General features: G+C 41.8%; 1 protein-coding gene across 1 annotated transcript; it reads right to left on the minus strand.

Moving 5' to 3' along the window:
• Positions 1 to 8,330: 8,330 nt before the first annotated feature.
• ZC3H12C (zinc finger CCCH-type containing 12C) lies at positions 8,331 to 32,404 on the minus strand (the record flags this gene model as incomplete). The annotated part of the gene is made up of 6 exons (XM_081997003.1): positions 8,331 to 9,727; positions 10,489 to 10,595; positions 11,530 to 11,764; positions 14,460 to 14,599; positions 26,224 to 26,990; positions 32,381 to 32,404. 6 exons carry the CDS (start codon positions 32,402 to 32,404, stop codon positions 8,331 to 8,333), a joined length of 2,670 nt encoding a protein of 889 aa, XP_081853129.1.
• Between the last annotated feature and the right edge of the window lie 39,685 nt (positions 32,405 to 72,089).

Here is a 72,089-nt window from a genome sequence, read left to right on the forward strand (position 1 = left end):
GCCACTGACGAACACTCTGCACGGAACAGAGCGGGTGGATCTTTACTTCCATGTACAGCAGTGAGCTGAATGCAGCATCGCAACCATACACATAAGCAAAGTCTTCAGTAATTAAGCAATTTTTAGGGCACTTGTGACTGAAAGATGGCTGGAAGCTGCGCTCTGGGGGTGCTTGGCCCCCTCATGAGAGAGAAGAGCGCGATGCTCACCCAGCATCCCCCGACAGGTACCATCCTGCAGCTCAAAAGCAAGAGCTGGAGCATCCTACGGTCAAGAGTCAAACAGGGAAGCGAGCAATGCAACCAGGGAAGTGGCAACTATTTTTCAGAAAATAAATAACTTCAGTGGGCCCAATAACTACATAACAGAGAAAAGTTATAACCTGTTCATTAGATCTTGTACCAGGCTTACGACCCAAGCTCTGGACGTGCTCCAGGCCCCGTTACCTCTCGCTCTGTGCAGGGACAAGAAGCTGATGGTTGTGGTCAGCTCCCCCACCCAACCTTCTGCTCCTCAGCTCTCTGGATTTACAGCGCTCAGCTTTGGAGCAGCTCCCCTTCAACACATCTCCCACCTGCAGTTTGCTTCTGCATCTGAAATGGGTAAAATGTGTTTTTCCTCTTCTCTTGCCCTAATTGATGCCTTTGAGGGAACTATGACTTGCAGGAAAAACAACCCACCTTCTCCTTAACTAGTCTGGGTGGGGGCTGCAGGTCAAGCAGAGCAGGATGGGGCCCTCGGAGACACGTGTGTGGGGTCTTCAGACACCTCTGCTCAGCCTGATAAATACAGCAGATGTAATTTGCATCTCTAAGGCAATGAAGTGGCTCTGTCCTTTACTTGTGCTTTGGGGGAGGGAGCCGCTGCCCTCCAAAATTGCATGTCCTTGCCAGGTGAATAATACGATGCTATTTTTAAAAAGTGTAAGGGAAAGTGTGCAGAGGATGCTATTTAATTTCCTCATCTACTGCAAATAGAAGATTTCTGGATATATCATGTGGAGATGTAACGCAAATGCTTTAGAGAATGACTTCAAGCAGCTGGCCAAACAAACTGACAGCGCTGTGCCGCGCAGATCAGCAGCCAAGGAAACCTCACCTCAGGTCATCGATCCATCACTTCCCGCTGGAGATGTGATCATCCACCCTGAGCCCTCTCTCATACACGCTCTTTGCTCAAGCTCCAAGCATCGATCTACTGAAAAGCAGCTATGACAATTCAAACAGCACTTCAGAAAAAATGATGTTATTTCCACTCAGCGCGTGCGAAGGCTCCATTGAGCTGAAGGTGATGGGAGCAGCTGGGCCAGCGATGCCCCAGCATACCCCAGCCTGACTTCTGTCAACAGGGCAACAGAGGTGCTCAGAGTCCAGCAGCAGGCCAGAAAAATGCAAGCACAAAACGGTGTGTCAGAGACCAAGCAGCCTCACAGCAGGGCTTGTGAAGAAACCACCACCTGAAGTCCCGCAGCGTATCGGTTCTGTGGACTCCCGGGATGGGACCACCTTGCCCTGCGAGCCGGGGAAGCGCTCCCTGCCCCTCGCATGACACGCATGCAAGCTTCCCATCACTCCTCCGCTCCGCTGCCAACGCGATCAGTCATGGTTCGTGCACACCATGATGAGTTTTGGGATCAGCATCCCCGGAGGTACGTCGCTGTAGTATTTCCACCCATCTGCTGGGGAGGGACCTCGATGTCTCACTCCAGTGCCTCCGTTTGCCCGGAAAGGAGGCACAGTCATATGATACGCTCAGGCTGGAGACAGTAAAACAGCAGATGTTCGCAGCTGTGCAAAACATTTGCATTAAGCAAATTACCAGTGGTCACAACTGATGAAGGGCAACACTACAGGGAATTTTTTAGTCCAACTGCTCACTCCATCTGCATTCATACCGCCCCGCTTGGCTCCTCGTTGCAGGGCTGGCAGGCTGCTCCTGTGCCCGCATGTAGGGCTGGAGATGGAAGGACAAGGGGTCCCAGCAAGTTTGGCATGCTGGCCCTTGCCTGGCAATGCAATTTGGCAAAAAAAAAGAAAATTCAGCAGCTCCATCTATTTTGAATAGTCACTTTATCAAATCTTATAGCAGCTTCTGCTTTATCTTTGCATTCACCAGATAACTATCCTAAATTCTATTCTATTCCATTTACCCTGCAATATTCTAAGCTAGGCCACTAATAATTAGACAGCGGAAGATGAACAGATGTGTAACAGTACTTGAAAGGAGACCAGGTCCACTGGCACAAAGTCTCCTTCCAAATTCTGCTACTAAATGACCGATGTTGGTATTTAACCCCTGAGTTTTAGTCAGTAAGTGAAATGAGGGGAAAGCATCTATTAAATACGAATTACTGCATTAAAAATGAACTGATAATCTGTAATAATTTGTTTATGTTTGAAACTCCCTCTGCCTTTAAATTTACTCAGTGAGCAGTTTTGTTGTGCAGGTAGGAACACAAAGCTGTCTATAGCTCACTGCCACCTTCTATGCTGCTCTCGAGATTATTATTTTTTTTTATAAAACAAAACCAGCCCATCAATGAGGGAAACGAATCTTTATTTTTTTCTCTAAAAGCAGAATCCATGTACATGGTTTTTTGTACGGTTTAGAAGGTGGTTTTAAGATGTGAATAGTCACATCACAGAAATAATACACAACAACCAGTGAAGGAACGAAGAGCCAGTTTGACAATTGCTTTATCAAGTAGTCCAAACATTTTTAACTAGTATTTTTTGCCAGAGCAGACTTCAGGACAGTATTAAAATCTCACCTACTCAACACAAGTACAGATAATGAGAGGAAAAAGAACTACAAAATACAATTATTGCTGCTGTATCTGCATTTCTGTTTCCTTGCAGGACGTTCTGTAATATGCTGGTAAAACAGTTTTAAAATATCGTTTTCATTAAGAATGTCATTCAGATAAATAAAAAGTAACCAACCAGCCAAGCTAACCTGGTAAATTAGGCTTCATCTGAGACCAAAAGAAAAAGCTGGCTTACAAAAAGCAGAGAGGTTTTGTTTTACAAGATGAAGAGCAGATTGTTACACCTTTGAAAGATTGAGGATGGATGTGCTCAAGCATCTAAGCAGATTTGGTTTGCGTAGGTGTTCCCAACGACCACAAAGCGCAGCCCTGGCCGAACAACCTGTCAGCACCAGTGAGATCTCACCTCTTTCTGGGAGCAGGCGGCTCCCCAGCTGTGCTCCAGATGTGCTCCTCAAGGCCCCCAGTCCTCCCGCACTTACACACATGCCAGTTCTACTCAGGTCTCCTCTAATGCCACTAAAATTGGCCCATGCAAGTACTTGTGCTCGAGTCGGGCATAGGTGTAAGCGTTAGGAGTCAGGGCTCTCCAACGGCTCGTAAGTCTAAGAGAAGGGACGAGAACTATTGCAATCATTTAGGTTAAAGGGTGAACAGAGTAATAAACACTTCAAGCACACGGTATGACAACCTTTTAAGACCTTAAAATGGAAGCTGTAGAATTATTTAAAGCATACCTGTAACTATGAACAACACACTGTATTTGGTAGTGCCTTTAAAGCATCTACTGCATACTTCACGTGTACCAGTGTATCACCTTGTCATGCACTGCAAGGAAAACCCAGCGTACGGTAGGATGATTCACATGCAAACAGACATTACAGGTGTGATTAGGTCACTACACCACCAGTTTCTGATGAAACCTTAAGATATACGAAATGTATTCTAGAACATTGAAAGATGAAGTCTGGACATCTCTCATGTTAGCTAGCAAAAGTCTAGCTGGAACAATCATTTAACACAGATGATTTTAGGATTAGTTACGTGGTTAGTCGAAACAATGTGCACATACGTATTTAATCAGAACAAAATTCTTAAACTACGTGTCTCTAAAATTTACAAAGTATATAAAACGCATGATTTGACATTTATAAAACCTCAGCCCTTTTATAAAAAACAAAACAAGGCCATAGAGTTTTGTTTTAAGTTTAAATCTATTGTTTTTTCTTCTCAGCAGTTTTAGTTGCTATGATAAATAAAAAAAATAAATGGCACTCCACCACGGCCTTATAATGCAAGGAATAAATTAGCAAGAGTCACACTGTAAATCAAAATAAATAATTTCTAAATTATTTTTATTTTAAAAAATGGTCTCTTTAATTGCACAGTATTTTAAATTTTCAGTAGCAATGCAAAGTCAGTTGGGTATTTTTCTAAATGCTCCAGAGAGCATGAAAGCATTGTGTCTCATTTTTCAAGCTTTGCACATCAAAAATACCTTGGTCAAACCATCAACTGATAAAACTGATAAATGTTTTGGTATTCTCTTACTGCAGCAAGATGCTGCGGTATCTCTCACCCAAGGCATTTAGTCCTCCGGCGCTTGCCTTGCTGGGGCAAACGCCCCCAGCTTTCCGTTCCACGTGAGGTACTCTGGTTTACACTGATAGCTTCGATAGTTTTGAAGAAGTGTTCGCCATTAGCTATGACTTTCACAGCAGAAGATCATCAACAACTCAACAACAGTCCACATACTCCAAGGCTGCAGAAGTCCCCTTCGAGGGCTTCACCAGAATGGCACACCTGATTTTTGGGGTAGCACACGAACACATCAGGCTTTTGGCTCTCCCAAGCGCTACTCTGCAGTGGAGGACCGAGTTACAATTCAGACACACCAAAGAAAATAGGACCCCTGAAAAGATATGATCTTACCTCAGATTATTAGCAATAGCCTGAAACCCGCTTGCAAGTATATGTGAGTGTGTATATATACGTATATACGTGCGCGCGGACACGCATATGTTTAAAAAAAAAAAAGAGATAACAAAGCAATTAATACTGCCATAGCTTGGACATATTTAGCTCAAAGTTAGGGGCATATTTAAAAACTCTAAATATTGGCAACACACTTTCGTATACAAAACAGTTGTGGGCAGATGCTTAATGTAAATGCACATTCAAAATACTGTATATCTCTATACCATTACTGATGTAGCTATAATAGCTTCGGACTGAATTAAAAAATACGGAGTTTCTGGTAAGTATCAAAACACCTCTCAAGTACTGAAGACAAGGGAAAAAGCGTTGACCTCTTCTTAGCGGTGGGACAGGCCTAGTTCGAAGGTATTTATCCTTCACTGCAATTCTAGCACTCTATCACTACCTTTTACGGTTTAAGAAACATGAATGTTAACGGTTCAGTTATTTGCATCAATGGAATTACACTGACAAATATAGTACTTGACCGGTATCACTGCTTTCATGTTTATTACTGGTGTCCTCTCTATAGGCTGTTAAATATATAGACTGATCTCTTCATCGTGGAGGAGTTCACATGCATGTCCTCATTCTCTCTATTATGACAACAAAAATGAAGGAAATACCAAGGACAGTATTTTGTCCACAGTAAATTTGCTTTATCCAACACAAAAGAGTCTAAGGGGGAACTAGCACATCATTGCACAACATTAAAAACCACCAATTTACTCCTGCTCTTATACTTCTAAAGCATTTTCTTTGCTTGAGTACAAAGCACAGAACCTGTTACAAGAATTCTCTAGCAACCAGCACGCTTTCAGGGATCCAGTACTGCATTAAACGTATGTGGAGGCAAGCAATGCTGCTAACCCAGCTCTGGGCTCTGCAGCACGCAGTCCCACGCGTCTCCTCGCACAGTTTTAACAACGTGGCTAAGCCTGCTGGTCCAATACTCTAGGCCAGGCTGCTACATGTACGTGGTAGGAAGCATTCTGATGCTCACGCAATAGGGAAAAAGACGAAACGCCTCTATTACATACATGTCTCTGTTCATGCTTAAAGGAATTCAACTTTTGGCAGAAGTAAATTCCTACATAAAAAATAAATGTAGAAACCCATTAAAACCACAAATATAATAATTGCATTATTAAAACAGCTGCATCTACACTATGGTGTAGTACTTAAGTGTAATTCAATTTAAAAAAATCTTAGTGTACAACTAAGATGAGACCCATTTCTCAGTCCAAACCTCAGCATCAGCGCTGCATCGATCTCTACATTAAAACATGCTCTACGGATGGCGACCAACCAAATCCAGGGAAAAACTGCTGCCACAGCTGAAGAGGTCCTCTCCCTAAACAGACAAGGCAGGACAGATGGCGTAGAGTCCCTCCGGCATCGCCGCGGGGACAGGCGACGGCAGATCCCGCAGCACATCAGCAGTGGAAGCTGCATGACCACTACGTCCTGAATTGGTTTGCTGAACATGGTTCAGATTATTGGATATGTCTATAAGCACAATGCTCTTTAGAAGCATTTACTGTATACCCAAACCCTACTTGCTGCAACACACGGTGTCGCACAAGTAGTGAAAACGTCTTCATATTCAAAGGTGCTTGGACATAATTTTCAGGCAGCATTTTACCTTTATTTTAGTGAGTTCCCACTACAAAGCTTTTAGAAGGAAGAAGATGCCAATAGTTTCTTTTTTCTTTTTAATATGTGAAATTGAGACAGACACCTAAATAAATACCTACTTTTACTTGCCTAAGTCTATTCTATGTCTGAAATCTCTAACTTTTAAATAAGGGATAAAATGTTGCCCAAAAGACTAGTTATAGTTACACATTTGTGTTTCTACTAAATCTACAAATCAAAATAGTTCTCAGTTAAAAAGATACAATTTGTATCAACAGTAAAAGGTACTTTCTGGTTCTTCAGGGCCTTACTTTAAATTCCAGCAAGTGTACCAAAATGATCAGCAGTAATAGTGTAAACTAGTGATTTTTTTTTAACACTGAACATTGTTACAATGGATGGAAACCTAAAACTGTTGGCAACTGACTATGCCACGTAAGTACATCTGACATCAATTGCAAAATCTATTTCTATTTTTTATATATATATATATATATATATATAAAAGCTTATGAGGTGCTAGTAAAACCCATGACTTAAAACCAGAAATATCCCTTACTAATACTAAAACAGACTTGGTTGGTCTGTTTCTAGAACTACACTATTTGTGGCAAGAATCAGGCCTACATGATGCAACAGGCCAAAAACTAACTTCAGGAACGCATACGGTATCTTCTCTCCCTACAACCCTCCCCTCCCCAACCAAAACAGAAAAAAAAAAAAAAAAAATTAAGTTATTATTTTGAGCTACAATATCATTACCATAGTGCAGTTAATAAATGTTGCATATCCTCAACACACAAAACCTTTTCAGGCCAGCCTTGATAAATAGCAAGAAAAATCAAACAGTATCTTAAATACAAAACTTGCATTGAGATAATTAAATTCATTTAAAAACAGGTAAATATTTTATGAAAAGCGTATTTTATCCAGTACACTTGTGCACCAATACAAACTAAAAAACACATAAAACAACTAAACAGGGCCCTATGATTTCAAACCCCTTTCTATTGACCAGAAAAACAAAGAGCCGGGTAACAACACACGGGAACTGAAACAGAGTGGCCCAGTTTGGGGAGGTTCTGAGCATTTGCAGTTTCTGCTAGGTTCAAAGGGTGCTGCAAGTTCTCAGCATCTTTCAAAATCAGGCAATAAGGCTTTTACCTTATCCATAAATTAATTTAAAAAAGAATTTTTTTTCCTCCTCTGATTGCATCTGATCTTACTAATTGACTGCATCAACAAAATCTGTAACTATTTAAAACAAAACAAAGCAATGGAAAGTGCCATACTATAAATTACTAATATATTGTTACCCATTTCACCGTTAACTGGTAACTTAATTATTTGTTTAAAAAAATGAAGTCAGTGCTGTAGTAAATCTTTGTTTCCTATAAATAGATGATTATAGCAGAAAAAAGCTCACAAAACCAACCAACCATACATACATACTTATGGTGTTGTAAAAAGTTCAAAAACTTGACTTGAAAATTGCTTGCCAGAAGTAGCAAAATCCTCCTTCTGCAGGTCATTTTAATACCACACAGCCCAAGGACAAACATCCAGCAAGTTAAAAAACGAAAACAAATATCCTAACAACATATAACAAGGATAGAAAGTGCTGCATATAAACCCCTGATGCACCAAAGATTATAACCAGAGACCACAGATTTTTTTTTAATACATATATATATATTAATTTAAACTGGAACATTCTCCAGCTGTGAAAATAGCCATTTAAAATTTTTCAAACTAGAACACAAAACATATCTGGTACTTCCGATGCATGGGGCTATACATACAGACTCCATGATACAGTATTTCACATAAACGGATTACTATATAACCTCCTTGCTGAGAAGGAGATCCCAAATGCTATTGTAGCAAACCTCCCTCAGCATCAGAGCTGAGCTGAAAACTACTAGACACCACAAAGATGCATCATCTCTCAATAACCTAGCTGAGATTTTTCCACTAAGATGGCTGCAGCGAGCTGCTGAGCGTCCGTCACGTGAGGGTTCTTCTTCATAACAATCCTCACAAGATCAGGGGGGAAGATGTTGCAGAGATTTATGTAAACCTTCTCCCGGGTGTCTTGGTGCCTTGGAGGGTCTTGAGGGATTCCACAGTAAGGTACGCGCCAAGTCTGGTCCTGCTGTTCAGGTAAGCTTTGGAAGGCAAACTGCTCGTAACACGGCTGTGTAGGGTTACTTGGCAAGGAGTAGGTCTGGCGATAGCCATATGCATCCATGCCGTAACTCTGCCGATCCCAACTTCCAAGCCCATCCTGGCCAGAATAAGGCTTTCTGTGTCTTAATGGAGAATTATCATATAAATGTGAGTCTGAAATGCTGTCTATTCTCGTGGACACAAGGGCTCTCCCCAGATGCATGGTCTTTGAATGTGATGAACTCTGAGATGTCGAGTAGTCGTTCGGACAACTGGAACGAGCACCGACTGTTGGATGCTGTAGATGCACAGCCATGTATGGAATTGGAGGTTTGTGGTGATGCTTTGGTTCTTCGTGACTATAGCTTTGCACTCGTGTGAGAGGCTCGTGGTAGCTCTGTAGGAAGGGCTGAGTGTTAAGGCGGCCATGAGGGTGCATATGTTGGCACTTCAAGTTTTCTTCTAGCTGTGGGTCAGGCGAACTCATGTAAGAGCGATCACTGTAACCCACGTAGGAATCACTACTGCCACAGCTAATGCTCCCTTCACTGCTGCAGTCAGAGGCTACAGAGCTTATCCTATAATCTGTGTCCAAGGAGAAGCGCCTTTCGGGACTACGTGGACCAGACATACTTAGATTTGAATATGCACTCAGCATAGAGTAATACCCTACATCCACAGGAGACTCACATTTTGGATACTGGTCATAAGGCATTGGTGTTCCGTGATTTTTGGTTGCCATCATCACTGTAGGATATTGTCCCTGTGGTCTTTGATCCTGAGGTGGAAAGTGAACTCCGGATGGAAGGCCGTTAGTTAAAGGTGCAGTACTTTGGGGTTTTGCAGCAGAGGAACTTGGTATACTAACTAAAGAAGGTACAGACCTGGTTTCCAACTTGTTTTTGGTGGGAAGCTTTTCCTCCAAGTCTTGATAGACTTGAGTTCTTATACTAGGATCTGATTGCCTCTTTGGAGCAGCACGCTTCAGCTCAGAAGTGCCATCATTTTTAGTGCTACAGGGAACGCTATTGCTTTTTACCAGTCCTCCTTCACTTGTAGTTTTGGCAGCTGTGCTTCTAGACATGGCACGAAGTTCATCAGCTACAGATCGCTGAGGCTGATTTCCTCTTTCTGGATGATAGTATTTGCATTTGTGTCCATAGGTACATTTCTTGCCTATTAATACAAGCATAATCAGATACGAAAACTTGAACCAAAATCTATTGATTATCAAACAATGGAAATGTCCCTCATTTAAAGATTTACTGATGATTTGAAAGATCTTGCAAATGGTTTTGTGCAACACAGCGTGAGATCGAAGATCTCCTCACCTGTATTGTGGGAAAAAAAGAGGCAGTGGTTGTGTGCTGCAGCTAGTGCTCTAGGAATGCAGACCAACACTACCAGCCACATCTCCAGCTGAACATGACACTGTCAGTGTGTCTGTACAAACCTGCTGTATTGGGGCAAGGAGATACATAGGCAGAAAACTTAATAGGAAAGTCCCACAGAGTCATAAGACCACCGAGTTTCTGCTCAGTTAAAATGGTGGTGTGCCTGTAGGGATGCTCAGCAGCTAAACTTCAGAGAGCTCAGTCAATTTGCTGGAAGAAAACTTAGATGTCTTATGACCAAATCTAAGAAAAGGGCTTTCTGGAGCTTGCAGAATTTAGGTGATGTTTTGGTTCTATTCCTACCAATGATTAATAAAGTTGCTCCTTTAGTTCAACTAGTAGATAGAAATGTTCTCTAACTAGCACATGAAAAAAATCACCTCAGTTTCCACCATCAGCTCAGCATTTCAACTATTCTCAGGCTAAGACAACGATGTAAAAACCTCTGTTTAAAAGCTTTTAATCTTGGTAGTGTTAAAATAAAGCAGGAGCTTGGTCCCCAATCCCAGCGGTAGAGAAAACTGACGAGTTAAATCAAATTACCATATGGACATGGTTGCTTCTTATGCTCTGGCACAATAGGCTTCTTCCTAAGAAAATTGTCCAGACTTGGACCATGGCGGCCAAGAGGATCATCAGGAGGCATAAATCTATTAAGAAAAAAAAAAAAGTATTATAGAAGCAAAAAAGCCTTTTCATATTCCTCATGCAATGACGAAGAACCTCATGACTCTGTCCTACACCATAACCTGCCATGTCAACATTTTTAAGGCTGCGTACTTTGACAACTGTTTTGAAAGGCCCCCTTTCTGCTGCAGGTACTGCCTGAGAGATAGTCACTGAGTCATAGAAATAGCCTTACGTGGACACCCCTAGTCTGCTTCAGACACCTTTGGCCTAGCTCAGCTGACTTGCTCTGCGGCAAAACAGGGCTGCACACAACCCATTCTTCTTAAATCAAAATAAGGGCAGCAATCTCTTGAAACACAACTAACTTTGCAGAACTGTGATGATTGTCTAGGACTCTTGCATCAGTGTTTAGGCACTCAAATACAAGTGTCTGCTTGGCAGACTACTGAGTCCCTCCCACTACAACAAGCCACCAGTAATAACTGCAGTTGATCTGTATGCCAGGGTATGAAGATACCACAAATGGATCTAAACAGACAGTTGAACTAGAGAACTCCTGAGGTTCATTCCAAGATGGGTTTTTCTATGACTCTAGGATTTAGGAGTGGCACAGGCACTCAAAATGGCACAGGCACTCAAAAATGCTGGCTCAGTATGTCAAGAGAATTAGAATACTATACCATAGTATACACCAAATATAGCATATACATTGGCATACACCAAAAGAGCAAAAAATAGCATTAAAAGATATAAAGATACTGTTATAAAAAAGCTCTAGCAAAAACCAAGAGTTGGAGTACTTTTAACTGGAAGGCCAAATCTATGATTGACTATTCCTCCCGTTTTCCTACATGTACCTAATGATTTGGGAATAAGATAAGAAATTCATGCACATCTTCAAACTGTCCTTTCCTCAATTATTTTAGTGGCACATATAAAGACAGAATTACTTACTTGTCATTAACAAATGAATACATCAGCAAGCGTTCATCTATGAACTTCTTCCATTCAGGTTTTTCATTAGCTAGATCCCTGTAGTTATCATTAGAAACAATGATGCCATCTGACTCAAAGGCCAACTTCACTATAAATCGGTCATCGTAGCATACCACCCTTCTCCCTTGCACTCGGCGGGATGGTGTGAACACAAGAATCTTCTCCTTTTCTAATTTACGCAAGATTTCTTGATCTACAAGGAATGAAAATCAAAAATTAAAACAAAAAGGAAAGGAAAGAAAAATGTATGTTTAGTCTCCAAAGACATTAGATTTGACGAACAAAATCCAAGCATTTAGGACTAAACATGTCTGAAATGGCTATAGTCCAGCAGAAGGTGTCTGATATATGGTATTTGAAGTTATAGTCAGCAGTCAACTGGCAATACCTTAAAAAAAACCCAAAACACAAAACAAATCGAAACCTCCTGCTCCATCCAACTTCTCTAAGATCAACACAGGGGACCTCGTTCATGTTGCTGTGGTTAAAAGAAACACTAATTATCAAAATACCAGTGAAAAACCCCTCTGGTTGAGGAAGGGGAAAAAGGAAAATCTTAAATCTTACTGAATGTTTCAGTGAATAGGAGGGCTACCCTCAAGTACAGCCAAGGGTTTCTCATAACTGAGCTCCTTGGTGAAGACAGACCCTTTCTGTGGTACCCAGTAAGAAACAGATTTTGAAACAATGCCAGTAGCCCACATTAATAGGATTGCCTCATAGAAGTTTCTGCCCATCAAGAGAAGGGGTTACTACTAGTACCCACAAGGACTAGAAAACCCACATTCTGTACAAACACTTGGGCTCTTCACAAACATTAACAGCATCCCCCTAACGTCATCTTGTAACCAGGAGCAAATGTGGGATTTTTTTGTTTGTTTTGTTATACCTCCAGCAATAGTTCAGAACATATCTTTCCTTGAAGGTTTTACAGTTTTATACCTAAAGTCTTAGCAAATCCAAACAGATTTCTCTTTAATCCTGCTAAATAAGTGTGTTTAACATTTTATCTAATTCCTTCTTGTCCTACACAGTCCATCAATCACCTATCCAAAAGCATTTTCTCTTTCTCAGTGTGGGACTTGGAGATCCCAAGGAGCTTTGAAAGATGGCCTATTGACATCGGTCTGAACTAAGATTCTGGACGTAGCGCCAATGCACCTAGCACGGAAGCACATACCCCTTGTGTCCATTCTAGCTACCACTCTCGTCAAGAGCAGACAAGCTATGAAAGAAAAGTAAACAAAAAGCTAGGCAACATCTAAAACGGCAGAAGATGCTGAATATAAGTCACGGCTGTTAATAATGGTTTAGATCTCAAATAACTCAACTGTTTTGTAGCCCAAGAAACTTGACAGGGAACATGTTCCATCTAGGAAAAAAAAAAAAAGACTCCAACAAGAAGAAATACAGCATTAATATTACATATAAGCAATATATTTGATGCATTTATCTGCTTAGTAGAAAAAGCACAAGATTTTAAATTAAATCCAACCTTTTCATATTTACCCCCTGCCCCACCATGTGGTAAATGATGAATAAGAGTGTGATGGAAAGCGATTTTTTTCTCTCACTAAGAAAGAATAAAAAAATGTGCCATGTGATGACTGGCAGGTAATAATAAGAAAGATGCAGCTGTTGTTTAATCCAAGAAGCTTCTCAAAAGTACTAACAATGTAGAACTATCTTCATGCTAGTCATCCAAGACTTTTTCAAAATTCAGGTGCATATCTCTGGAAATGGAGATATGCACAATGTATTCCACTAGACTGGTAGCAAACAGGCTCCCTGCATCCTGGTAAGAAAACTGAAGAACGTTTGTTTTACAGAAGATACGATAACCTTCTTGGATCTTCGTCCCATTTTCAGGGTCCATGATTTCACAAGCAAAACTGATTTTTCATTGCTAGACAACTGGTCAATTCTAAGTCTTGCTACTTTCTTGACACTCCTTTTGGGGCTTCTAGCCCTATCTATAGTTCTAGCAGATGTCACAATTTATTTCTAAACAGCCAAATATTTATTACTTAGCCAATGCACTTCTCATACCTCAAACACTAGTTATAGAGAAAGGCATCAAGAGAAAGGCTCCACACTGCCTGTGACGACGGGAGAACAACAAGCTTTCCAAATGTTTTCTTGCATTAACTTGGTACGTTCTAGTAGTAATCATGCAAATGAAATGAAGTGTTGTGAAGATCTTTCCAGATATTTGGAAATGCATGTGGTATTCAAAACATGCTTCCATATTCTTTTAGAAGGCACAGCTACTACTCTTAAAAGTTTCCTGCCTTTACAGGTAGCCATGTTTAAAAAAAACAAACAAAAAACCCCAATCTCCCCTCCCGCCTAAATTCTAGTGGGTTTTTTTTAACCCTCAAATTCCTCTCCTTCAATGATAAAGAGGTGCAAAATTAAGATTTTTTCAAAAGCTATCTCACTTGTTAATACAGATGATGAAAAGGGGAATCGCTCCCTTTCTGTCAGAATAATTCCTGTAACCCGGGCAGTGACTCACCCCAGGTGACCAGCAGACAGGTCAGCCTGGCAGAATCTGCTCACCACAAGCAAGATCACCCAGTGAGTCATTAACTTAAAATCTCTTCACAGCCAATGCTACATGGGCATTACAGATTTAAAAAAATAGCAATTACATTCTTCAAGAAATAAATAGCAATGTTAATGGAAAATATGCCAGGTGATCAGAAAAGGAGGACTCGGAGGGGGCATTGCTTTGTCTTTTTCCTTCCTGAAGACTGCAATGAAGTTACTACACCAAAGATACTTTCTATTATAGTCTTTCATTTCTAAAGATTTGTTCATTTAACCAGTAGCACTCATGCCATGCAAAGCATCAAACAAACCAGCAAAGGTGGATCAGAGCTTACCTGTGATAAGAGCATCAGGTCTTGACTGCTCTTTCCTCCATGCTGGCACAAACACTGTAACATCCTTGTGGCCTCTCTCCAAAAACCAGTCTACCGCCAGTTTGATTCCTCGACAAGAAAATACTTCTTTGTTCCCGTGGCTGAAACACACATTAAAATTCCTTATTATATGACTTCGCTTTTCTATGACTGTAAATGGAGCACAGCAGAACTCGGACCTCAAATCCATGCTCTTCACTTGCACCGTGGTTTCTAAAGGCAGCTGGGAGTCAGTCTGAGCCTTGCCCAAACATTTCCATCACTTGCAAAATGGTGTGGGAGATCTGCCAAACATTTTTAGCATCTGTACACAGATTTGACAAGTAAGGAAAAACATAAGTGTGTTAAAAATCCTCATAGCCCAACCAGAAGTACAGGGCATAACAGGCACGATGGAGACTTGATGCAGGAGGCCTGAAATACCAACGTGAGAGTGTGCAATGTGTTTAGGAAATGCCAGCAGATGAGTATGGAGCACCGGTGTGCATGGTAGCAGGGGAAGAGACAGCAGATCCCCACTGCAGGGACTCTGTGACGCCCTATCTGAACAGGGAAAGAGGGAGGAGAAGGACTCCAAGCCCAAGGAGGTAGCAGGCACTCTGCAGGACAGAGTGAATGTCAAACTGACTGTCCAAAATCAACATGACTAAACTAAGAACTTGCTTAGCACTGCAATTCAGAAGGAGAAATTAATTCTGTGTTAAAAAAGTCATGGAGAGACAGTTCAGCAGAAACCGATCAGACATAAGCAAAACAAAAGATGTGCTTCTGTTGTGCAATAACTGTCTGAGGTAAGGCAAGAGACACAATTATGTCATTTTCTAAAGGCAGATGAGTCCTCAGCCAAATTCTACATCCAGTGTTAGGCATGACATATTACAAAAGACACAAAGGAACTGGAAAGAATCCAAAAGAAACTGAAATGAGACCTATGGGAAAAGGCTGAAGGGAGGGCATTTAGTTAGTCTGGAGAAAAAAGGCAGACTGTAGAGGAACAAAACAATCTTCAGTACATAGGAGATAATTAAAATAGAGGACAGCAATCAACCATTGGGTGTCCATGGAAAGGTTTTGGTAGCAGGGGGCTGCAGGGTGGCCCCTGTTAGAAGCCGTCAGGGGCTGCCCTGTGCCAGGCATGCCCGGCTCCAGCCAGCTGGAGGCAGGGAGGAGGGAAGGGAATGAGGGAACACCAAGGCCAGAGGAGGAGGTGCTGCATGGGGAGCAGGTGCACCCCCAGAGGGACTGCAGCTTGTGGAGAACAGGAGGAAAAGCACAAGAAGAAGGAGCAGCAGAGAGAAACCTCCATGTCCTGACCCCAACCCCTGACACCATTCACTGCCTCTCTGAAGTGTCACCTGCAGCCATGACAAGGGGGAGGAGAGGTGTCTGAAGTGAGCCTGGGAAAAGGAGAAGATAGACCTTTTTCCTCTTAAATATTTTAATGTTTGTCTTTTTTGTTTGCCATTATCTGAATCAGTAATAAAACATCTATGTTAACCTTCCAACTGAAACAGTCTATTCTATTCTAAACTCTCCAAGTTGAGTCTGTTCGGCATGCAACAGTACTTGGTGAGTGATGGCCCTCTGATTATTTTGACCCATGAGTTTTCTTACTCCTGTTCCTCCTGTCTTCTCTCCTGTTCTGCTGGTGAGGGGAGTGAGCACCCAGCTGGGTGGGTGCCCAGGTGCAAGCCACAGCCAACCCACCATAGTCCGACTGGGTAAGGACAGAGAAGTCTTTAACTAGCGTAAGGAACAGTTAAGCACATGTTAGAAAAAGCTTTCTAACTGATCAAAGGGACAGTCTGCCCATGGATTTTGGGATGTCCTCACCGGGCACTTTGCAGAACAAGTCAGACTGCTCCCCTGGGGCCAGTCTGGGTTCTCCATGCACAGGAAAACTTTTCTGTGGGCTCTCCCAGCCCCACAGCTCTCTGTAGCAGAAGAAACACAGAGGCATGGCAGCAAGCTGTTACTTTCTACTTGGCTGGCTTGTCATGTATAGAATGTATGCCATAATCTGCTTTCCAGAAAGGTAAAAGACAATTCTTTCACCATGGAGTGATTTGTGAAGGGGACAATATGATGACACAGGGATCCTACAAGTTCCTCCTACTGGTATGTTTTGAGGTAAATAAAACCACCAAAAAGTTATTTATTTTTTTTCAGTAGGACCATTTTAAAGTACCTACTAGTTCCAGCTTTCTAAAACATAGCACTGACATCCGTTCCTTGATAATTTGAAGGAGCTTGAGTAATTGTGCAATGGACGAAGTAACACAGTAAAAGTGAGAAAAATTTTGAAACTATGTTCAGATTCCAGAAGCCTGTGAAGGAGATGGCATACACGTTCACCTGTGTCTAGGTGTCGAGAGAAAATGAGTCATGGCTAACACCTCTCACAAAGCATCATCTTGAGCACAGGCTGTGTTGAAGGTCACAGGCCCCAAACAAAAGTAAAAAAAGAGAGGGGGAGGGGGGAAGAAGGGTAAAAAAGAGCCCACTACTATTATCTGGATTTAAGCAAGGAACTGTACTACTTTGTCTTCTAATGATGCTGGAGACAGGACCTGGAAACAAAATCATAGATTAAGATATTGCAATTGTTGCCAGCTATAATAATCAAAGTTTGTAGATTTTAGCTGGCACAGGGTACTCCAAGGATAGTTTAAGTCCATCTTCTCTGCTTATAGGGCTATACTAGGAATACTGGCAGGAGCAAGACATCTATGTATCTTAATATCCTGTTTAGCTATGGGTATAGCCCTCTGCAGTAATACATTCCCTGTTTTGTACAGTAATATAATGTAATACACTCTTATATTGTAATAACACTGTAATAGCAAAACAGATAGCAACTTTTTTTCTAGGCATTGTTTTATACTATACAATTATTCTTGTGCTTGTTTGGCTGAAAAACTAGTATCTTTGTGTGTTTCATAACTTCTCAGGAACGGAAAACCAAACCACGTGCAGATATGTCACATTTTAAATGTACATGCACACGTGCATAGAAAAAATAACCAACGGGATTTCCAGCCATGGCAAGTCTAATTACATCTCTCAGTGACAACACAAAATCAGGACGCTTGGGTGCATTCAGTATGTGGTGGGCAGCCATAAAGCCTCCTTTGCAAAGCCTGAGATACAAGAAGTAACTGTTCATGCCATCAGCAGGTCATGTGCAACCATAAACATATTGCAATCCATTTTAAAACAGTCAGGAAGAGCTTGTTCCAGCTACTAAATTCCAGGGAAATCACTGTACTGTTATTACTCTAAACAATCTCCAGGGTTTCAAATGGATAAAACCATTTTTCACTCCTGACAGCGAACAAGCGTTTTGTTAGACTGCGTTTTAGTTACAGTATGTTTCTTCCCGTAAGACTGAGAAATCATTTCTGGAAGGAAATCTTGGCCTCTCTGAAAGAAATAGATGTTCTTGCCTATTGCTTTCCATCGGGTTGGAATTCAAGCCACACTTTTAAAGGCAGACGGAAGACCAGGCAGTTCAACTCCTTAGTTTTCTCTTGCCTAATATGAACCATTAAAATTCTTCCATCCACAATATAAATTTTAAATATACTTAAACTCTAAATTAAATGAAGAAATGGGAAATGCACTGCAATGCATACTAGTTTTTCTGCATTGCTGAGCAAGTGGATGTATAGCTCATATAAATCTTCACATTTTTTTCTGCTCCTTTTCAGACACATGCCTAAGCTGGTATCTGAGTGGATACAAATTCCAAGAAATTTGAATGATTAGTGAGAAAGTCTGTGAAAAAGATGTGCAATTAAAATTTGTTCTTTTCTTCTGTTTTGTTGTCATGCAGATTTGATGCTCTCCTTTTTGTGATTTTTGTGCTTTATCAGCTTTAAAAATACATCATATGGTGAAAAGACTGAAATCACGCTTCTTCCTCTGACTTTTTTCATTCTGATTAGTTGTACTTCTTTGCCAAGAAACTTTCTTTTAAAAATCTCTTCCCAGTTATTACAAGCATGTGAAAGCTCAGAGCAGTCAGCATGACAGCTGGGTGAGACATTGGTATATTCTGCTTTGCTTCTGCTTACTGACTATGTTTCATCTATTCGAAGGAAGGTAGTAAGTGACCATATAGTGACTATATTTAATCTATCCAAAGGAAGAAGTATCTTCCTTAAGAAGTATCTATTTCTCTTTCATACCATGCATGAATGATTCTTTTTATCACCACTTTTATATTTGGCCTGTTGATAGCTGTAGTTTTATTTTTAAAAAGAATGAAAAAAAGAGCAATAAAACACTTCCTGAGCAAAAAATCAATCATGCATTTTCAAGCCTAGAAGAGTTAGTAGCAAGTGGCAAAATACAGTGAAAACAATTTCATTTTCTCTGCTGAGATATTCAAGTGACTAAGGCTTGAAACGAATTGTGGTATACTCCTAAAACACTGACTACTTAGAACAGTTGCAAGACTTCCAGCATGCTCTAACCCAATACTCAAACCAACACAGAGTTCTCAAAATTTGAAAGCTGAAAAACATACACACTGATGACATGAGGCATTAGAGCTGAGGTCTACAGTAATGTCTGTTGTAATATATAGACAGGTTTTTATACAACTGAAATCTGAACACATCAAGATACCTCCCATGAAATAAAAGCATATTGATTAAAAGCAGGAACAACAAAACTAAAACACAGATCAGCCTCGTAAATTTAGAGAGTTACCAAACTATTTTCTTCCATCATGTTATAGGAGGAAAACAGTGTTCAGTCCATAGCATAGAGAGATAAGAATTTCCACCCTTTATCAGATTAGTGACACATTAGCCTGGCAGCCTCGGTTTGTTACCGGGCTCATTCCTTTTTTTAAATGTCTTTTTTTTTTTCCCTTAAGCTCCACTAATTTCCTAATCAGAGTAATAACTTGTCCCAAAGCATTTATCAGTAACCTGGGCCTTCTATCAGTCCTGCATTTATTCCTTTTTATATATACATTTTGGTGCTGACATGAAATGGATGAAACAGTTCCCAAGTGTTTGTTGTTTTTTTTTCCATTAGCCCGTAACAAGTTACTCCAATGCTTTGAGGTCTTTGAAGGAAAAAAAGCCTTGGAAGCTATAACATCTCTAAAAACTTCTTTCGTCTGTAGGGCTTCTAATGCCGGGGCACTCTACCGAGTATAGCAAGCGCGGTCACCAGCCAGACACGCACGCGGGTGTCTGACCAAGCAAGAGTCACACACTCAGCAGTCAGAGGTCAAAACAGGCAAAGAGAAGTTATACTCAAAGCTGACAGTGACAAGCTGCTATCCACATGATCATTAGTTGTTGGAAAAATATTTTTATCTATTCCTTAAAGTGACTTCTCAAAATAACCTAAGAAACAAGTCAGACTACAAAGAAAATGCTGCCTTAGACTGCTGGTGCTACTGAAAGATGAACATCTAAATCAAGGTACCATCACGTTTACCGAGCTCAGCAACACACACTCTGAGAAGAGGCTAATGCGGCTATATTGTTAGTTAGATTGTTATAATACAAATGCAGTTAAATTGCCAAATGACAACTACATCTGGCATAGATGAGACAAATCAAATCATCCTTCAGTTGACACTGCAGGGAGTAATTTGCAGTTGTGGAAAAACTTCCATGTAGACAGGGTATTGGCAAACTTTTCACTACAGCCAAATGACCTGCCTCATGGGTAACGCAGGGGGACAAGACTCAGTTGCCTCAACAGAATTGTCTAATTCCGGTTTAGGCACCTTCGGGTGTCTCGCACTTTCTCCAGCTGAACGTTACTCCTCGATGTCACTAGGGTCTGTCACATCTGTCAGGCTACCTTCTTTTGCCTACCTTAATTATGTAAAGGGAAAATTTAGGGTAGCTTAAAGCTCATCACACAGGGGTACTGAACTACTATTGACTGAAGTGTGTTACCTATTATCTATGCCATGCAGTTTACACTAAATAAGGTTTTCATGTCAGTGGACAAATGCCTTTCTTACTCACGTGGACTAAGGTTCTAAATGAAGATTTTGCATTACAGGATCATCATCTACATGCAAAAAAACCCCACCTTATGAAGCAGGGTTAGAGCTACAGAGTCCTCTGGAAAGCCAACATAGCTCACTGCTCAGGTATGGCATGACTGAATCCTGGGTCCTGGCATGACTGAATCCAGCCTCACTCTCAGCTGTGGGAAGTGTCTATTAAGCTCCACGGCTGCTCTAGGGGATTATCTAATTTACTGTTTCAGGTCTGATTTTTCTGTGTGTGCCTGTGTGTGTGTAAACTTAAAATCAAGCTCATCTGCAAAAGCATTCTAACAAAAGACTTTGTGTGTGTTAGGCTTAAACGTGTAGTCATCTTTCCTCGTCTGGAAAAGGATTAAGTCAACACCATGAAAGCTAGAATAATGAAAGAACAAGACCAGATATGAAGCATCCCATAGAAACTAAATAGCAATTCTTCGAGTCATAGCCTGCAAAAGCCACCTCTCTGCTATTCAGTTGACAGAGGGGGGTTGCTCTGTTTTTAGAAGTTTAACTAATTCATATTCTTTAGCCAATGTAGAGCTTTAAACTTGAAATACACGATGCATCTGGTCAACCATTTTCAGTTTAAGGCACAAATGGCAAGCAATGCCATCTCAAACCATAATAAAAGTTTTTCAAGCGTTAGCAAAAGGTAGAAAAATTCAGAGGGTTTTGTTTGTTTGTTTGTTTTTTAACTACAGCTTGCTAAAGCAGCTTGTCTGGAGCAGTAGTAGTCACCAGACTAGAGCAGCACACACGCTGGCTCTGGCTGGCCAGAGTAAGCTATTCTGGCCCAAGCCTTGTTCTGCACTGCCCTAAAAGAACTCACAAATCTACTCATCATCAGTTGACTAGATGCCACCAGTTACAGAAATATGAACATCCAGTCACATCATGAGGCACATACTTCCTCCCTTGTGTCAGACCTAGCTGTTCTCCCAACCACAAAAACACTAGGTTTCATTTACAGGTAATGGAAAAACAATCCTTTCTGATTTTTTCCCCCCTGAATTAGGAAGCTGAATCAATTCAATTTGCAGCCACTAGATGAAATGCAGGTAGGAGAGCATCCCTGGCAGTAAGATAGAGGCAAGGCTGAAAGCAAGTCACTCTGTGTCACTCATTCGATGTTTTCTGAAACTGCATTCTTAATTAGTCATGCAACAGAGAGGGCAGCATACAGTGTCTGTTCCTTCCAGAAGAGGACAGCTGTCTCATCCTGCTTGTATTATTGGACATCACTCACCCCAACCTTCTTGACAAAACTTCCCCCATCATCAAATACATCCCTTAAAAGAAAATTAGCAGTTCTTATCTAGAGTAATTCTAGTAGTAAATGGTATCATCAAGTACTCTGATGTTGTCCTAATACATGTTAAGAATATAGATCAGAGTCTACCCATTTCTATGAGAACATAAGAAAGAGCTCTCAAGAGTATCACTAGAAAAAATATCTACAGCCTTGCTTAGGGTACAGGGCCATTTCCTGTTATCAACTCCAAAGTGAGCTCGTTGGCTACAGCTTGGAAAAGTGGAGAGGAAAGGAAAGAATAGACTGTGCCAGTTTATAGGTTAGTTACTCATAACAGGACTCTGGACATTTAGATACAGAAATTTGAACAAGATTGTCTGAACTGCAGGTGAATTCCTGTACCTCCCCCACTGCTTTGAACATTGTTCTTTTACATGTGAAAGCTGAAATCTTTCCTTTTAAAGTGCTTATTTACTATTACCTATTTTCTTACAGGGGAAAGGAGAGATCCTGCCAGCAAACAGCTGGCTGCATGGCTGCTGTCATCTTTCACAAACATGGGACCAGCTTTCACAATCAAGGACTGTTTTCTAGCAAAAGATGGGATCCACTTGACCAAGTGTAACAAAAGCATCTTTGCCAACTGGCTGACCAAAATCAGAGCAAAAGGCTGGCCAACACAGCAAGTCATGAGCAATCCAGCAAGCTTCCGGAGTGCGCTGACGATAACTTCTTAACATGGGTGGCTGAGGACCCAATGAGGGAACCTGCTGGACCTCATACTTATGAACAAGTAAGAACTGGTCAGAGATGTGAAGGTCAGGGGCAGCCTTGGCTGCAGGGACCATGAGTGGTGGAACTCAGGATCCCGTGAAGAAAGAGCAAGGAAAAAAGCAGGATCACAACCCCCGACTTCAGGACAGCTGACTTTGGCCTGTTCAGGAGAATCTCATGCGATATGACCCTGGAGAGAAGACGGGCCCAGGAGAACTCGTTGATTTTCAAGGACCACCTTCACCAAGCTAAAGATTGGTGCACCCTGATGTGCAGGAAGTTGGGCAAAGTTGACAGGAGGCCTGCATGGACGACCATGGTGCTCCTGACAAAACTCTAATATAGAAAGAAAGAATACTGGAGATGGAAGCAGGGACAAGTGACGCAGGAGGAATATAAAAACAATACCCAAGCATTCAGGGACAGGGTTAGGAAAACTGAAGCTCACCTGGAGTTGAACCTGGGAAGGGATGTGAAAGCCAAGAAGAAGGGCTTTAAAAAGGTATCAGCTGCAAAAGGAAGATGGGGAAAAAAATGTGAGCCTACTGCTGAATGGGGAAGGGAACCCAGTGACAAATTATATGGAAAAGGTAAAGGTACTTGATGCATTTTTTGCTTTGGTCTTTACTGGCCTTCAGGAATCCCAGGCTCCTGAGACCAGGGTGGGAAGTCTGGAGCAAGGAAGACTTTCCCACAGTAGAGGTTAGGAAACACCAAAACGGGACATTCCCAGGCTGCTAGGCCCTGATGGGATGCATTCAAGGGAGCTGGCTTATGATATTGCACAGACACTCTTGGTAATCTTTGAAAAGTTGTAGTGATTTGGGATGTTCCTAAGGACTTAGAGGAGAACAAATATCCCCAATATCTTCAAAGAAGGCAAGAAGGATAATTCAGGGAACTACAGGCTGGCCAGCCTCACCTTAGTCCCTGCAAAGGCAATGGAGCAAATCCTCCTGGAAACCCTTTCCTAACAAATTATGTAGATTGGGTGAAGGTGATTTGGAACAGTGAACATGGATTTATGAAGAGGAAATAAGCTTGACAAACCTCATAGCCTTCTATGGTGAGATGACTGGCTCAGTGGATCAGGACAGCAGTAGATGGTGTTTATTTTGGCTTTAACAAAGCTTTTAACACTGTCTCTTATAACATCCTCACTGACAAACTAATTAAGTATGGGTAAGATAAGGGGACAGAGAGGTGGACTGAAATGTGGCTGAAATGCTGCACTCAAAGGGTTATGATTAGTGGCATAAAATCCAGCTGGAGGGCAGTCAGTACTGGTGTACCCCAGGGATTGATACTGGGCAAACTTTGCTTAACGTCTTTGTTAATGACCTACTGGGGTAGAGTGCAGCCTCAGCAAGTTTGCAGAGGATGCCTAACTGGGAGGAGTACACCAGATGGGTGTAATGCCATTCAGAGGCACCCTGGCAGCGTACAGAAACGGGCCAACAGGTACCTCAGCAAGTTCAACACAGGGAAATACCACTTCTGCACCTGGGGAGGACTAACACCAGGCATCAGTACAGGTTGGGGGCAAACCAACTAGGAAGCAACTCTGAAGAGAAGGACCTTGGGGTTCTGGTGAACACCAAGTTGACCATGAGCCAGCTACGTGCATTTGCAGCAGAAAAGGCCAACAGTCTCCTGGGCTGTATTAGGAAAAGCGTTGCCAGCAGGTCAAGGGAGGTGATCCTTCCTCTCTGCTCAGCCTTGGTGAGACATATCTGGAGTGCTGGGTTCAGTTCTGGGCTCCCCAGTATGAAACAGACATGGACAATATTGGAGAGTGTCCAGTGAAGGATAACGAAGTTAATCCTGGAGCACCTGTCATATGAGGAGAGGCTGAGAGCTGGGAATGGAGAAGAGAACCCTCAGGAGAGATCTTATCTATGTGTATGAATACCTGATGGGAGGGAATAAAGAGGACAGCAATGACTTCTCACTGGTGTCCAGCGACAGGATAAGAGGCAATGGGCACAAACTGGAATACAAGAAATGTTGTTTAAACATAAAAAAAGAAAACTTTCTTAGAGCGAGGGCATTCAAACACCGGCCCAGAGAATATGTGGAGTCTCCATCCTCAGAGACATTCAAAACCCAACTTGACATGGCCTTGAATTGACACTGCTCTCTGCAGGGAATTGGACTAGAAGATCTCCAGAGGTCCCTTCCAAACTGAATGATTCTGTGATTAAATTTGGTAGAAAACAAGTAAAGACCTGTTAATTCGATTCTTGGATACAGAAAGACTGTTATATTAATAGGTTTAATCTGTTTTAAGGTCCTGTACCATGCATAGCACGCATTCATATTTGGCTCATTTTATGTAGGTGGTCAAGAAAGTAAATTGAGCATAGGAAAGCAAGTCCTAAATACTTAGCTAATAGCTGAATAAACATTAAGGAAAAGTGACTGATCTGGAGCTACTTCTGGAATGTGTTCAGTGCAGTTTGTGGGAGAAGTTGAACCTAAGTCCACCCACCAAGTCTGAGCTGTGCTAACTAGCCAACACTTACACAAGTGTTTGGGATTTATGTGAAATACAATCCAAAGCCACTTTACAAGTCTCTGGATAACTTCTTGGTTGAGTACCAGAATTGTGTTTGTTCCACTGGACATACTTCCTTTACAGCTTAAGTTGAACAAAAAGATTAGGAATGACACACCAGGTAGAAAGAAGTCACAGGAATACCCCATTTACAAAGAAGTAATATCCTTGCTTTACAGGCTAACACATCTACTTAAATAAACAAAACCTATCATATTGGCATAAATAAGAGCTGTATTTAAATTTAATTTCAAAAAGCCTCGTTTAAAGGTAATTGACTTGATTAGAAGCTAAAAAAACCTGGGCCTTTAGCCCAGAAATGTCATGCACAAACTCTTATTTCTAAGCAAGTGAAAACCACATCAAGTCATCAGCAGACTAAAATCGACCTTCTAAACCATGGTGCAAGTAATCAGATAATCCTTATGAGTTACCCAAGTAGTTACTAATCAATTTGTTATTTAATCATTTATATAGTCATCAAAAAACATCTCTCTGCATTTTCTTCTCTCTCTAGTCACCAAAGAAACATGAACGCCTCCCCAAGACAAGTTCCTTGCTATGCACCTAGATGACTGGGGTCAGGATGGGTGAATGCTGTAGGTAAATACGTTATCTGTGGCCATGTAAGTGAAAATCTAAAGCATAGTAATCTCAGGAATTAATGGCAATAAAACCTAACTCCAAACCTGATAACAAAGACCAATTTTACAGACAGACCATTTATCACAGAATAGCCTACCAAGGAGAAGTACTCCTTAAGCCACTTAGTTCTAAATAACTATTTTAATAATCTTAAGTAATCTTACATTTGCTTTAACCTCCTGCATGTACGTGCATATAGCAATGGTGCCTACAAAAGGTTTATTAAGTATACCAAAAATTAATTAAGGACTAGACTGGCAGTGGGAAGGAGAGATTTGATGGCTACCACTGACCTCTTAACAGACTGCTACGCTGATTACAAGACTGGCATGCTCTGTGGTCAACAAAGATGCTTGTGAGAAAACATGCACACAGTTTTAGGCAATTATACTGAACATCAGTGCTTGAACAGGACAAGGTCATTCTGTTTCCATTTAAACATAAAAGCAAAAGCTTCATGGTCACATACCTCATTGCAACATTGCTGCCATCAATAACTATTGGCCTCAGGTTGTCACCATCCTCTGTCACATCCTCCTGCAGTGGAGACTCTGACCTCTGAGACTCTATGGAAGACGCTTCACGTATTACACTAGTGTTAGTATTAGCTACAGTCTGATCAGTCTCAGTTTTATTCCCAAGTTTGACAAGTTCTCCCAAAATATCATTTATTAAAGCATCAGTACCAAGTTTATTTAGTACAAGTTGAACCTGCTCTTCAGAGTAACCCAACTTAAGTGCAAACTCCAGTTTGGTTTGATATTCTTTCACCACATCAGGGGGCTTTTTGACTTCCTTAGGTACTATCTGAGCCTCTTCTATCCTAAAGTCTTGCAAGATTTCATTTCTTTTTAGTATATGAGGCTCTAAGCAAGGAGAACGGCACAGCTGTCGGTGAGTCTTAGGCAATAAATGTGATTCTGATGCAGAATTATTCAGTCTCTCTGAATCATTATCAGAATTTGTGCTTTCTTCAGAGTCACAGCTGGAGCTTCCAGAAGTCTCTTCAGATGCCTCCTTGTCTACATCTTCTTTCCTAGAATTCACCTTATCCATCGTTGGCTTCTCCGCCATTGACCAAGGTACAATTGCATTTATTTGTGTGCCAGTGCTCCCCACATAAAGGTGGCCTAAGTCATGCCCCAGATGATCCTTCAAGCCCATGAAGCTGCTGCATGTACTTGACTCCACTTTGCTGTTTTTCTTGTATTCCTGAATATAAAGTGTTCCGTATTCCTAAAGAGAGAACAAAAATGTTGCAACTGGTTACACATCATAGTTGTTTTGTATGTTCTTACTTCTTCAGAACTGCACTTATTCTCTCCCAACAGAGAAATATGACCTTTTTTTTTTTTGAAACATGGAAAACTTTTTTTTGTGGAAAACTTTTCCTAAGGAACATCCATGGCTACGCAGATAAACAACTGATCATCTGTTTTCTGAGTGTATCAAATGTCTTTACTTAAACATTTCTTGAAATGGGTTTATGAAAGAATAGGAAACCAAACACTAGAAGTTTACCTACTCTAACACAGAGAAAGAACTCATCACGATTTAAAAGAACAGAGATCTTTCTTCTAGCTTAAGACAGTATTGTAACAATGAAAAAAAAAAGCCAGCTATAAAATATTAGTACTAGGAAAGCTTTTTAAACTAAATACCTTAAACTCTCTGTTGAATACAAAGAAATTAGTATAGTACTAGATTATCTGGCTTATTAGGCAAATAAGACATCATAACATGTAAAATGAATTAGTAACAGAAAACACGATTAAACAAAAACTTGCTGGCCCTAAAAGACACTATCAGTTCAACTGAATACACTCAAACTATTTCTGAATTCCCTTGTAAAGCAACAATTAACTCAAGAAAGGCTAACTGCTCTCAACAGAGTGCTGCATTACTAATACATACAGCATTTAGAGACATGGATTGATCTAATGGCCAATAAAGCCAATGGAAGTCTTTGCACTGTTTGCATCAAGCCAAAAAGGCAACAAAATTAAAAGCAGATTTCAACTCTCGGACTAGAGCTGTGCAAGCCTTTTGCTGAATCAAATATATAGATAGAAGTCACGTAGGAAGAGTGGAAGAAGAAAAGTTGTAGTTTTCTGGACTTCATACACTTGCCACATCAGTTTTTCTGGAGGAATTTTGCATAATGGTAGTTATACAGAAGTTAGCTACCCATTTCATCACAAGGATTATTTCCACAATCTACATTTAAAGGCAGATTGCTACCTCTTTCCCTTATTTTGTTCTTTTAAACAGGAATCTTTGCTAACAGCTTCAATAAAAAACGTAAAAGATAAATTATTTCTCATAGATAAAAATGGACCATATGGACCAATTGTACTGCAAGGTTACCATGAAAAAGAATAATTTACATTAAGAGAAGACTATGAAACAAAGAGTTCTTTCACACTTCCATCTTGCAAGGCAGAACATAAAAGCAAGATATAAAGGCAAAGGACTTCACTTGAACTTGACAGATACATTACAGACACAAATTTCATCAAGGAGGATATACTGAGAAAAAACATTATGTCAAGCAGAATCTCTTGATCCATACTAATACCAATTACAAGTACGTCTCATGAACATCCAAAATCTCTGTCAGCAAATACATTAACTCTCCCATTCCCTTACAGGTTAGCATTTAAGAACGACCCAATTATTTTTAAAATAGGGTGTACTTTCCTGTTCTTGGGATAAAGATCTGAGAGTGCACACAAGAGAAATTAATCCAGGCTTAAGACTAGAAAGAACCAAGCAAAAAATCCAATCCATGGTTCAGTAAAAGCAGACTCTATATGTGTTGTGTGCCAAGACATCACCATTGTGGTGGAGCTTTTTGGTTATGGGGCACAAAAACTGACTTCACCTAAGCATCTGTAGTTAAAGTAAGTCAGTCAATCAATCAATCAATCTAGCATCATCATTTTCATCCCCAGCACCTTAATCCAGACAAGACCAACAGGGAAGAAAATGCAAGTTTTATTTAGATCTGATCTTGTTAGCAGGCAGTAGGGCTGTAATACTCTCAAGCAGTGTATCAAGGAATATTACTTTTTCTTCACTCAAAGCTTTAGGATTTCAAGCAACACCACAGATTAAACATAATGAGAATTTAGGAAATGAACCTTTTCACACAGTGATTTATTAACTAACATAATGCACTCGATAGCACAGCAGTAGTAACAAATCACAACAATATCCCAATAAAAGGATACAGTTAAAAAAACACTGTGGCCTTCACAGAACTGACACCAAAGAAAAAATTATTAAAAAAAAATCTCAAACAACAAACCCCTATTGGAAGTGAGGCTGCTTAGCAACCAGCCTTTAGTTGCTAGGATGCGCTCCTTTAACATACCATCATGAATACTAGCACAGCAAAAGAATAATTTGGTATGAACAAAAGCCCATGAAAGAGAGCGGGACTTAAGTGCGTCTGGTTTCCCCTCGGAGAACAATGCAGCTGCCAAACCGATCTGGAAGCCCCGACATCATTGTTCCACCAACCCCACAATCTGCTCTGACTCGAGGAAGTCTAGTTAATGGGCAACATTTTTAAGCTGGACTGAAAAGTTGAGCTGGCTCATGTACCACCGCTGCAAAATACAGGGAGATAATGGGTCACTGCCTAAATCCGTGTACTGTGAAATGTCATTTTAGTATTGAACTAAAAGTAGAGGGAGGGGTTTTTTTTTGGAAGGGAGGAGGAGGTTGCATATTAACAGCATGGAGTAAACAAAGCTTGAAGTGCATAGATCAGAAAGAGGATTTTTTTTTTTAGTGGTAGTTAAAATAATACTTAAGTCATCCTCCAATCGCTTTTTCCTTGAAGTTTAAGTGCTTTACAGCAACTACAATTGTAACACCCTCCAGTGGGATTCAAAGAAGTCACTGGCATGTGAATGTGTCTGAAGATCAGGCAGTATATGAAACATAATTTAGATGATTTGCACATCAACTGCATATGAAAAAAGACCGTAAACTGAGCTTTGTCCATTGTTGGGAACATATTCATAATCAGTCTCGCATCTATCTTCTTTAAGTCTCCTGTCAATCTCCATCTTGCTCCAATATATAATTGCTTCTTCCGCACAGAACTCTGTTTTTCAGAATCTGTTTAAAGACTAGAGTAATAAGAGCAGCAGCTTTAAAATTTGCCACAGATAGTGTACAGTCACCATACTATTGCTTTAAAAGTGTAGTTAAAATGATGTTTACACTGTAAATCCAAAGCTAGTTTTGCATAAGCAGTACACTATTCCTGGCATTTGGCCTAAACCCTGCATGCAAACTGTATTTATTTTCAGGCATTTTCACAACATTTGTGAACTCTGTACACCGTATTTGTGGTCAGCAGCACCTTGTAGAAACACTAGACTTTGGAGCTCCCAACATGATGTCCTTTATGAGATTCATTGATTAGAACCATGAAAATCAGATGTTGCTGTCGAACGCTGCTGGAATTGATTATTTTATCTTGATTTGGTTAGTGAAGAGCAACATGCCAGCCAGTCTATCTGAATGAATTTGTATTCTAAATAAACACTAGTGTACCTATATATAGGACAATGAAGCTCATGAAAACCAGAAAAGGTCACATTTATCCAAGGAGTAACATCAAATAAGAACTCCTTGCACTCTTTATTTACAAGGAACTCTCATTACTCACATATAATTTTAAAGTATGCTTACTGATAATAATGCAATATAGCTAAGAAAAATATCTGCTACAAATTCTGACTCAACTGAGAGCCAAACAAAAATCAGCCAAAAAATTCTTGTCAAGAAAGTCTTCAATTTTTGGTTATGCTCACCACAGCTGAGTAACAGATTTTGTATTTATGAAAAAATTAATAAAATGGGTAACTCCCAATTTGGACATACTTATGACAACATAAGTTTTAAAACTATAACCTGTTTAAAACTACAGTATCTCACACTAGGTTCACTGTTAAAGGCCTAAAGTACTGTATTACTGAGTCAAAGGCATTTATCAAGTAATACTTCTGATGAGCACTGTGCTACTACAGTGTAGAAGTGTAATGTTTTCCCATTTCTTTGGAGTCACCACTATTTTCCACTAACCATTAACAATAATCAGCCCATTAATTCACCTTCACACAAAACAGAAATATTTCTCAAAGGGATATAGGCAAGTAGATCATCCAATCTTTTAAAGTGTATCCAGAATATTGTCCACTTACAACTGAGCATAAGAAAAGCAACTTAACGCAAATTTAGTTCACAGAGGAAAATTACAGGGAGTAAAATGGTGTGTCACATGGCACAGTATTACAGAAACTGTGTATTCTCGAAAGACTGTCAAAACTTTCTGAAGATACATTCTACAATGAAATAGTTCAGCATGTTTTCACACAGGCAGACTTTTTCTAAATCTTCTAAACACAAAATGGAAAATACTGGAATCAGTTTGTTGGAACACTGTCATTCCTTGTCATAAACAGAAGTGCAGAGCTGATCAGAAAAGAAAAAATAATGAATGTATCAGTTACCCAAATTATAAAGATACTGCAACAATGCAAATAAAATAATGAATATGTAATAAATAGCTACTGCTGTAGTTTCTATGTATTTAATTACCATTGTATTTCAGTGAGTGCTGTTGTCTGCATCATTCTATCCAACAAAGGAAGGATGTCCCATTGAACAGATTGGTTAATGCTTTGGGGCAACAGATGTCTACTGGAACTGCAGGAGACCAGCAACTGGTGGCCTGCCCATCTTCTGAAAACTTTCAATAGACTCATGCATATGTTCACACAATAGGGCATGTGGTAGAAATGCAAACCTCTTTTTAACCCTTTTATATGCTCTCTTTCCCTCCCAACTGATATATGAAGGTCTTTGTTTTGTTTTTTTCTTTACAGGATCCTTGGAACACAGGCTCGTGGAGTATACAGTGCTTGTTCTTCAGCCTAGCATCTGAACTCAAAATATAAAACAAAATAGATTAGAAACTTTATAAAATTAGCCAAGCTAGATTTGGCACACTTACGAATAGGTTTCAAAGCACAAAACCTTTGACTGGAACATGTTCCCACCTGAGAGCATCCTAATGCTCTATCTTGCACTACAGTACCCTCAGATAGTCCACAATGGAGCTCTTCCTATTTTCACAAACACAGGAAATTTCACCCATTGTATGGTATAATGGAAGAGTTGTTTATTTGTTTTTAGTTAAAAGCTTTTTCTACAAGGCACAAAGTAAAGTAAATAATAGCTTCTTCGCAAAAAAATGGTAAATACCTGTAACAAAGTTGAAACCTCCTCTACTCCCCAGAGGGCTAGATGAGAATCTGTTCTGTTGACTGCTACTGCCTACCATTTTCAAATTCTTGGAAATACACTGTTACCAAATGCTTTTGAAAGTTCCTTAACAGAATGCACTGTGTGAGATCACCGCTCTTTAATATACTTAATCTTCACACATAACTGTTTTTCTTTTCCTCTTTTGCCAAGAAACACCCAAAGTGTGCAAATCTCAGCTGACACACACGCTAGCTACGTTGCCCAAATGCGAACCCATACGCTGAAACACCAGAAAGGTGAAATGTCCCATTTCTGCAGAGAGAAGCCCATATACTTACGTTCGCTGGAAAACACACAGACATTGGTTTCTTGTAGCTGTTCCAGAAGCAACTCCTTAACACGATTTCAGCTGCAGACTTCAGGCAAGCAAGCAGAACAATGAATGGACGAACAGATGGACCCGCGATGTCTTTGCTTAACCTATTACTGAGCGGACCCGGAGCCAATCACGACCCGCAGAGCTCACAATTAGTTGGCCAGGCAGATGCAAGGCAACCTCCCCACCCTGCATCAGGTTCGGAGGTTTCTAAGATAAGCAAGTTGATGTCATTCTCAGGGTCTGCCCCGGGCAGCATGTGTATTAACGAGGGGTGTGCAGCAACAATAGGCCATACAAAAGAGACTAGCAGGCAGCTGCTGTATGAGAGCCAGAGTTATTAGGGAGCAGGCTGCCAACAAGAAACACCTGGCTTGGGCAGACTTCAGCTTCTCCTCATTGTTTCTAATTCATGAAACAAAGAAAGGAATTATTTTTAAGTAGTAAAAGTTGTGAGTTCCTATTAAAATATATCAGTCTTAAGGAATATAATCCCTTCTATTACGGAAACTAAAAGTTATTTGTAAGGAAAAATATTATAGAGAAATAAATCTATTGGTAGCTATTTGTAGTCCCCTCTTCTTGTTAGCAAAATTAATCGTATTGGTACGAAGTGCGAGGAGGTATGAAAGGAGCACACACTAAACATTGAAACATATTCAGAAACCTCTTTCTGAATCTCCTGACACTTTTGTACATAAATCAATAAATGTAATAAACTGGTATTTACACACAACTCTAACAGAGTACTTGTGGGTAATTTCAATGGAAGGTGAAACTGATTAAACTAAAACCACGTAATATTAATATGTGGAATAATGGATATTTTTAAGCAGTGGCATTGAAGCATTAGGACACTTGACAGAAAGGAACTATGAACCACTCTTTTGTTCTGGAGTCACTCATATTTGTTTGCCACAGAACTTTTCCCTTTTATTTCACAGATCTGTTCTAGATGCCAAGATCTCCCTGTCTCTTTGCAATGATGAAATATTTGAACAAAAGTCAGGAACTAGGCCATATCCAGCTTTTTATTGTTTTTATTTTTATTGAAGTAAGCCACATGGAAACATGAGCTCCAGTCCACGCCTCCCCTCACTATCCAACAGTTCCAATACCACCAAGCCTGGCAACACATATATTTAGCAATATAACACTAGCAAGGTTTGATGCTTGATAAAAAAAAGGGGAGCAATGTGGACTTTCAAATAAAAAGCTGCCATTGCTGCTACTTCCAGTGAAGACAGCTCAGCACAGAGAAGGAGGAGGTTCTACATTTGCAAATGTTCATCTGAATGACTACTAGAAAAGTGTATTTACTGAACTTCCTCATCATTACATGACTAAAAGCAATACTAAGAACTAGAGGCAGCTCTCCTCCTCTGCTTGGGACGACAGGCAATCTGCTGGGAAACACCTACTGTGATTTAAAAGAAGGAAAGAATGAGAATAGGTTTGTTAGAACTGTTTTCAGTAATTTCCCAAGCTTTAGGTGGATATTAAAGCGATTCAACATAGTAAATGAAATCACATACCATCATGCTGTTATACTGATACATTTATCATGTGCCCAGATACTAAGCTGCAACGCAGAAAACCCAACCACAGTTTCTGTGCACTGTCCATTAAACACTCCTAAGAACAACTACTCACACCACTATTTTGGAGATTTTAAGTCAGAGGCAGGAGGAGACTCCTCATTAATTTCTGCCACTGTGAACACAAAGAATGAGAGAAAGCTACCCACAAGCACAGTGGGACACCTGATCTCCAGCACTGGATTAAGCCTCTTTGCAAACAGCGAATAAAAGCAGTGATCTGAAAAAGCTAATCAGTCCCTGCTGTGGTATTTAGACTACCTTAGTTGCCGGTATTGGATAATGTTAAGCATATTAAAACTTCTGTAGGCAAAACAAGAAGCCAGCCCAGTTCACCTATGTCCAAGAACTGCCCTTAAATGTAAACAGGATCACTTGGCTAGTCATTAGTTGAGTATCTCCCCAATTAGAGGCAGGCACTTATTTTACAATACCAGAAATGCTTTTTTTGGCAGAGGACGCATATGATACCCTTTATGTACATCTGTAACAAATTGAGAACTCCGTAGTGGTGGTGTACTCAGTGTACTCAGGGCTCTACAAGCACAACTAGGGCAAGTGTTTGATCTGGCTTAAAAATCTGCCTTAAAAATAAGGTTGTAAGAAGTTTACTTGTAAAGACCTGCCCCCTCAACATCTTCTACAGTAACAATAAGAATACCCCCCAACCTCCAAACAACTCTCAATACTCCCAAGTGCATGTCTTCAGGGAACCAGGTCTGAACTTGAGCTGCAGATTAATGTTCATGCTAATGCCATGCTGCAGAACTATGATCAAAATCAGAACAGATACAATCTGAAGACTTACGTTGTATTGTTTAATTTACAGAAAATATTCTATCAAGCCTTAGCTGCATGAATTAGGATGACATTTTCTGATTCTACCTTGTGCACAATGTCAGTTACTTAAACCAGCTGCCTGTTCTGGAAGCATCTTCTCAGCTCTTCGCTAAATGAACTTGGGCTGTCCCAGGTTTACAAGGTGTCAGATTGTCCTATTAAATCATACTTGTGATGACAGAAAAGCACTCGTATTAAGGTTTAACCGGTACATGAGGCTTCCTTCTGGAGATGATGAGCTCAACAAAGAAACCTTAGTAAGAAACACCGTGGCTCTCCCATCACATCTGTGAGAGGCTGTAACAGCATCACTAGAAGGCAGACAGCACAAACGGACAAAGCAAGTTCTACTTCTTGTGCTAAAACCTCCAAATCCAATAACCTGACTTGTTCAGCAATCTTCTGTTACTATATCTAAAATACAAAGAGTAAGTTAAATCCAGTCACCAAAATGCAGCAAACATAACTGCTCTTCAAATTTCTGGTCTTGCAAGATCAGTGAGCCATAAACACCTATTTTTGTGGCTCCCAGAGATCGAACATTGTGTACAGTGTTCATCAGGTCCCTAATGCCACTTGATTAAACAGCAGGCAAGCACAAAATCATGAATTGGCTGGAGGTGATGCGCTCAGGGACTCTGTGATGTAAAGAGATTTCCAAATAGCACATAGCAAGGTGACGGGATGCTGCAGAGACACAGAGACCAGGGTGAACCTATCAGCTGTGCGAGGGGTGGGAAGGACAGCATCCCCTCTCCCTGCTGCCCAGTTTGGTATGAAAAGCACACATGGGCAGATGAGAAAGACCAAAGGAGGGAGAGTTCGAGCAGCTGGGAAATTCAGATAGCGTAGGCTGAAGATATTAGGGAAGAGCTGCAATAAGGGAAAAAAAAAACCCTAAAAAAAAAAGCTCCTAGTAGCAGCCAAATCTTGTTATTTCAAACACATTGAAGACAAAGACTTATTTAAAAAGAAATTATTTTATGCAAGCATACAGAACGGTCATTTTGTAACTCAAGTGGTGTTACTGCAGCAATTAGAAAGACAACTTGTCCCATTAAAGTACTTCATTATCTTTTATTGTAGAACTTTATGCTAAGTCTCCAGTAATAAATGATACATCTGCAAGAATACACTGCACAAGTTAAATGAACCACATACCACTGCATTTATGAAATAGAAATTAAGTTGTAGGCTACAAACAGAACTCACTGCTGTGCCATTGCAGAATATCCTACATTTACTGTTGGACTTGGGAGCTGCAAGGGAGATGCTTATCTTTAAAATTATGAGGTGGCAATTCAACAGAAATTGTTCTTTTCCAGTTAGTATGTTAAGAGATGCAAGCTATCTTAAGTACAACACTTTGAAAGAAGTTTACTTAGTTTTGAGGAATAGTAAGTGGTGCTCTAGACTGTATCTATGCACAGTCATAAAAACAAATAAAAAACTATCACCACTCCACAGCCATGCAGAGTGAATTAAATGACCAGTAAAAAGTGGCTAGAATTCAGAAAAACAACTTGATATTATGATAAAGATGAGTAATGCTTTACTAGAGAGTAAATAGACTTTAAGAAAATATTTTAAAAGAATCAATTGCATTTTCAAATGCAGTGTAATTTCTCTGTAGAAAAGTACATTTTCAAATGCGTTAAAACGGCAAAGAGTTCTTTCACTCTTTGAAAGAAGACTGAGCTGTCTGTAGTTATGCTTAAAATTTACAAAAGCAGATATGCATTTTCCAGCAGGCCATCATATTAAAAGAAGGTTAGAAGGTCTACAGTTTCTAGTATAATCACATTAGATCATCAGTGGATGATAAATAAATTGACTGCATGCAAGACTTGAGCAAACTGCTGCAACGTTTATCATGACATCCTCTAATATGTTTTCCAAAGAGGACAACCCTAAGTTTTATCGTAAGTAGTGATTACTTTTTTGCTGACCACGGGTATAAACAGATCCAGTCTTTCCTTGTCTGTGGGTAAACAAAGGCCGTGGCCACCACTGTTCATCATGAGATGACATGATGTCCGCCTGCAGCTGCACCTGACTGCATAGTTTGCCTGCGTAAGGAGCCCAACAGGCTTGAGCCATACCAGCCAACTGTGCAGAAAGCATAAAGCAGCATTCTGCAACAGCAAAAACACTGGCATCACCCATCAGTACCACGCTGACAAGTAGCTCCTGAAATTAGGTATTTTCCGAAACAAAGGCTTTCATTTTTAAAGTGAATAATTTTGATCACGTGACAAAAAAACCCCCACAATGCCTACCTAAGAGGATAATGAAAAAGTAGTTGCCTCAGCACCATAACGTCAGATATCTATTGTAGGCATAGATCCCTAAGCAATGCTCCTTCCACAGTATCATGGAATCATTGAGATTGAAAGAGACTTCTGGAGGTCACCTAGTCCAATGTCCCTGCTCAAGCAGGGCCACCTGGAACCAGTTGCCCAGATGGCTTTTGAGTATCTCCAAGGACAGAGGCTCCACAACTTCCCTGGTCAACCTGTGCCAGTGCTCTGTCACCCCCACCACAAAAACAGTGTTTCCTGATGTTCAGAGAGAACCTCTTCTGTTTCAGTCTGTGACCCTGAGCACCACTGAAAAGATCCTGGCTCCGTCCTCTTTGCACCCTCACTTCAGGTATTTCTATGCATTGATGAGATCCTCCTGACCCTTCTCTTCTCCAGGCTGAACAGTCACAGCTCTCTCAGACTTTCCTCATAGGAGAGATGCTCCAGTCCTTTCATCGTTTTTGTGACGCTTCATTAGACTCTCTCCAGTATGTCCATGCCTCTTGTACTTAAGGAGACTCGAACTGCACACAGCACTCCAGTAGTGAGCAGAGGGGAAGGGTCCCCTCCCTTGACCTGCTACACCACCCCTCCTAATGCAGCTCAGGACACTGCTGTCCTTCTCTGCCACAAGGACACATTGCAGGTTCAAGGATTTTCCCCATCTTTAAGGGGATGCTCCACTTCGTGTGGTTGAAACCCAGCACATACAAGTTACTATGACCACACCTGCACAAGTACACCAGGGCGTGTGCACAAAGACGGCATGATCACAGAAATCTTTTTTCCAAGGGATTTGGAAATTCTTGAGTTTTTGGGGGAATAGACACCCAAGAACATTCCACCAAATTCCCAAAACAGGGAAATGTTTTCCTTTACTAGGCACATATGCAATGTGACCATTTCCAGAGTTTGGCTAGTTAAGGTTCAATTTTGCTGCTATGCACGTGTTCACAGAGATAGATCCTTCCACTCCCTGCTCTGATACAGCCATGTGTAAGACCCACCCCATTCTGTGAGTTTTCCTCTAGGACTGAGGCCTCAGTTACTATTACTAGAAACAGTGTGGCCAGCAGGAATAAAGAAGTCATTGTGCCCTTGTGCTCAGCCCTCCTGAGCTCACACCTCGAACACTGTGTTCAGTTTTGGGCCCCTCATTACAAGAAGGACATTGAAGTGCTCAAGTGTGTCCAGAGAAGGGCAACGAAGCTGGTGAGGGGGCTGGAGAACAAGTCTTATGAGGAGCAGCTGAGGGAACTGGGGTTGTTCAGTCTGGAGAAGAGGAGGCTGAGGGGAGACCTTATCGCTCTCTACAACTACCTGAAAGGAGGTTATAGTGAGGTGGGTGTTGGTCTCTTCTCACAAGTAACTAGCGATAGGACGCGACGAAATGGCCTCAAGTTGCACCAGGGGAGGTTTAGATTGGAGATTAGGAAAAATTTCTTTACTGAGAGAGTGATCAAACATTAGAACAGGCTGCCCAGGGAGGTGGTGGAGTCACCATCACTGGAGGTGTTCAAAAAACATGCAGATGTGGCACTTCGGGACATGGTTTAGGGCGCATGGTGGTATCGAGCTGACAGCTGCACTTGATGATCTTAAAGGTCTTTTCCAACCTTAATGATTCCATACTTTCCTGTCCGGAAAAAAAACCCTTTTATTTAAATAAACCCTTTTATTTAAAAACGCAAATATAGGGGAGAAATACAACAGCTGCGACCAGCACTAGTAGGTCTCTCACTCTTTTTAGCTTTCTTTAAATCTGCACTTAATACAGTATCTTGTATTTGTTTCTGCCCTTTCTGATGGGGATGCAAGACCCCAAAACATCTTAAGAAAGTTATTAAGAAAATTACCCAAATTAAAAATCCTTAAAAAGACGAAAAAAATCACCTGCCACTGGTTTTCAAATTCCAGTCTATAGACACCAAAGAGTCTATCCTATTTTTATACACTTCGCCAAAGAAATCCAAGAAGATCTAACCTGCAGTTTAGCTACTTCGATGCTGGGCCTTCCAGCTCTACTGGGAAGTTTTCAGGGGCTTGCAAGCCAGAAAATGTTGAAAACCCCTGCCATGTACTAAGATGACTGTTGAGCAACTGCTCTCATCACCACCAGACCAGCATGGAACACGCTGCCGATTTCTGTGACAAATGGGGGAACGGTGTGTATTTTAAGATTATCACTGGAGGGCACTCTGATTAATTTCTTTCTTAATTTTATTATTTATGAATTGAAGCTGAGACACTGAGATACAAAGCACTCCAGGAAAAAAAGTTACCAGCGATACACGCTAGATTTAATCTCTTCCCACTTCCAGAATGAGTCACGCTGTCTGGATGCTTTCTGAGCATGAAAACTTGAACTGTCTAATTAACTTTCCCTGTGACAATATTGGGTGGCCAGACAATGCCTACAACTGTATGAAGTGTAGGCCGTCATGCTTAGCAAAGTACTTTTATTCAAATTTGTTCTGTCAGAAGAAAATCCTCTAACAAAACTAACATGGTTGTGTGAAAAAAAAAATTATCTTCATTTAAATACAAATTTAAGAGACTTAGCTAGTCAACCTAACATCTTTTATCTGTGCCACAGACTACTATTAAGAGTTTGAAAGGCCCATCAGAGGAAAATAGGCCGCTCAAACTGTCTAGCGACATGGCCAGGTTGTGTTTCAGGTCATGCTGCTGGCAACAGAGCTCCATAATCTCCAGGGTTCCTGGACGGAGTTCAAGGTGTTGGTTGGACTCTGTGTTGCCATAAATGGCTTCACAGGGTTATGCTTATTTGGGAGACAATTCCTGTGCCTGTACCACACGGCTGCAGTTGTCATTTTGGACTGGAGCCTTCTGTGAGTGAGCTGCCAGCAGCAGATTTTCTGCAAGACTTTCAGCCTTGCCATTTTACTCTCTGCCGGGATGAAAGAGCCAGAGAATATGTTAAGGTCCCATTTTTTACCCAGATTTAGCAAGTTAAGAATCAGTGAAGACACAGATGGTCACGCAGCTTGTTGAGACACAGTTAGTATGTAATTATTTCTTACTTTCTGGGGAATCTTTTAATAGACCTGACAAGCAGCAGCAATAGACAGATCTTATGGAAAGTGGGTTACTGTAGCTGCAAATCCAAGTTAAAAAATAAATAGAAGGAGCATAGCTACACAGAAGTCTATCTTTCTACCTGTCATTCAGGTATGGCTTTTCTTCAGACTTAACAGTATCCCAGAACTCAGGAGAGACAATCAGGAAGTCCCCACACCAAACTACATACACCAAACTTTGAAATCATAGTATTTTATACATTAATAAAACAGCTTGCCCACTTTTGTTTAATAACCTAATATATAAAAAAAGAGACGAACCACGTATTAATGATTTCACATAATTTTTGTAGGTCTTCACAGTCACAGTCATTTCTCTCAGCTCAGAAGTTTGCAAGTTTTAAAGTAGAAATTAATATTGCAAACCGAATTTCCTTTTGTTTACTCTCCGCTTTATGAATCTTTTTTCTTCCTTTTTATTTTTTTAAAGTTGGAAAGCCAATTAGATTTTAGTCCTATAAATACCTGCACAGATTCCTTCATTAAGGTTAATATTTTGATCTCTTTTTGGCCCCCAGAGCACACATTTTGGTTTTCAGGGTCCCACTTCATCATGAAGCTAGGTCTGACAATGACAGATGCAAATGGGAAGACTTCATTCAGAACTAGTGATGCTACTAACATTATAATTAAATATTATTTGGAAGGGCTCTCCAGGGATCAGCTAGTCCAACAAACCCCCACTTGGCACAGGGTGAGCTACAGTAGGTAGCTCAGTGCCTTTTCCAAGTCAACTTCTGAGCATCTCCAAGGTTCGAGATTCCACAACCTCCCCAGGCACCCGTCCCAGTGTTTAAGTATCCTCATGGTGACATTTTTCTTCACCTCCAGCCAGAATTTCTTCACTGTAACTTGTGACTGCTGTCATCCTTTTGCTGCATGATGCCAAATAGAGTACTTTGTCTTCTCTATACCCTCACATTACACAGTTGAAGACAGCAATAAGACCCCCCTCTTAGTAAGGATGAACAAATTCAGGTCTCCCAGTCTCTCCTTGTACATGATGTACTTTAGTCTCCTAATGACCCTGGTAGCTGTCCACTGGACTTGCTCCAGTAGGTCACTGTCTTCTCCTGTCCTTTGGAGACCAAAACTGGACATAGTACTCCAAATGCAATCTCATCAGTGCCAGAAAGAGGCAAATGATGGCTCCACTTGATGCGCTAGCTACGCTCTTGCTAATACAGCCTATTTTGCCTTATTACCTATTTTTGCAACATCATCTTGCACTTATCAACGGATGAGGCTTTACTTTCCACAAAAACATTCCATGTCAGCAGATGAACTAAACTCTATTTACAATGCCCACTGGAGGCATCTGTTTTCAGTCTGTCTGCTACAAACATTTTCTCTCCAGAGCTCCCACAGGCATACTGATGAGCATATCCAAGCTGCAGATGAACAATTCAAATTGCTCACGGAAGTACGTAGAGCACAACAAGAAAGATCAACCTTAAGATGATGATGCTTGTTTTCATACTAATGAGTTTGCTTATCTGAGGTCTCTCTTGTGACAGCTGTACACATTAAAAGGCAACAGATTTCTAACATCTTAATGTCTGAAAATAAGCAAGGTGTCCTGCGTGAACCACAGACTGCTACCACAGCCTCAAGAAACTTTGGAGCTGTCCCGTTTTATGAAACAAATCAGATGGAAGATCATCACCAAATACTGAACAAAACCTTATGGAGAGACCATGCATGGTACCAACACAGTTAAACTATCAAAGCCAAAGAGCAATTATTTTGAGTCTTGAAAAAGACTGCCTGTGTAATTCCACAATGCAAACACATGCTAAATCTCTGTGAAGATCTGTAGTTTGATTTTCCTTCTGTATCAGCCAAGGGTGGTTTACCAAGTTTCACTTGTAACATTAAGTGATGTCAACTCAGAGAAGGTGGTAGAGAGCTCACAGGGAAGTAAGTCGAAACTTTGAATGAGTCTTGGTAGTAAGGTCAAACTCCAGCTAGTGCGTACCACCTAAACACATTTATGAGCCATGCAGTCTTTCACTGGAACGAGATGAAAGTTGCATCAATGCATGCGTGATACCAGATGTTATTTTATTCCACACAACAGCTACAATAAAAAGATATTAACAGACAAGCGAACAAGTGGCTGGGAAAACAACAGCTGAAGCAGAAAACTCTGATTTCAATCTTTCAGCAGTAAGCATGGGCTGTAGCTCAGCAACAACTTCAAGAAACCCAGACTGTAATCCCAACAGCGACAGTTCCAGAAACTCTAATGAGTCCAACTCACAGCTTGGCAAGAGCAGCATAAGCCCAGTTGGCAGCCCAGCAGGAATGGCAGCAGCAATCCCAGAAGCAGCTGCTACAGAGACTCGTGAACCCAGGTGCAGAGCCCTGGGCATTTGTACATCACAGCCCTTCCCTAGCCAGAACAAACCATTTCCAGAGGTGTATCTGGCATTACAAATAGTATGTATTGGAATTATTGCTGAAGGAGAAGTCATCTGAGGTTTTCAAACCAGCTGAATGTTTTAAGGTGGAAAGGCCTCGGGGTGTTGTGGCAAACTATGAGGCTCTCAGACCCTCCACTTAGATAAAGTGGAGATCTCCGTGAAAGTGCTGATGGTACTTTTTACAGGAGAAACATCTCTCATCAAGGATGAGGCCATGCACTGATGCTGGAAAGATTAGATAACTCAGTGATTCAAACATTAGCTTTACAGATGACGAAGGGTTGAAGAGACCTGTTGAGAGCTGGGGTACTAACTATAATGGTGACTAGAAAAGCACGGAGATGAGGATTTATAGACACTAGCTACTTACATTGCAAGTTTGCAGAACAAAAGGAGACTAGGAAAGTAGCTTCTGTTAAAGGAAATGCAATCTGTCCCCTTTTCCAGCCAGTCTCTGCCAAACCACCAAATTTCATTAGTCCTAAGATAAAAGGTCTAAGTCACAGCAGAAGAGAATTTTTCAGCTCATCGCAAAACTTCAAAGTTTGATGGGACTGATTCATTAATTTCGCAAGTTAACACATTACTTTTTACAGCTCATAGGGGAGGATGGCTCACACAAATGGTCATTTAGGAACTATGATGACAGTTTTACAATTAGTAAAGGACTCAAGGATGTAAGGCTCTTCTCAGCCTCTGAGCTTTACCTGCTCACAGCCAGCAGACCACTTTTCAGGTATTTGCAATGACCTGTGTCACATTTACTGCTGAACACCTCCAGCTTCACTGACTTCCCCAATCTCTGGCACTCCTGTGCAACTTTCAACCACCTCCCAAGACATTCCTTTCATACCGAAAGAAATTACTGTGTTTCTTCCATTGGGAGGATTATGAACGTCCATTAAACTCTCCTGCACTCCCAACCACTGAATGTCTTGCTTTGTCTCTCCCTCCTCTCTCCGCACTCTTTTCTCAAAATATCAACTTCCTATTAAGTAAAATCCCTCCTCCTGAACATAGCTTTAGTTTCCTCACGATCCACCCTCAAGAAAACTATAATTTTAACACAGAATAAGTTTCAAATACTTCGTGTAATCTTGCAGAAGTTTTATGTAAAGGACATATTCATCCTGAAAGAACTCAGAACCAAACCACTTTGGTCTAAAACAGAGGTACTGGGAACTGTATTTGTGAGCACATAGGAGCTTTCTACATTCAAAGGATGGCAGACCCTGGGATGGTCTAGGATTCTATTCTGTATCTATCCACCCATACACATACACAGATATACATGTACACATATATACACACATAAACAGACATCTCCCCTCCCAGGGAAGAGGATGACACATGTCAAATTTTAGTGTGTTACACTGGTATCATAAATCAAGAAAATACAACCTTAAAATGGCCAGGCAATCAGGAGAGGTAGTCTGGTGTGTGCTGTGAGGTGAGCCTGGAAGAACAAGAAATCTCGCAGTTGAGGAGGGCGAGTTTCGTTACTCCCTAGGGCAAACCTTGAAAAGGTCTTGTCTGGACCTTTCCAGTCGGGACAGCAGAAGTACAAGTCTTAAAATTAAAGTACTCTTTCAAAACATTCTCATTTTGCAGCTACGATTCAAGAATAAATGGAGCTTGAGTTTACCAAAAAGCTAGAACAATTCCTTAACTAGGGAACACAATACCCTTGCAGAATGGAAAAGTCAGTGTCAAGTGTCAGGCCCAGCACCTCATACTAAGCAAAATACAATTTGGATTTTTGGTAGTGCAAGCTCAGCCTTTTACACAAGAAATGTGATCTAACTTGAAGTAATCAATCCTGATAGGTAAAAGAGAAATGCCTAGTTCATCTAAGCAGAAAGCCCCAAGGTTATGAAAACCTTCCTCCATTTCTGCTCATCATTAAACAACATTGTAAGGAACATGCTTTTTGACAGAGCCTCAAGCTGTTACACAAAACCATTTAAAGATGCAGAGCTTTACAGTGAAAAATATTCGTATGGCATTTTTCTCCTCTGACCCAGGAGAGCTGCCTATTCCACAAGACATTCAGAGCAAAAAATACGGAGAGAGAAAAAATAATAACTTAAAAAAGAAGAAAAGGGGTAGGGGCGAGAGATAAAGGGAGAGAAATGCCTCATAACTCTACTAGGACGGCAATTATGAGCAGATTACAATTGATTTTCTATCTATGTGCTAACTGGAAATGACTACAGTTTGAGACCAGGAAGTAAGAAAAATGACTGCTTTTTGTGATGCCGTCTCAGCTCTGCTTTTGTTATATTCTATCTTTAACATACCATTCAGGAACTAAAATGAAGTAAGTGTCAATTCTTTCATGCATAAAAATATGGGCTTTTTCAGTTAATAGGGTTTTTGCTTCAAACTTATGGTAGAAGTAGTACATTTATTGTAAATATTTAGCAAGCTTGAAGACAGGAGGCATTTTAAACGTAACTATACATAATAAGAGATATAAAGCATCACTATACAATAACTTCAGTCTGAGGACAGAAACATTTCAGTCTCTTCATAGACACAAATCACTTGTTGTCTTTGTACAACAGCTGTTTCTTACAGTACCTCAGATACAGTTTCCAGTACCACAAGACAAATAACGAAGTGTAACCACCTTAATCACTAGTAAGGCCGCTGGCTAGCTGCCATGGCAACAAACACTATGGAAATGAGTGCACGATGAAATCTCTCTTGAATAACTTAAAAAAACCCTTATCCAGGACTTCCTAGCTACATGTGGGACACTGCTTCACAGAACAGCAGAATAATATCTACAGAACAGAAAAAAGAGGTTTACACCATAACCTTATACATCACACATTTTCTAACCTTCCTCTTAGTTACTATAATCACCTTCCCCCTTTCTTACTATTGTCACTCTCTTTCAAGCACTTCAGTTTTTAAAAATTATTTAAAATGCAGACTATAAAGAGATCCATGATCTCAGCCAAGCTGAGGCTAGCAAAGTTCAGATTAGGATCTGTTTTAATTAAAAAATAAAATGTAACCAGTGAAAAAAACTACACAGACTTCAAGTGTTCAAGGGCAGATTTTTTTTTTTTTAAATTACTGGTTCAGTTATGGAACTGATGCAGAAAATACCAAACAAGATTTTATGACTTCTGTAATGAAAGAAGTCAAACTAAATCACACATCTCCTTTCTACTGAACACAGAGTTGCTTAGCCACAGCTATTTCCAAGTACAACAAAACTTGACCAAGCAAGTTCCTCGTTTCACTTCACGCTGACTTTGAATTGTCTTTTTCCAACTCGCTTAAACAGTGTTTTCAACTGCATATAGGATGCATAAGATCTCACAGAAGAAAATCTCATAAGGGTTTGACTTACCTATGTAAAATTGAACAGCAAATAGGTGTCATCAAATATCAAACTAAATCTCCAATCTTTTCGCATTTCATCAACTGCAAGCTGAAAACTGAAAACTATTCTTAAAAAAAAAAAAACCAGCTCTGGAACACCAATAATGTTTTAAAAGGTTGGTACAACCCAGAGCAGCAGGCAGTGAAATCACTCCAGCGGACTGTTGCTCAGCTCAGCAGTCAGCCTGAAATGCAGAGTCTACACAGATGAGTCAAGTCTGGATAATCCCTTCATGCTCTGTCAGGTTGAGAGTATGGGGTTTGTTTTTAAATTGCATACCTTCAATAAACTCCACTTCTCTTTCCATTTACATTATAAGACAACATTTTTTTAAGGTGTGTTTTGATTTACAGATGCCTAAAAATATTTAGTGGAGCTCTATCAGGACCTCATAAATAATAACTGTCTTTTTAAAAGCATCACAAACAGCAATGGTAATTATAAGACCACTGAGTGGTTGCTGCCCTATGGAAGTCTAGTGTAGTAATAAAGGTGTAATAACCATGTTGGACTAAAACCATAAATACAGCAAGGTTTGTGCAGAGATGAAAAACCTTGAATCGGCTCAACTACCTCCATTAGGAAACAAAAAAAAAAAAGAAGAGTCTCAACACTAATTGGTCTATTATTAATTTATTAATTAATAAAAAAGAAAGAGGGGGAAAAGAGAGAAAACACAAAAATCTTTCCCTATTTCCCTAAAATAGTTGCAAATTACACTGGCATAATAGATTCTCTTTAAAATGACAACATGCTCCAATTTTGATCCATTTACTACAGCACACTCTGTTGAAGTGTAATTTCATCCTGGAGCACCACCAGATATAAAATTTAGTTCATTAAGATTTATCTAATACTGTACTGGAAGAAGTGTTATGAACTCACTGGCTTACTATATGGGCAAATGCCAAGCGGTAAGGAGACGGTGGAAAAGGAAGTACTCGGCTACTTTGAAAACCCAGACATACTTGAATGGTTTATTTTCTTTCCAGATCAAAAGACTATGCTGCTATCTTAAGTTTGTTGTTAATTGCATAAACCTAAGAACCACCATTATGTCTCTGCTTTGCAAACACAGATCAAGAGGACAAGACACAGTAAACAAGCCATTTCAGTGTATCTCCTGTAAAGAAGCGTGGTCTGCTGTTCAGCGGGATGGGTTTACTTAAGCTGACTTTCAGCTACACCATCGCACAAGGGTTTTTTGGCCCTATCACAGCTACCAAACCAGAGTCAGGCACAGGAGTGCCAGACAGGGCCAGGACCGGCTGCAGAAGGTGCTGTACAAACACAGCACAGCAGAGTTTCCTCCCCTGGGGCGTTATAAAATAGCGTCACCGCTCCACAAATACAACCGTACATGCCCGACGTTACTCAGACGTGCCTGCAGAATTAGCTCCATAACACACAGGTGAATGAAAATTAATTTTGAGAGACACTGAAACTTAAAAAGCCACAGTTAAAACCGAGAATGGTGCTGCCAATGCTTTTAGAGGTTTCTGCCTATTACGGTTTGATTAAATAGAGCAAGCCAACTTAGGCAGCCAGTTCTCTCACTCAAAGTGTAGAGAATAAATCTCTACTGTTCCCACAGAATTATTAAAAAAAACCCAAAACAACCCACAACACACCCAAAAGTTAGAAGCGAGGGAACGGCACGGTAGGCAGAGTACCTGAAATAACTTTTCAGATCCTTCTCAGACCCCCGGTACTGGCGGGTACGCGTGTCCCCCGGGACAGCCGCGGCTGGGAGAGCCGCGGGACCAGCCCCGGCAGCAGCCCGGCGCTGCGGGGTCCCGGCCGCTCCCGCCAGGGCCGGCAGCCACCAGTCGAGGAACTTTCCGCAGGGCCGGCGCCCGCCAAGGGGCCCGGCCGCGGGGCCTGCCGAGGCGCGGGCGGCCGCCCCGCCGGGGCAGGGGGACAGGGCTGTCTCCTACCTCCCCGGGAAGCACCGAGCGGCGGCAGCGGCTCCTTCCCGCCGCGCCAGGGCCTCCGCCGCCCGGGCGACCTCCGCCGGGCGACCTCGGGGAGGCGCCGGGGGCAGGGCCGGCGCCGCGGTCCCGTGTTGACACACGCGCCGGCTCGGCCCCGGCAATGGGCGGCGCCGGGGCGGGAGCGTGGAGCGGGGCAGCCGCCGCCGGCCACGGCATGGCACGGCTCTCCCCTCACAGCCGTCGCCGGGGGCAGCCGCGCCCCCCGCCCCGCGCCGGGTCTCCCGCGCCCCCGCAGCCACCCACCTGCAGCCTGCCGGCAGCCGCATGCCGTGAGGAGGGCGGCCCGCCCCGCCGCTGCGGGCGGGAGAAGCGGCGGCAAGGTCGCCTTCACCTCGCCCGCCGCCGCGCCGCCTCCCGCCGCCCTGCCTCATGCCCGCAGCGCTGCGAGAGGCCCACCGCCGGGCCCTGCAAGCGGCCCACCGCCGGGGCCCCCCTCGCCGCCGGGCCGCCGTCCTCGACCCCTCCCCGCCTCCCGCCGCGGCCGCTGGGAGGCCGGGCCGGGCAGGGCCGGGCCGGGGCGGGGCGAGTTGGGGCGGGCGGCACCTGCTGCCGGGGCTCGACGAAACCGGGCGGGGGAGCCGCCCACCCCGGCGCTCGGCGCCGCGCGGTGAAGGGCCCGGTCCGGCCTCCGCAGCGGCCTTCGGTGGTGGGCGGCTGAGGCACACGGGTGACCCGCCGTGTGGAGGGTTTCCGCTGCGAGGGGGCGAAGGCCGCCGTAGTAACGCCCTCCCGAAATACCAGAACGTTACCGGCTGGGGCTAGAGGAGAGACACCGCGCCTGAAGCGAGCTGGCCGGCGGTGGCGGCGCCGTCTGGGCAGCTGGGCCTGCCAGCCTGGCAAGGGCCCTGCTGCCATCTGCTAAAATCTCCACGGGCTTACGGGCATTTGCTTCTCAACCCTCCCATGCCTCACTGCCCGTATCTTTTGCAGAGGGAGAAGGGGAGGTCGGAGAGATTTTCACCGAGGATCACAAGCTCGATCTGTGGCAGAGTTGGTAGAAACCTTAATTTCCGTCCCATGTTCCAATTATGAGGTGTTTCCTCCCACTCCGCAGTTACTTTTTATGCAGATGGAGTAATCTACCTCTCACCATCCCACCCTGCCTCTTGTGCTCCTGCCGAGGCGGCTGAGCGCCAGGAGGCTGGTGAGAAGAGATGAATGAATCTCTGGCGTTGTCATGATGGCTTGTGAGCTGACTGAGCGTATCGTATACGAGGTGCGACATACAGCTATTGCTACTCACAGGCTGCAAGTTTGTATATGTAATTCCTACTCGCTTCTATTCTGCTATTGAGGTTTATTAAAAACTCTTCCAGTACCCAGCAGAAAATGGGCTAAAACTTTCTAAATTTTGCATTTAATCTACGCAAATGCTACACAGAAATACAAGCCCAAAGGGACACCCTGCACGGCTTATTTTTCTAATAAAATGTGATAAGTTTGCCTGGACAAAAGACTGTAGAGGAACAGGGCTATGTTGCTTTCCTATATATGTTTCAGTAAACCCTCCCTCTTAGAGCTGACATAGTCTGTAAGAACGATGGCACAATTTTGTCCGTTCAACTCATTCAGTACAAGGTCTGTTGAATTTCTCAATGTATCTCATCCCCATCTTAGCCATGAGTTTGGAGGGTTCAGCTTCACCACTTCATGGTGCAAGAGGCTGGCTCTCTCTGCGGCTTAGTTCCTTAGCTGTGCAGAAGTAGTTTGAGGCCTCTACTAAAAAAAAAATAATAAAATGCTTGTTCCCTCAGTCCCAGGCATGCTGATGCTGTTTCACAATCAGAGTGATGTCCAAATGTGACTATGAATATTAATTTAATACCCAAAATCAGTGAAAGCAAGACTAAAGAATTAGACACTTGCAGTGCTACTTTGCTGCTTATTATGGAAGCCTTTGCTGGTGATTGAGGAGCATATGAGTCAGTTAAAAGTACTGCAGTGCTGGAGAAAATGATTCTCAATTATCAGAATAAGAAAGAATAGAATAATATGGGGTGGAATTGATTTTGAAACTACTTAAAATCACAAGAAAGTTTCACATTAACATTTTTTTCCTTAGTGTACTATAGTTCCTGCTGAGTTTGTCTAAAGGATCTTGTTGACGTCATCTCCTATTTAGAAGAGAATACTATTCTGTAAACCTACAGTACCTTTGTAATTGATTAAAATATGCTAGTTATAAGCACGAGTTAAGTCTGCTCAACTATGAGGTTTACTCAAAAGTGATGTGAGGTGCTTGATGTCACTGCACTGCTCGTTGGTAAAACCTCATTTCCTCTCTATTGCCTTAGGAAGCAAGTTGCTTCCCAATTAAAACAGACGTTTGGGAATTCAGGATTTTTCTGTCCTATGACCACAAACCCCAAATATAGCAGTAGTACCTTAGAAGAGGGGGAGGTTGTAAGTGTTGAAAGACTTTCTCTGGGTAGGATAGTCAGTGACTGGAGATTCATACGCCTCCAGATCTTCCCACATCTCTCTCTCTTCCTCTGGGCTTTGTTCCCCATTGTATGTCCACAATCTTTCCCACATCACTGTTTTTCAGGTTTTGCTGAAACTCAGGATTTCCGTAGCTTCTCTGGGACTTTCACTCATTGCACAACACTTTCCTGGTCAGCAAATGAAGGAAAAAGTTGTTGTTAATAAACGAGAACACATTCATGGGATTAATCAGTACTTAAAAGCAAAAAGAGAGAAAACAGGACCAGCTGCCCCATTCTGAAACCAGAACCTCCTTCATTTCCAGTATCTGTATTTGCGTAACTACAACATAACAGTACGTAAGAATAGCAAAAGTTTATAAAAAATATTTTTTCTATAAAACTGGCCCCCTATGCATGTTGACTCTGATTTCCCTTCTGTCTTCTTTATGAATTTCTGTCAAGTTAGACTTGCTTTAGCAGCTTTGCATCACAGTTACCTCTTTTTTTAATTAGAAGAACCACACATATTTTCAGAATTTCTTCACCTTCTCAATTATGTTGTGCATTTAATCTGCCATTGCCACTCTCCCCTTACTGTTTTCCATGACTTGAATATTTTCTGGCTGTGACATAGAGGATGCCTCTTTTATTCCTGGAACTGGCCAGCCCCTGTAATTGAAGCTACTCCTTACCCTCTCAGTCTGGGAAACCAGCGTTTCGTACCCCCATCCACAACAGTCCACTTCTCAGGTGGAGAAAGTGCCCAAATGCCCAAAACTTGATCCAGCCTGTTCTTGACATATCAGATGTGCCAGAGCAGATAACTGGCTTCAGCAGAATGTCATCACTATTAGTGCCTGTTGCTTTTGTCTTCTTAAATAACTGCTACTTTACTTGAAGATCCTAAACTTTTTTACTTCTTGCTGGCTTTCTGCTTCAGTTGTTTGAGTACCTTTTGCAAGTAGACCCTCATCCTTTCCTTCTACTTAACCACAGTTATGGTCCCATGTTCCAAAGTGACATCCTTGACATGTCTAGATGATTTGTTAGCTCTTTGTTTAGCCTCCACCCGGCATTATTTTCCCTTTTCAGCCACCACATTTTGTCCAGTTACTTTTTAATCTCAGAATCTTGTGCTGCTTCTGCCATTATTTGCATAGAAAAGCCTACATACTTCATATGACAAAGCTGCTACGACAATGTACATTTTGTTAATTTATGTTACCACAGCAACTGAGTCATGTGAAAATGTAATATTACATTGTTTGGTATTGTACCTTAGTGTTCTGATAAAAAGCTAGGGAAATGTAGTCTGTGTGGAGCTACTATGGAGCTGGGGCTTAACTAAGTAGATAACCGTGCCTACAGAGTAGGTATCAACATCTGGTATCAAAATGGGTTTACCAGGTAGGATCTTCTAGGAATCTAAATCCAGTTCTGTTCAATTCTGGGAAGAATTGCAGGCATATCGGAGGAGGGGATTAGGATCTTGGCAAACACAAAACTGGTCTAGAAAATGTAAGGCTCAGGTTGAGAGGAAAAAAAACAAGCTGCTGAGCAGATGTAAAAATTGCACAAATTCAGGAAAAGGAACAATTGGTGAAAAAGTAATCTTCCAGAAAGGAATCTGAAATCTCCCGTAAGTCGCAAGCTGAACATGAGTCAGCAACATGTTTTCATGGCAAAAATATTAAACGTCCCAGGAAGATGTTATGTGTGGGAAGGGATCTGTGGGCTCTCTGCAGTATAGGTAGGACATCAGTGGGAGGGCTAGTTTTGTGCACCATAGCTCAGTAAGTATGTGAACCAACAGGATACAGGGCAGGTGGCAACAAGAATGAACGGGAAGAAGAATGGGAAGACGAAGGAGCTGGAGTTGTTCGGACTAAGGAAAAGAAAGCAGAAGAAATACATAAGAGTCTTCATATACTTAAAAGGCCATTGCAAAGAGAAAGGGAATGATCTATTCTTGGTAGGTAGAGTAAGATGTAATGGACTTAAATTGCATCAGGGAGGAAAAGCTTTTTTAATGGTAACATTAGTGAGGCACAGCTTTATGTTACAGAGGGTGTAATAGTGTCTCCATTACTGGATGTCTGTAAGTATGTACTGGACAAATAGTAAGCACTATTGATCTGGCATTGGAATTGGAGGATGGACTAGGTGGCTAATCAAGGTCCATTCCAGACCTATTTTTCTGTGATTACATATAATCTAAGGCTTCTCATTAATCATCATTCCTTTATCCAGTCCCATTGTACATTCTGTTTTCTTTTCAGGTAGGATCCATAGTCATTCCTGTGTTCTTTGGAGGACAAAAAAATGTTTTGTCCCATTTTTCTCTGAGTGTAGTCGAATACCAAGGTCTTTCTCGTTTTCCTGGCAGCCTGCAACGGACACAGACTGGTGAGTTGTACTGCACTGAGCTGCTGAGATAACTATGATAATTTAATGTGAGTCAAACATGCAATAAAAATTATTTAGGTGACTGTTGTCGGTCTATTCAAATACATTCTGCATAAACTCTACATAACGTTAACATAAATCAGAGATTCTTTAGACATATACTAGATAAAATTACTCAATTCATAAAATGTTACTGTATTCCAGACCTACCTAATGCACGCAACCCTAAATTCTCTGATCATCAGTGCCAGGAACCCACAGAAGTTTTTAATGTGAACTCCGCTATGTTTCTTATTTTCTAGGCATGATTTGGTTTTACAAAGTCTTGTATATTTAAAAAAAAAAGTAGTTTAATATTAACTTCAAATAGCTTATACCAAGAACAACTGGCATTTGTTTACTCGGCAGCTCTGATCAACACACACCATTCCTGAAAAGTTTTCTATTTTTCCAACCATGTTATCTATTCTAATTAGGTATTACTTCTTTCTACAAACTTTTGCTGTCTTAGCCTTAAATCACCATGTCTTTGAGAGCAGACCCATGCACATTTTGGCCACCCTAGAATAAAAAACATATTGCAATAATTGTCAATGCTGAATATATTATTTGCTGAGCTTTTAAAGACAATGTCCATCAGGAATTTAAACCTGCCCTTTTTCCCCTTAAGGACAACTTGGGCAAATTGTATAGTCATTTTATTCTTTTGGAGAATGAGGAATTTCTTCCTGCACTGATTTCTTGTTAAAGACTAATAGTGTGCTTTTCTACACAGAACACAGAATCAAAGAATCTTTGGGTTGAAAGGGACGTTTAAAGGTCATCTAGTCCAACCCCCATGCTGTGAGCAGGGACATCTTCAACTAAAGCAGCTTGCTCAGAGCCCATCCAACTTGACCTTGAAAGTTTCCAGGGATGGGGCATCTACCACCTCTCTGGGAAAGCCCTGCCTGTGTTTCACCACCCTCATTGGGAAAAATTTCTTCCTTATATCTAGTCAAAATCTGCCCTCTTTTAGTTTAAAACCATTACACCTTGTCCCATCGCAACAGAGCTAAAAGGTCTGTCCCCATCTTTCTTATAAGCCCCCTTGAAGTACTGGAAGGCTGCAGTAAGGTTTCCCTGGAGCCTTCTCTTCTCCAAGCTGAACAACCCCAACTCTCTCAGCCTGTCCTCGGAGGATATTTGTGGCTCTCCTTTGGACACACTCCCCCACTCCAACAGGTCCATGTCTTTTCCTGTGCTGAGGGCTCCAGAGCTGGATGCAGGACTGCAGCTGGGCTCTCACCGAAGTGGAATAGAGAGGCAGAATCACCTCCCTTGACCTGCTGGCCACGCTGCTTTGGATGCAGCCCAGGAGACGGTTGGGCTTCTGGGCTGCGAGCGCGCATTGCCGGCTCATGTCCAGCTTTTCATCCACTTTTTTCAGTAACCCCAAGTCCTTCTTGGTGGGGCTGCTCTCAATCCCTTCATCCCCCAGCCTGTATTGATATTGGGGGTTGCCCCAACCCAGGTGGAGGACCCTGCCCTGGGCCTTGTTGAACCACATTCCTCGAGCTTGTCCAGGTCCCTCTGGATTGCATCCCATCCCTCAGGCATGTCAACTGCACCACTCAGCTTGGTGTCATCTGCAAACTTGCTGAGGGTGCACTCTATCCCACTATGTCATTGATGAAGGTATTAAACTGTACTGGTCCCAATACAGACCCCTGAGGGACACCACTCATCATTCCAGATCTCCATCTGGATATTAAGCCATTGACCACTACCCTCTGGGTACGACCATTCAACTAATTCCTCATCCACCCAACAGTCCACCCATCAAATCCATCTCTCTCCAATTTAAAAAGAAGGATATTGTGGGGACCATGTCAAAGGCCTTACAGAAGTCCAGATAGATGACATCGGTAGCTCTTCCCTTGTCCGTTGATGTGGTCACTCCATCATGTATTGCCCATGTACCTGTGCTGATCAGCATATTCATAGGGGATGTGGAAGAAGAGGCAGGGAATAAAGTGACAAAATTTCATTATAATATTGGGTTTCTCAGGGTCATAAAAACTAAAATCCAAGAATGAATAACCATTGACTTCATGTGAGGCAAAGGCCATTGGAGTTGTAATGAAAATGTCAGTGTTCAGCCATGGCTGAAAGAAATAGATATTAAGAAAAGAACAGGAAACAGAAAGCATCATTATGCCATTGTTTATGGTGCTCCAGTTTTTTTGAATGCCACAAGGAGCTCTTGGCTTCATATGTCAAAAGAGATATAGTGGAACTAGAAAAGAATAATATGGATGATCAGGGATATGGGACAGCTTTTCCATGAGCTGTGGCTGAATAGACAGACTCTTCAGCCTGAAGAGGACACAGCCAAGAGAGAGTATGAAAGGGATCTGTATAAAGCATCAGAAAAAAATTGTCGGATGTCCAGTTTCAGAGAGACAAAAGGAGAAATTCCCCAAAACTACCAAAGTTTTCAGAATGCAAGTGGATATGTTTATGGAATAAAAATCCATCTAGAGCCATTAAAAACTATACTGCAAAGATCTCTGTTTCAGCAAGTCCCTAAGACAGCCCCAAGCCCCAAATTCCAGCCGTGCTGGAGCCTTTATACATTTGTTTAGTTCTTGTGTTTGGCACAAGACATCTTCACCTGGCCACTGTCAGAGAGAGTTCCTGGGCTGGAACGAGATGCATGTTCCAGTGTGAGCATTCTTACTTTGTTGTTTTTTAGCCTGCTCACTGAGAAAACTCTGAAACCCTTTGACTTGTGTGGGGCTGTGCTTCTTGCAGCCCTGCAGGAGACACTTAGCCTGGGAAGGGATCAAAAGAATGAGCAGGAGGCAGAAATCTGCCTTTGATAAACCAGAGCGATTTTTTTATTTTTTTATTTTTAAGTTAAGTTAAAAAAAAAAAAATTGCTTCTCACCTCCGTGAACACCGACAAGTGTGCATGGATGCCTCACTCCATTATCACCTTCTCCTTCACCATGCATAAGCCAAACAAAATCCTAAGGCACTTCAAGGCTGCAAAAAGGGGTCAGTAATGCTGGGGGTGGGAGAAACAGTGAAGAAATTCCCTTGTTGTGCCTGCTGGAGAGTGAATCAAGCGGATGCAAACCTACTTTCTGCAGCTGGGAGACATCACTTGGGGGATCCCTGAAGTGGGTCAGGGCAGGGGTCATGCTCGCTGTTCTCAAAATTTCCAGAGCATCAGCAAGAAGGAGAATTATCCACTGTCAACATATCCGGTGGTATGATTGAAAACTAGCATGGGAATCTTCTTCCCAGCAGAGCACAGGGAAGCAAGAATTTGATGTTTGAAAAAGTCTGGCGGATAGGAATGCTAAACAGGCTTTCGCTTAGCAGGATGCATACACGTGTTCGCTTCTGGAGACCAGGAAGAATAGAAGTCACCTCAAGGAGCAGCTTATTGGAGAACTGTGAGACACTGTATGGCCAGAGGAAGGTCAGTGCTGAGGGATTCTTCATACCTACGATCCCCTTTAGGTCAGGGAGAGCATTTGGAGAAGGTGATAGAGAAGCCCAATGTTAGTATAAGAAAAATAATGTTGTCCCTGTTTTAGGAAGGTCTTTATTACCCCATATATTCATCTATTGCTAATGTCATACTGTGAGTTAATGAATAAGGGAGAGAAGGATATGGGAGTGTAAAATGCCTTCATCTCATTTATTTACTATTGGCTATTTGTGTTTGAAGCAATGAAAAGTCAAACAAAAGTAATTGCTAGAGCATTTCAAATTGTGAGTCAAAAACCTGAAAACATTGAGCACTTTTGGATGCATAAATTTTATGGAATTTTCATTAAGTTAAATAATTTGTGTTTCCATCCTCAGTTGGGTTTTTTGATTCCTTGATTAGGAAGAAATTTGCACTCTCAATTTTCCTTTAGTTTGTCTGAAAATATTTTAAATGCCAAAAAGTAAAATGAAAGAGCACTTGGGTCATAATTTTCAGATAATCAAATGTTGACCTTAGCTTTTTTATTTTCTTCACAACTGGCAAAAAAAAAGAGGAACAACCTCTTTTCTGTCCTTCTGCAGCCAATATGGCTCTTAGTCATATTCTGCTGTTTCACCTGGCGGTATATTTTATTACAAGTTTTATAGCTCAGTGTTGTGCGTAGTTGGTGCTTTTATAAGGTGAAGTGATACCATTTTGTTTCCTTCATTTTGGTAAAGTCTGATCTTACTGACACAGAAAAAAAATCAATGCTTGTGCTTTTTTTTCCGGGGGGGGATGTTATTTGGTATATAGTTCTGCTTCACAATGGCTCAGAAGTCAACACAACACGATAATTACCACAAATGAACAAAATGGCTTTTTGTTGCAATGAGACTTCTTTTTTTTTTTTTCAGGAACTGTGCAATTTGCCCAAAAGCTGCTAACTACAAGCTACCATTTTCTTAGTGATCTTGCATATCGTTAATGAGATAGCAGTAATATCTTCTCTCCTTATGGTAGCTGTTCTTTATACCTCACCTCCTGGGAGATGAGGAACTCTACTTTCTTTATTCTTTCCATTTATATAATTTTTCTGCACCCTTTTTTTGAACAAAGCCTTGAAAGCAAACAAGCATAAAATAGTCTCAGTATTTATTTATTCATCGTATTTAAGGTAGCAATACTATGATAGTTGGGATTGAGCATCCATGTTCTCAGACTTTGGTTCATTTTGATTTCTTTTCCAATTTTTGAACCAACAGAACAGTTTTCAGTGCCTGTATTTTAATAGGGAGGCAATAATGACTTTATACACTCACCTTTTTATCTGCTCCAGTCTTTGAGTCTCTTGGGGCCTATTTCCTCCATTCCTGACCACCCTTGTATGTCCTTATAAGCAGAATAGTAAGAATCATAGAAAATAATATGAGAAGAGACGTAATTTGGCCCATCATTATACTGCACAGCAGAATCTTCTGTCTAAATTAGTCCTGAAGGTGTTTGTCCTATTTCTTCTTGAGAATGCCTGGTGTTGGAGACACCATACACTCTGTAGGCAAAATGCTCCAGCACTGACTGATCTGTACTGTTTGGATAATTTCCCTGGGAAACATCTTTCAAATAGCCATCATGGGATTAATTCTCTAAGTGTAGATGTCTATGGGTATATATCTACAAATAAATAGTATAGGTTTCTACGTTTCTGATAGAAGAAGTGGAGATCTGAATCTTGATTCAGTTGTCTACAGATAGGTGTTTAGAGCCATCTGAGATGGCAAGAGCACCCCTATTGTCTCACCTATGTCGAAAGACATTTCGTTCTGTCTCATCCATAGGACAGGTATGGCGTGCAATTTATTCCTTTCCTCTTTGTTGTGCCCTTTACCCTTATTTATCATGTTGCCTGTCATCTTCTATAAGCTAAGCAAGTCCACTGTTTCTTTAAACACTGTTTATTCTCAAATCATCATTTTTGTTCCTCTTTGGACTCCTTCCAGCTGGTTCACGTAGTTCTTATAATAAGGAACTTGAAACTAAACACGTGGTGGAAGAGGGACTGCATGGCATTAAACGCACATTGCGTGAACCCCAGCTTATCTTTTAGGACAGTGGGAGGGGAACTTAATCAGAGGAAACGCTCTTCCATTACATCACTGCTGAAGCAAAAGCAGTACATGCAGCTGTGTAGCGCTCGCTTCAGGCTATACTTACTGTAAATCTGAGCGCTGGATACCAGCAAGCCACAAGGCCCGATAGGAGAGTATCAAAATCAGCAAGCATCACGTCAGCAAGAGTGCTAGCTGTTTCTTGATGATTTATGTCTACAATGCTTTAAAAAAGTTGCTCACAAAAATAAGATGCCAGAAGTGGTCTTAAGAAACTTTGTTATCTCGATCACTAGTTTAAGAAGGTATTGCCTTCATTCTTGAGGTTGTGGAGTAAATTTTCAAGTTCACGTGTAGGGGAGGAATACTGAGAGGATTTTTTGCATATATCTAAAAAACAAGCTGATCTAAAAATATGCTCCATTGTAGCTCAGTGTTCAGAAATATTACTCTTTTCAGTTCTATTTTTATAAACAGCTTAAATGATTTATAATAGTTCCCTAAAAAAATTCCTTATTACTAGAGTACATCTTATGATGGAGGATAATTGTTTCTGAATCTTCTAATTGTTCGTGTGTCAATCAATCTGTAAGAAACTCAGAACAGTTTTGTGAGAATAATGGAACAAACTCCAAGTTGAGAGTTGTCTGAGGTCAAAGTAAATACAAAGAAAATACAAATGACCATACTGATATTAGGACTGTGGGACCATGCATGAGTATCTGCTAGATAGAATATTTACTTCATATGCTGTTGCCACTGTTTGTTCATATAGAAACATCCTATTTAGCTCCTGCTGCTTTGATATTCTGGGTTCAAAATCATCTGAGAGGAAAGATAGGGCATTCTCTTCTCTGTGGAGGCAGAGCTGAACTAGATTTTCAAATCTGAACTGTTCTTGCACCTCCAGATCTTCAGGGCAGGCCGCACTGGAGGCTTGGAGTGGGCTTTTTGATCAGTTATTTTGATGCAGAGTCAAGATCCTGGGTGAATCCCAGCTATGGCATGTGACTGGACGTGGACTGAAGGATTCTATGTTAAAAACCTTGCGAGAATTGGCTGGGTTTGCGATTCTGAAATTGAAGACCAATCAACATCTTGATGGGATACCCTCTGATTTATGATATTGTCTAATGATATGTAAGATTTTCCTCTCACAGCATATATTGCAAAGGACTTTGAATTCATATTGTTATTCATTAATAAATCTCTCCTGCAGTATTCTCTTACTATTGTTACCACTACTTGATATAGTTTTAAAATTAAGTTATTGGCAAATCAGAATCAGTTTATTGTGATGTACTGACTGCTTCTAAGTTTGTCCGTGTGCCTTTCAGGTATGAATTTTGTCTTCATAAAACTTTATATTGTTCAGGACTTACTGACATAAAGGACAACCTGCTTCTTCCAGTTATTAAATTATTTTTTATTGTTTGTGTTATTGTTACACTTAAGCGCTTATTAGTAGTAGATCAAGGACTTGTTCTAGATGTTGTACAAACACAGAATGAAAAAAGATCTCTGTCCCCCCCATAGCACCTAACTTAGAACAAGAGAAGATAGCTGGATGCCACAGTCAGAAGCATGTGATCTGAAGAACCATTGGTTCTGGAGGCATGAAATGAGATATTTCAAGATTTATATATATAGACAATTTAATTTTTCTCATTTTAAAGTGACTTTTCTAGTGAAACTGTATGGTGAAAAAATAAAAATCATCAAAACAGAATTGAAATCTGTTTTTAAACCTAAGTCACATAATTTTTTTTTTTTTTTTTTAAGTTGAAATGAACACTTCTTATCCTGATTTGGGGTGGAGAATTTTTTTCAGTTCTTGAAAATTTTCCCCGGATGGGAAAATAAGTTCCCATCTGCCTCTTCCCTGGAGGACAGTGAGATGAGGGAAGGCCCTTTAGGTCTTGTGGCACAGCCTGCACTAACACAAGGATGCGTATAGTAAACTGTACAGCTCACTTTTCATCAGCATCGAGCAATTTTATAGTCAATCTTTCTGATTTTGACTTCTTCCAAGCAATACTTAATAGCAATTACTAAGCATGCCACTAGTGCTTTTCAAAATTTGAGTTAACCATGTTGTAGGTATTAAAAGACAGCTTCTCTCTAGAAGCACCATGAGAAGCAATGTTATGAACAATCTGAAACCATGGCTCACTGCTTAGCGTTTGAGAGGTAGGATGTGGGAAAGGCCTTGACACTGGTTCTCTTTCTCTCTTGTCAAATGTCAGGTTAATTGTAGTTACCACTATTGCTTTTACTTGGTGTTTGCTCTATCTGTACTTGGTCTGAATTTGCTTGAGCATTGCAGACTATCGAACATAAGGCAGAGTGACACTAGGTAAGGTTGATTCTGTGTTAGCAGTTTTGTTATTGTTTAAACACGCTGTTGTGGGGTGAAATCTCACCACCTATTTAAAAGTGAGGATGTGAAAAGATTAACATGCTAGAGAGGCATAATGATTTCTGAATTGATGGTTTAATATGTCCTACTGCAAAATTTGCTGGCTTGATTGCTGTGTGTGCAATTTGCCAAAATTATTTATGCAAAACACATTCTGAAAGGGTGGCATCTCAGACAGAGGTGAGAAGACAGCTCAGAAATGCTTTCCTAACCCAAATATACTTGCCCCATGCTAGACCTGCCCTAAAAAGGGATGATTAATCTTTTAAATGTCTTGAAGTCCCCCAAAGTGTTCCTGCATTTCACTGTCTCTACAACACATTAACTACATTACGTTGTGATTGCCACCCTGGTTCAAGTGAAAATAATACTGCAATTATTTATTACAATCCAAAATTAATTTAGTGCAGGTCTAGAGGAATGCACATAATGCTGGATGGAAAGCTGCTCCTCTGTCAGCAGCAGCATGTGGATTTTCAGTAAATGAGGACATTTGGTGATGTTTCAGCTTTCACAGTTGAAAGGTAAGAAAGATTTACATTTATATATAAACATACACAGCACGGGGGAGGCTTGTCTGCCTCGCTGCTTGCAGCAAGTGTTCAAACGAAAATGAACACTTGTTAAGAGTACTATTCTGGGAAGTGCTAAGAGTCCACGCTGCTCACTGCGCCAATGGCCCCAAGAGCAATACACTTTAGATGTGTGCCACAACATGGTCTGGCTAACAAGCTTCAAAGGGTTATGGAGTTCAATGAATCGTTTATTGATCGTGCATGAAAGAGCTCAGCAGTTAGTGGTGGAGGTTCCACCGTATACCAGAAACATCCATACCGTGTCCTAGGGAGACATATAGGTTGGTAATGAAACAACATTAGTACAATTACTAACCCAGCAGGAGATAGGGCAGTGGGAAGAGTCTGCGCCATGTATCTGCCTTGGTACCAGAGCACTTGTGTTTCTCCTTTTAATGAAATCCTGGCCAACTTGGGACAGGCCTCTGTTGCAAAATCCTCAATGGATTTGTTGTACTGGAAGCAAATCTGTCTTGGTGTTTGTTGAGGGCATGAGCACAGAGCCACCTTCTTCCTGGGATAGATGGGAGAAATAGTGAGCTCCTTAGTGTCGCAGATCCACACGATGCTGTAGGATCCTTCTTGTTGGGGGTGGCAGGAATTGCTTGATGGCAACATCAAACAGCTTTGATTTTAGCTCATGTCCATTTGTGGGTTTTGCCAGTCCTGTGTAGTGGGTGTGTTCAGCATTCTGGTGTCCAGCTGTTCTGATGAGGTTTATGTTCACTTTGTGTCCTTGGGTAGTTTCTCTCCACAGGGTATTTGGTCAGCCAAGAACCAAACTGTGCTGGTTTGTCGAACTGAGGAATGGTTCCTCACCATGGAAAAAGCAAATTCCCAGGCTGTTGCTTAGAGCTATAGCCTGTTGCTCCCGGGACAATCTGATGTCATGTTAGAGGGAACAAAGAGAGTACCAAAAAGAAATCACATGGCTACTGTCTTTGCTTTCTCTAGATCTTACTCAAAAGAGAATAATTTGTTCTTCTACTTGCTGCTTTTTACTAGGTAGTGAGACTTTGACATAAGAGACAGTTGCTTCATTATCAGTCAGGCCATGAATTTAATCTTACCTCTTTCTGCAAGAGGCATTGCTAACCAAAGATTAGAACCTTGCAGCTTGGGCTTGGCTTAGCTGTCTTGATAACAGTTTATAAGCATCTTGCCAAAATATTATCATAATATGTGCCAGGACTGGCTCTAGGCATATCGCTGCATGAACCAAGCCTCTTTGTATGCTTCTCCAAATGTGTTGCTGAAGGCTATGGCCGCAGGAGGATGATATTCCAGTAATGCATAAGGTTAAGTTTGTATCCTGTTATCTGAACAGAGCTTGCAGCAAGCCTGAATGAAACTTGCTGTTCTTGGCTCATTTTCTGTTAATACTTTTTCAGGATCATGTGCTAGTATTACTGCATGTATATTTGCATCACACTTAATCAGTATGATTAATCTACTATTTTTACACAGGCGTCAATCATCTATATTAGGCAACTGCCAGGTCCTTGCCTTAGACGTCATAACAACTCTCCCCATATCAGACCTTACTTTGAGGATTAATTAAATTTCATTGAAACGATGTCATACCCCGGGATTAACCCTCTTTTTATTTGAGAGTAGATGAATGTTTCCTTCTTTAATGTGATTTATTGTTTGGCTGGGTGAGGGTTATGTGTCTGGAAGAAGGCTAAAGTTTAAAACAACATCAAGTAAAAATGCACCCATCAGGTCAATTGCTTCTCATCCATATAGGGCAGAAATTTGTAAGACACCCAGTTTAGCGCTCTCTAACCAGATTAAGACCAAGACTTCACTCTACCTAATAGTGGTGTGTCTGAGGTGGTTTAAAACTAGATTGCTTAAGTATCACTGGCAGTCTCAATGTGCCAATGTGGTATCCTAGATGAGCTGTGAAACCTGATGGCATGACTTTGGGGAAGCTCTAGTGATTCAGAGAGTTTCCCTGCTGCCCTCTTGCATGCTACCGACACTCGGCGTCAGTCTGACTACTCACACGTGTTCCTCAGCCCAATCCTGGATACCTAAACTATCTACTAGGCTTCCAGGAATCTGAGAGGGAATCCGTCTTCTTCAGGATTACCACTAATTCTGGTGTATTTTTGTCTCTACTTTCCCAGCTACCCTAAAATCACTGATAGCGCTGACTTTGAAAACTGCATTTTTAAAAATAAAAAATAAAAAAAGCTATTACACTAAAGCAGAAGATGTGAGAAAGTCATTCCTTTGTTGAAGGTAAAATAGACAGAACATGTGAGGTTCGTTCTTTTTTGTTCAGCTACAAAGCTCTCAGGTTGCTCACTGAATCCAGTTCTTTGATGAGTCTCACCCTCAAATTTGCTTGTCTTGAAATGGATTCTGATTCAGGTTCAAACTTATTTTTATGTCACCATTTTTCTCCAGAAGCCTTCAAGGAATATTTCAAGGAAGGCCTCAAGTGAACCTCCGTAAAGCTGTGTAGTCATTTGGAGTACAGTTTATAACTGTAAAAAGTAGCCACTGAAAATGAAATTTTATGTGAATGTGTTGAGTATCCCTTCTGAGACAGAATGTTTATATTTAGAAAAGTGTGAAAAGTATGAGTGATTACTGGTGCTTCATAGGTAATGGTTTGAAGATACCAAAATGAATCTGGGAGCAATAGTGTATTGGTGGTAAATCATAGAATCATAGCATCATAGAATCACTAAGGTTGGAAAAGACCTTTAAGATCATCAAATGCAGCCACGAACCCAACATGCCCACTAAACGATATCCTGAAGTGCCACGTTTACATGTTTTTTGAATACTTTCAGTGATGGTGACTCCACCACCTCCCTGGGCAGCCTGTTCCAATGCCTGACCACCCTCTCGGTGAAGAAATTCTTCCTAATATCCAATCTAAACCTCCCCTGGTGCAACTTGAGGCCATTTCCTCTTGTCCTATCGCTAGTTACTTGGGAGAAGAGACCAACACCCACCTCACCACAATGCCCTTTCAGGTAGTTGTAGAGAGGCATAAGGTCTCCCCTCAGCCTCCTCTTCTCCAAAACGAACAACCCCAGTTCCCTCAGCCGTTCCTCATAAGACTTGTGCTCCAGACCCCTCACCAGCTTCGTTGCCCTTCTTTGGACATCCTCCAGCACCTCAACATCCTTCTTGTAGTGAGGGGCCCAAAACTGAACACAGTATTGGAGGTGCGGCCTCACCAGTGCTGGGTACAGGGCACGATCACTTCCCTCCTCCTGCTGGCCGCACTATTTCTGATGCAGGCCAGGATGCTGTTGGCCTTCTTGGCCACCTGGGCACACTGCCGGCTCATATTCAGCCAGCTGTCAACCAGCACCCCCAGGTCTTTTTCCACGAGGCAGCTCTCCAGCCACTCCTCCTCAAGCCTGTAGCGTTGCATGGGGTTGTTGTGACCAGAGTGCAGGACCAGGCACTTGGCCTTATTAAACCTCATACAGTTGACCTCTGCCCATCGATCCAGCCTATCCAGACCCCTCTGCAGAGCCCTCCTACCCTCCAGCAGATCAACACTCCCAGCCAACTTGGTGTCATCTGCAAACTTACTGAGGGAGCACTCAATCCCCTCATCCAGATCATCTATAAAGCTACTGAACAAGACCGGCCCCAGAACCGAGCCCTGGGGAACACAGCTTGTGACCGGCCGCCAGCCGGATTTAATGCCATTCACCACAACTCTATGGGCTTGGCCATCCAGTCAGTTCCTCACCCAGCGAAGAGTAAACCTGTCTAAGCCACGAGCCGCCAGTTTCTCCAGGAGAATGCTGTGGGAGACGCTGTCAAAGGCTTTACTAAAGTCCAGGTAGACAACATCCACAGCCTTTCCCTCATCCACTAGGCGGGTCACCTGGTCATAGAAGGAGATCAGGTTGGTCAAGCAGGACCTGCCTTTCATGAACCCATGCTGGCTGCGCCTGATCCCTTGGTTGTCCTGCACATGCCCTGTGAGCACCTCCAGGATGAACATCTCCATAATCTTCCCCAGTACCGAGGTCAGGCTGACAGGCCTGTAGTTCCCAGGATCCTCCTTCCAGCCCTTCTTGTCGATGGACGTCACATTGGCAAGCCTCCAGTCTTCTGGGACCTCCCTTGTTAACCAAGGCTGCTGATAAATCATGGAGAGTGGCTTGGCAAGCTCCTCTGCCACCTCCCTCAGTACTCTTGGGTGGATCCCATCAGGCCCCATAGACTTGTGGGTGTCCAGGTGGCTTAGCAGGTCCTTAACTGTTTCCTTCTGGATTATGGGGCATTTATTTTGCTCTCCATCCCTGTCTTCCAGCTCAGGGGGCTGAATATCCTGCGGATACCTGGACTGGCTATTAAAGACTGAGGCAAAGGTGCCTTTAAGTACCTCAGCCTTTTCTTCATCCTCATGTTCCCTGCCATATCCGGTACGGGATGGAGATTCTCCTTGCCTCTCTTTTTGTTGTTAATACATTTGTAGAAGCATTTTTTATTATCCTTTACAACTGTGGCCAGACTGAGCTCTAGCTGGGCTTTTGCCTTTCTAATTTTCTCTTTGCATGACCTAACGAGATCCTTGTACTCTTTTTGAGTTGCCCTCTCCTTCTTCCAGAGGTGATAAACTCTCCTCTTTTCCCTGAGTCCCAGGCCGGTCGCCTTCCCCACCAGCCCATCTTACGGCACATGGGGACCTCCTGCTCCTGTGCCTTTAAGATTTCCTTCTTGAAGACTGTCCAGCCTTCCTGGACCCTTTTGCCCTTCAGGACAGTCTTCCAAGGGAAAATGACTCCTCTCTTTCCCTGTGGCCCCCCAGGTCTGGCTTTCTGACACTGGGTTACCATGATGTGTGCTAGAAAGCTGATAAAACCTCATTTAGTTCTGTGCTGTTTCCAACTCCACCAATCACTGCACGTGAAATATCGTTTTACACTGAGCAGATACAGTTGAAAAATCTTTACTTTGGAGGTGTCTGGTTCAGCTGAGAAAGCCGCTTCATGGTGCGGATTCTCACTGTTCATTCCTGGCCTGATGGCACTCGTATTTCACCGCTCTTTTGTGAGGGATGCGTAGGAAACGGAGCCTCTTTGGAGTTTTTTTAAAATTCCGTTATTGTAAACTACAATAACTCCAACTGGTGCTGGAGTAAAGATACCTTACATGTGCTTATGTATTTTTAAGAGCTCCAGCTAATGCCTGGGGGAGGTTTTATACATATTTTAGTGTATATATATATTTATATAAAAAAAATTAAATACTTTCTGCATATTCATCTGTGAACTTGTTTTGGTGAGTGAGTAACAATCAAATGAGGTATGTTTTAAATTCTTTTTTTTTCCACTGGACCTTGACATCTATGTAGTATCCAGGAGGGTGGCATTAATTACCCACACTGTATGATGTTCTGCACCTGTTGCTTGTGCTATTTATTGCTTTGAATTCTCAGGAAGTGCACTACTTAACAGATATCTTGAAAAATTGTTTTATCTTGCCAGATTTTTCACCCTATTCGATTAATGTGGTTTTAACAGGAAAGATTTTGAGTGTTATTTTTCCCCTCTGCTCGGTGATTTTGTGCCAGGCTTTACAAAATGCTGATCTGTTTTTCCATCCAGAGACAGCATTCAACAACGGTATCAGCGTTGAAGGGAAAGATGACTGATCACAGAGGTTATGCACCAGTGGTTACGGGAAGAGCCCTATTCTCTTCAAATGAAACTGCTAATGGGTTTTGCATTAAACTAAAATAAAGTTATTGCAGGCTTATTGCAGTAAATTGCAAACCAGCCAGGGCCACGTTTCTGTGAACTCCGCACCCACACTCACTGCAGAAAACTGTTGCTGTAACCTGGCGGATGGTGTTGATCACAGGAGCTCTGATGTGTGCTGCTTTCGGATAAGGTCTCCTCAACGGCTGTCACTTTCAGTGGCATTGCTGCCTGCGAGTGGCCGCTCCGAGCAGCCGCGGCACAGAGCTGCGGGCGCCTCCGTGCGCAGCCCCAGCCAGCAAGCGGGTGCTCCCAAACAGCACCTCAGGGTGCTCAGGGTGACCGTCCAACATCACCTCTGTGCCAAGTTCGTAGCACGCTTCCCGCGTGGTTTTGGTCCAGCCCAGCTGATTCTCTGTTTGGGCAAAGCCTGGTTTAGCACAGGCCTGGTACTATTCCTTGCAGGCAGTTTGGATGAGGGCACTCGGTTTTAGTGGATGGAGGGTATCTACATGGATGTGAGCTGTACTGTGCCAGCTGGTCAGATAAGTGTCCCTGGCATGTTTCATTTACTCGTACAGATGTGGTATAATGGATAGTCTACTGGGCCTCACTATCTGTGTTTTAATTACTGCTCTGTCGTATGGGCTTACAAAGTATTACAGGAGTGCTATGAGAATAAATACATTGAGAAAAGGCTGTGAGATGCTGAGAAAATGTGGCTACCAGGACTACTTAAGCACTATTGATCAAATTTGAGCACTGTATTTAATGAATTTCTTCCATTTCTTTTCCTACTTTACTGTTCTTGCGTGCTTAGTATAGATGACACTCAAAAAGCTTGGAGAATTAAGCGCATATAAGGCAGCTTCCCCAAAGTAAATGACAGGAGAAAAATAACCGTGCCATCAAGGGCATGTATTACTATATTACAAAGCATGCGAATGTTTTAACTGCCGTGGGGAGTGAGCGAGCCTCTTGTTGTTCCTACTTGTTGTCCCTCTTTGTTTGCCTGTTTGACATAAGGAAAAACATTTATAAGGCCTCTTAAAAAACCAGGCAGCGTGTTACCATCCAAAAAGCAGCTCCTTCTGCACCCGAGAAGTCATTTTAGTCTCTCCTGAGGTACTTCTAACACATAGCCCGACTGGAAGAATATAACACGCTGCTCCATCCACGCTGGCCAGAAGGCTGCCCCTGATCGTCTACACAGACCGAACTGTGATGAGCCGTATGCCAGAGCTCTTACGGCTTCATTATTATAACTCGTTAGGTGTCAATCGGCTTAAAAAGAACAACGCTTGATTGTGCCAAGTGACAATGTGTTTGCTTCATGACTCTGCTCTGCTCTGTATTGTCTCCCCTCCCAGTACAGTGCCTGGTTCATGGACAACGTCCCCTCAGAGCCCTGATACAGCATCCTGGGCCTCCGCTGCTCTGGCTGGTGTGCAATGGAAGATGTCCTCTGCTGGAGGACACTCGTGCCGTAGCCAGGCATACTCCAGCTCCCTCAAAGTTGAAGGCAGTACTGTGGTCTCACAGAGGAATATTTAAAGCTTGTTTAGTGTCAGAGGAACTCTCACACACCAGCAGCTAAACAAATACCAAACTAACTGCAGTCTCACTAACATGGAAAGCCCGTCCAAGCTGAGCTTTCAGTTAAGAATCACCGTTCCCAAAATATCCATCTAGCTTGTCCCATGGGTCACCCCAGCTATCTACTGTATTAAAGAGACCAGGAATGTCTTTCTCTTCCAAGCGAAAATATGTGGCAGGTGTCAGCATCCTTTCCACGGTAGAAGGCCAGGCCGAATGTCTCCTTCCCAAATTAAAGGTCACATGTGCCAGCAGACAATTGCAGGAGCCAGAGAAGATGCCGCCGATCAGCTATCATCTGAAGCGTCTCGGCTCCGGGTGAGGAGCAGGCCAGAGGAACAGGGATCTGAAGACCTCCTCTCTCCTGTCCTGCAGGATGTCATGGCCCCGCGCTCCAGCTCTCTGTGTGCCGTGTGGGCTCTGCCCGTGGGCTGCCTTGCTCTCCGTGCAGCAGATTGCCCATCCCTCGTCCTTGGCAGGGACTAGCTTTTAAAGTGATTAGTTTGAAGGGCAGCAGCCTGAGGGAGGTGGGCTGGGGAAAAGGATGGGGAAGATGCTCACAAAATTACCAGATTCCGTTGCTGAAAAGTTGCGACTCGGATTCCCCTTCTCCCTCCGCCCAATCAGTAACTTTTTCTTTAAAACATCAGTTTATTTTCTTTTCTGGTCCTCCTTCCCCTCTCCCTAGCCACACCTCCACGCTTTCTTCCAGCACGGCAAGATTTAGAAGTGGCATTTGTTTGCACTGAAGGCCAAGCTCCTCGCCCGACTGCTGGCCCCGGGCTTTGAGCTGGGAACAGGCAGGAGCTGGGATAACAGCGTGGCAGCCGGCACTGGGGACTTCAGCCTCAAGCGAGGGTGGAGACCCCCCTCCCAGACCTCTGGGTGAGTTCAGAGGGCAGAGAGAAAAGACAAAAACAGGCAGCAAAGTCTATTTTAGCAGGCTCAGAGGAGCAGGGCTGAGGATGAGGGACTCAACGAGCAGTTTTGTAGCTCTGTGCAAATGTGAGGAAGCATTAAGGAATGTCAAGGTGTTTGTGGTATCTCCTCCTTCTTGACTCACTAGTGGGATTGCCTGTGGCAAGTGCTCACCTTACTTTTAAAATTGGTTCAGGCTTGGGATTTTTTTTTCCTGAGAGTAATTAAGATGCATAGAAAAAATGTTTTTTTCTTATGTCTTTGCTGATGACTGCTGTCAGCCTGTTGCAGATATTTTGGCCTGTCTATGTCAGGATTAGGCCAGATGTTAGTTGGTGTCCTGCATGGGCTTGCTCCATGCTCACTTGCATCCTGCTTAGCTAGATCTGAAAGACCATTCAGATAAACGCCAAATAAATTTAAGAGAGTGTGGTGCCCTAAAGGGGAGACTGGTGACCGGGGCCAGTCTGTCAGGACATTTCCACTAACTCTGTTACTGAATAAAACCAGTGCTCATCACTCATCTTCTGCAAAACATGCCCCTCAAAGATGTTATAAGATGGTACATAAAGTAAAATTTATAAAATTTGGACTATCATTTATAATGTCTTTAGGTTTTTGGCTATGAGGATTGTGAAGAAGAAATGGAAAGTTGGTGAGCCCTAAAACCTGAATAATAATCCTTTTTTCCCCATTACAAACACAGTTTTTCTGGTATCTGAACTCCTCTCCTGGTGGGTCAGCTCCAGCAGCAGGGCTGAATTCTACCTGCATTTAACACCTCTGAATGCTCCTGTGGTCATTATTTGTGGTGACACCGAGACCTAATTTGTAGAAACAGTAGGCAAGAGAGGGGAGATTCAATCTGAACATTTTGTCCTTGAAATTATGGGCACAAGGTTAATAACATAATTAATTAATATTATTTTCAATCCCCGTTCTGAACCAGAACTATTGACAGCTGTGGTGTAATCTCCTGAATGCAATGCAACAAAAGCCTTTGCCCACATACCCCATTGCAGGAACCAGGGCACCTGAACACATCCTTGTTTGTTGTCCTGTTCAATCAACCTTATATACCAGTAGCTTTGCCTCAGCAGCAATGCCTTGGGCACGATTCGTCATGGTCTCTGCACTGGCTCAGTACGCTGCACTTTGCCGTGAATCTAACTTTCCCTTTTCTTTCTTCAAAGCCCTTGAGGGCAAAAAACAATTTGCTGGTAGTAGCTCTGCTTTTTTATGGATGGAGAAAATATTCTATTTATTTCTAGAGATGTACATTTACCTTTCATGTCCTTTTCCTTTTCTTGTTAGCTAAGAAGCTATTGCAAGGGATTCTTTTTCCCTTGGTGGATTTTTCCACATCATTAGTGAGAAATGGCAATTGTGGTGTTCACCATGTACTTGTGCTGTGGACAAATCACATTCAAGCACTGTGAAAAATGTAGTGTCATTTCCCACCAAATGTAATGAACAATATCGTATCACCTACTGAGTGTCAATCTGTAAAGCACCGACTGCTCAGAAGTTGATGCAGAATGACAATTTAGTGGTTGATGTTCTCTTATAACTCACAAATCCTAGGTAATATAAATTTGTAATCCACAAGATGATGTATAGCACTTAATTTTTATTTTACAGAATCCTTCTGGAGGGGCTGGAGTGGACTGTGATGGTTTTGGTCTGTCCGAAAATATGTCTATTAAACAACCTCAGAAGTGATGGCCATACAGTGCAGATGTGGGCTAGCTTTAGCCATCTGTCTCGGGTACTTCTAGTAGTCTAGCCGTAGTGCTTGTCTTGTGCCCTTCGTCCCAGCTTGCTGATTGGAGCTGGCAGCTTTTGGGATGCAGATAAATTCCCATTAATAGTGGAACTGTGACCAGAAACTTAGACATTTCTAAAATTACTGCATCTTGAGAGGACTGAGATAAATGGGCATCTTGGAAGATAAAAAGTCCTCAACCTCTTCAGTTAAGCCTTCCAGAGAACTCATTTATGTTTTTGTTGAGATAAAGCAGAGGAACACTCACTGCCCTGTTTACTGGCTCCCCAAGCCAATCAGGTAAAACTGAGGACTCAAAAGAAGGTCATTAATTGCTGTACAAAATCCTGGCCCCCCTACTGAGCAGTGTCCCTTAAACAAAGCAACAATTCATTGCTGCTACTCCATGCAGCATTTCCTCATTCAGTTGGTATGCAAGGGCATGTGTCGCAGGGCAGCAATGAAATAGGATGCAAAGGTAAAAAAACCCCAGTTCTCAGTCATTTACTATTATCTGTCTGACAGCCCTAATAACAGTAATTTAATAAATGATTCAATATTTTTTACAGGAGGCAGTAAAAGATCAGTTCTTCACTGTTAAGAGAACGAGACTTGTATCCCAGATGTCCAGTGTGCAGCA

This window comes from Phaethon aethereus (genome assembly GCF_964289735.1).
Source record: "Phaethon aethereus genome assembly, chromosome: 1".
NCBI classification, from domain to species: Eukaryota; Metazoa; Chordata; class Aves; order Phaethontiformes; family Phaethontidae; genus Phaethon; species Phaethon aethereus.